Source organism: Magnolia sinica, chromosome 1 (genome assembly GCF_029962835.1).
Source record: "Magnolia sinica isolate HGM2019 chromosome 1, MsV1, whole genome shotgun sequence".
NCBI classification, from domain to species: domain Eukaryota; kingdom Viridiplantae; phylum Streptophyta; class Magnoliopsida; order Magnoliales; family Magnoliaceae; genus Magnolia; species Magnolia sinica.
This window is the reverse complement of record NC_080573.1, coordinates 107,391,533-107,463,621: the sequence shown is the minus strand read 5'-3', so window position 1 is coordinate 107,463,621 and position 72,089 is coordinate 107,391,533. Positions and strand designations below refer to the sequence as shown.

The following is a 72,089-nucleotide window of genomic DNA, read 5'->3' as shown; positions in this document are numbered from 1 at the left end:
GACCCTCAACAACTGGTTCCCATAGTTCAAGGCAAGCAAACAAGCCCAATATCTGATATTTGTCGGTGTATAGAAACGACAGGGTGGTTTTCAACAAGGTGGTTTTCAAGGCAAGCAAACAAGCCCAAAAGATCAGATGGACTTCATTTTTTGGCTCAATGCCTAAAACGGATCAAGGAAATGAATGGACAGTGTAAGACCCGTATCCTGACCCGTACCGTTCCGTAGGCTTTCGCGGTCCTCCCGGTCGAATTCCGGCGACCCGCGATCTGTTATCGGCGTTTGCGCGTGATCTTGAGTCATGTCTCATACATCTGAGTCGACTCAACCCGAGACTTATACCCTTGCGACCGCGCCGTCGCCGCGGTTTCGATGCCGCGTCCGCGCACCGAGGTGATACCCGGGCCAGGAGATGTGAGCCTGCGTTCAGTTCGAAGAAAATGCTACACTTTGCAAAACCCAAGGCAATCTTTCAAATCAATCACATCATATCCCATCAATCACCTCACATATCAAGTATAACACCCCATCCCCAAGCAACCCTAAAGTCAAAGCAACCTATCCCTTACATGTCAAAGTACACATCACCCATCACCCTCTTACATCACCTCTCTCTTTCTCTCTCATCTCTCTCTCTCTCATTTTTCAAACTTTATCTCCCAAGCAACTCACGTCCAAGCAAGCTCCATGAGAGAGCTTTGTGTGGCCCACTTCCTATCTCCCATCCCCACCCTCTAAAACCAATCTCAACCGTTAAAGTTCATCCTTTGAAGCTCTAAGATGCTTTTGCAGAAGGAGGAGAAGATTAAAAGTGAGTGTTTTTCTTTATTTGTTGTGTGGATTTGATCATTTGAGGGCCCACATGTGGTGGGACCCATCTCGATGTATGCCTTGTATCAATGAGGGACCCATAGTGGCGGGGTCCCTCCCATCTCTACCGTTTTTTCCCTCTCTCTCTCTTTTGATGTGCGTGGCCCACCCTCATGCACCCCATCATGATATATGTATTGTATCCATGCCATTCATACGTGGGGCCACCTCGATGTGTGTGGCTAGTGGGCCACGTGTACATGGCCCCCCACATTGACAGGTGCTGTATTCACACCGTCCAACGGCTGAGGTTGCTGGACTGCCCAAAGGAAAATACAAATATCAGTTTGGTCCTAAGCTGGTGGGCCACCTATGTGGGTCCCACCTTTTTGCATCTACCATACATGTGGACCCCACGTGATGTATGTGTTTTATTTCCACACCGTCCAGTGATCTGGACGATGGAAACCACTTTATGTTTGTATTTTATTTGCACCGTCCATGGATTGGGACGGTGTCCTGGGGCCAGCACTATGTATGTGTTATATATTCATTCCTTTCGTCCATGGCTGGACGCGTGGGCCCATTCCACACGTGTGACACATGTGGGTGGGACCCACCTTGATGTATTTATGTTAAATCCTCTCCGTCCATCTGATTGTACGAGCAGCCACAGCCGCTGATTGACGTCAGCAAGTTCTGTGGCCCCCACATCTGATGTATGTGTTGTGTATCTAAACCGTCCATCTGTTTAGATGATCGTAGGGCCACCTGGATGAGTGTCCATCTGGACCGTCCAGATCGTGTGGACCCACCTTGATCACCACGTGCAACTAGACGGTGGGTCCCACATGGAGCTCATATCTCAGCCGTCCATTGAATGGGCGTCCAGGGCTGCACATTTGATCACATATTAATATCATATTAAATGATATTTTATATATTTTATCTCTCACCGTCCAGAGTCTCTGGACGGTGGAAATCCACCCCATGATGCATGTGCTTTACCTGAACCATCCAGCTGGGACAGTGCTGCACGTGCTGGGCACGCTAGATATGTCGCACGTGGCACGTGGGACCACTTATGTGTTGTATACACAGCCGTCCACATGTGGGGCCCACATGATGTGAGTACCTTACCCGCACCCCCCCCCCTCATCTGTTGCATCCATGCCACCCATCCGTCGGGTCCACCCTATCCGCACGTGTGTTGTATCCAGCACATGGACCCACCCTCATGGCCCACCTTGAATGATGTATTGTATCCCACCGTCCAGTAATGGACGATGGGGACCCTGTCGCAGGTATCATCCACACTGTCCTTATGTGGGACCCACTCATGTATGTGTTTTATACCCATTGATGTATGGGTTTTTTTCACACTGCCCATTACATGGACGTGGGCCGCCTTGATGCATGTGCCATATATCCATGCCGTCCATCTATCCACGGTGTGGACCACACCATGATGTATTGTTTCATATCTGGACAGTGCTGGACAATGTTTGGGACGGTGTTAGACAATGTTTGGATGGTGTTGGACAATGTTTGGATGGTGCTGATTTACTTAGACAATGTTTAGACAATGCTGCTCATCATTGGTGGGTCGTGTACCCCATGAAATGATAGTGTGCAATGATACACATATTGCCCCTGCAACTATTGAAATGATTTTAGATGTAAACCAAGCTCCCATTTGTGAGGCCACCTTGATGTATTTTGTGACCCGTCCGTCAAGCCCACTTTGATGTATTTTGTGGCCCATTCAAGAGGCCCTCCTTGATGTATTTGTAGCCCATTTATGAGGCCCATTACTGCCGCCCATTAATGCGTCCCACTTAGCGTATATGAGGCCCATATGATGAGGCCCAACTTGATGTACACGAGGCCCATTATGATGTGTATTAGGCCCTTATCATGCGACCTATTGTGACGTGTATTAGGCCCATGATGTGTGGCCCATTTGATGTATTCAAGACCTAGATATGTGGCCCATTGGATGCATACGAGACCCATGTGTAGGGCCCACCTATTGTGCATTCGAGGCCCATGGGTTGTGGCCCATTGTGATGTATTTGAGGCCCACGGGCGAGGCCCGATGTGATGTATGTGTGGCCGTTACATTGCGTATGAATCCCTTATGTGGGTCACTCATTGGGAGCAATGTTGGTTAGATGTCCTCATTGTGACCTTCCCTTAGGCCTTGTTAAGCCCATTCTTACTGATTCTGATTATCGATCGATTTCGATTGTCATGACCGATTGTCGTGACCGATTTACCGATTTTGATTATCGATCGATTCCGGTTGTCATGACCAATTACCGATTTCGATTGACGTGACCAATTTGTCGATTCTGATTATCGATTGATTCCGATTGCCGTGACAGATTGTCAATTCTAATTAACATGACAGATTTGCGAATTCTGATTATCGATCGATTCCGATTGTCATGGCTAATTGTTGATTCTGATTGCCGTGGCCGATTTTTCGATTCTGATTATCGATCGATTCTGATTGTCATGACCGATTATCGATTTTGATTATTACGATCGATTTACCGATTCTGATTATTGATCAATTCCAATTGTCGTGACCGATTGACGTGACCGATTTGCCGATTTTGATTATCGATTGATTCCGATTGTCATGACCAATTGCCAATTCCGACTGACGTGACCGATTTGCCGATTCTGATTATTGATTGGTTCCAATTGCCGATTGACGTGACCGAATTATCGATTCCGATTATCGATCGATTCCGATAATCGAGGCCGATTCTGATTATCGAGGCGGATTCTGATTGTCGAGGCTGATTTTGATTATCGATACGGATTTCGTTTGTCGAGGCCGATTTTAATTGCTGAGGCCGATTGTCGAGGCTTATGTGATGAGGCCCATTGTGATGCATTTAAGGGCCAGGCGATAGAGCTCATTGTAATGTACGTTAGGCCCATGTGAAAGGCCCATTGTGATGTGTATTAAGCTCTCACGTGAGGCCCATGGTATTGTATATCAGGCCTTTTGTAAGGCTATGGGTCCACTATATGTTAGGCTTTATGTGGGCCACTTCATGGGGGTAATGTTGGTTAAATGTCCACATTGTTGAGGCCAATTATCGGTGCCAATTGTCGGTGCCAATTATTGATACTGATTATGAGTATGTGACAGCATAGCATCACGATACATGCCCATACACATCATCTCTATGTTTGTTATGAGATGTGGTTGACCATTGCATATGACTTTGCGCATGTTGTTATGAGACTCCCTGATAGGCGGAGATTGTCTCACGTGAGTACACTGTATGCGCAGGATTGATGCATGACTAGATTGTATGACTCATGCATCTTGCATTATGTGTTGTGATTACTGTACGCACTAGTGACATCAGGGTCGTAGCCTCCATAGGTATTTCGTGGATGGCCAGATGGGACATCGAAAATTTGTTCTATATGGAGTGCTATAGATATCCCTGGGTGAAAGTCCCTAAACCCTCTTGGTTCTAGAGGTTACTCCAACGTTTAGACTGAGTGGATGCATGAGCGCATGAGGGCTGTATACCGTTAGGCCGGCCGCGTCTCCGACTATGTCGTGGTCGGTTGGAAGGGGGTGCAGCCTTACCTGCCCAAGAGGAGGGGGCAATGCTAGGCTGAGTCTGACCAGCTTGAGGAATGGGTCCGCTATCGACGAGTCGGGTCCGATATTGGCAGGCGGATAGTGAGGTCTCTTCCACTCACCTTGTTGCGCGCGATGGGGCGGCAATTTAGTTTGGAGTGTAATAGACCCTGGTGATTTCTCCAGAGAGGAACCGTACTGATATGTGGGCTTATTGAGTAGTTGTATACTCATTCATTCATTCATTCACTATCCACTCGGGCTGGTGGTGCGTAATTAATTATTGTGTACCTTCGCATGGCCAAGATTTCGGTTGGGCACGCGACTAACCTGAGATCAGGAGTTTACCACGTTAAGTCTGACTATCCAAATTTAGGTATGGGACTAATTTGGATAGAAGTCCCTTGTGGTGGACCCCGTAGCCTACGATACTACGTGCTATCATCCCGACTTCACACTCCAGCCTGGTCATTTCATTTACATCGCATATTGCATTGCATCCTCAGCATATAGTATTTGGCTAATTATCTCCGCATTGCATAGCTAATCTACATTGCTTCCTTAGTATATGATATTGGTTTATTATATTTTTGCATCGCATAACCTGGATAAGGCTGATGGTATTTATGGGCCAATCAGCATGTTTTTTTCATTATTCTAATATTGTATGATTATGAGCTTGCCAATATTTTCATTTATTCTGATTACTCTGATATTACTTACTGGGCACTTGCCTTGTGCACACACTTTCACCACCCACTATGCTTTCTATAAGCTTATGCATGATAGATGCGGCAGATGGCATTAGGTTGCAGCAGCGTTGAGCAAGGAGCATATACCGGACCTCTGGAGCTTTAATTTTCGATATATGTATTTCCCTTTCAGCATTGTATTCAAATGATTATATTAATGGATATGTGGTAATGATGTTGTTCTTGTAATTTGGGTATACTTGTGGTTATGCTTCTTATGAGATAAATGTTTATTGGAAAATCTTCCTTGTAGGATTCCAGGATTGGAATTTGGCGCATGCACGCTGGGAACCGAGAGTGGGGTACTACGGAGGCTGTCAGCACCGGATTCAACGATTGGAATTCCTGTGAATCCGATTTTCGGATTTGGGGCATGACAGATGGCGTGGATTGAATACATACATCAAGGTGGGGCCCACACAAGTGGTCCACCCCCAAGGCTTGAACCAAGCTTATATTTGTGTTTTAACTCACGTCCAGCGTCCCTAGACGCTGGACGGTTTGGGCATAGCACTTGCATTGAGGTGGGCCCTGCTTAGGTGGGCCATCAAATGGTGGGTGGTGTAGATACAACACATATATAAGGTGGGGTTCATCCAAGTGGACCACATAACTATATCATCACAAAAGGGAGAGAGAGAGAGAGAGAGAGAGAGAGAGAGAGAGATAGAGATAAGCACGTGTGATGGAGGGACCCCGTCACTATGGGCCCTCCGTTTCAAGCATCCAATCATACATCAAGTGGGCCCATTGCATGTGGGCCCACCAAATCAAAGATCAACGGTGGAGATCCCTTCTCCACCAAGATCTAAGGTCTAAATGACCCCTTTTTTTACTAGAAAGTAAACATCATGATGGGGTCCATGGAGAATGGCCCCATCATGGAATGATAATAAAATCAAGGTGGGCCATCGGCCACATCTAGGGTCCTAAGTGAGATCCATACCATCAATCGGTAGGCCTCACTTGGCCCATCATCAAAACATGGAAAGATCTAGCCTAATAAGCACCCACCATTCGATCTTCTTAGTCCATTGGAACGTCGGTCCCCTTGTGCTTCACTTTGATGGAAGGTGATGAAAGGTGAATGGCTAAGATGAAAGATTTTGGGGTGGGAAGTGGGCCACACAAAACCACTTTTCTCTCTTGGGAAGGGCTTGGACGTGAGCTCATTTTGGTGCTTGGAAAATGTGAAGAGAGAGAGGGAGAGAGGGTAGTTGTAAGAGAGGTGATGGTTAATGGATGTGAGGTGATGGTGTACTTGACTAGCATGGGTGTGTAAGAGAGAGGGTGAGAAAGAGTTGACTTTGGGGTTGCTTGACTTGAGGAGAAAGAAAGCTTTGATTGATTGATTGATCGGACATGTTGTAGAGATTCTCTTGGGATTGCAAACACGTGGTGTTTTCTTCGAAATAAACGCCGGCCTACATCTCCCTGCCAGGGTATCAAATCAGTGCGCAAGACGCGACGTCGGAACCGTGGTGACGATGCGGTCGGAATGGCACAAGTTCAGATTAAGTCGACTCAAATCTACAGGATACGACTTAGGGTCGCGCGTAAACATCGATTATAGGTCGCGAATTGCCGGACTTCGACAGGAAGGATCGTGGAAGTCGACGGAACAGTACGGACTAGGATACGGGTCTTACAAAATGGAATTTTCACTGGTAAGTTGGTACCTTAGATTCAAGCAGTAGCGTCCATACATAGTGAACATTCATCAGGCAAATCGGGTTACTTGACAAGCTTGATTGGTATGAGAGTGCGTTGAATTAATCGATATGGAGCGCATACACACTCCTTGTGGCCTAACCACTGTCGTTAATCTCCGTACGACTCGGATTCATCGAACGTATCTGTCGTGGCTAAAATAATTCGGCCACAGATCGTAAACCGTTACTGATTGCCTGGACTACATCGTAGCCCCAATCACACTCTAAATCAATAGCATTCACATATGATAGTTAAAGATAGCATATGACAATCAATCCGAGTATGAATCTCATTTAAGCATTTCAACAAAACACTTAGTACATGTGTTATCACATATAGGCATTTTGTAAGCTCCGTATCTTAGACCGTACCGTTCCTTAGACTTCCGCAGTCTTCCTAGTCAAATTTCGGCAACCTTCGACCCTTAACCAGTATTTACGTACGACCTTGATTCTCATGCCGTCAACCCGAGTCGACTCAACCCAAGACTTGTACCATAGCGACCGCGTCGTCGCCGCGGTTCCGATGCCGCGACTCGGGCACCGAGGCGATACCCTGGTCGGGAGATGTGGGCCAGCGTTCGGTGCAAGGAAAACGCCGCTCATTGCAAAACCCGTGAGAATCTCTACGAGATGTCATCTCAATCAATCGATTAATCAATCCCATCATGTCAAGTACACATCACCTTTCACCCTTTCCCAAGCAAGCCCCAAAGTCAAAAAGTTCTTACACAAGCCATACTTCTCTTACACCATTAGCCACAAAAGTCAAAAAGCCCCTTACACCCATCACCCACCACATCCATCACCCATCACTCTCCCTCTCATTTTACAAGTTTCTCTCTCATTTTCAAACTTTCCTAAGCAAGAGAAAGTCCATACGTATGAGCCTCTCCAAGTTTTCCTAAGCAACAAAGGTGGCCCACTTTCCCACCCTCTCATCTCTCATCTCAACCATCCAAACCTCATCTCCTCCGTTGGAATCGAAGTTAAGGAGCTAAGAAAGCCAAGGAGCAAGAAGATCAAGCGGTGGGTGCTTTGATAGGGTAGTTTTAATGTTTTTAAGATGGGCCAAGTGAGGCCAACCGATCAATGGTTTGGATCTCACTTTAGACCCTAAGATGTGGCCGATGGCCCACTTGGATCATCATGATCATTCCATGATGGGGCCATTCTTCATGGACCCCATCATGGTGTTTATTTTCGTTGCATATTTAAGGTCATCTAGACCGTCTAATTTAGTGGAGAAGGGATCTCCACCGTTGGATTTTGATTTAATGGGCCTATGTGTAATGGGACCCACTTGATGTATGATTTAGTGCAAGGGAGGGCCCATAGTGCCACGGCCCCTCCATCACGCGTGTCCCACTCTCTATCTCTCTCTCTCCCTCTCTTTTTCATTTCCTTTTATAAGATTATGATAATGAGGTTGTGTGGCCCACTTGAATGGACCCCACCATGAGGCATGCATTCTATCCAAACCATCTACAAGTGGGGCCCACTTTGTGTGTGTTGTATCCACACCACCCTCCATGAGGTGGTCCACCTAAGCAGGGCCCGCCTCTATTGTAATTGCTACATGCAACATCCAACGTCCAGGGACGCTGGACGTTTGTTGGAAAACACAAATATTAGCTAGGTTCCAAGCCAATAGGGGTGGTCCACTTGTGTAGGCCCCATCTTGATATATGTTTTCAATCCATACCATCCATTCCTTTCCCAAGCCCCTTTTAGGCGTTGAGCCGAAAGATGGGACCCATCAGAACTTCGGGCGGGCCATACCATAGCAAATGGTAGTTTTCACCATTAAAACCTTCCCTGATATTGTTATACGCCGAAATATGCCCAATATTGGGCTTGTTTTGCTTGTCTTGAGCCATGAAGGGCCATTAGACGGAGTGGATTCTCTAGATGTGGACCCCACCTATGAAAACCACAAAATAATTGAAATAAAAAAAAAATGTGTAACACAGCAGCCGACGCTGCTGTGTCAGAAAGGCAGCAGGCGTTGCCTGCGCACGCTCGGGCGGACGGGCTGGCGGTCAGCAACCCACGGCTCTAGTCGTGGGCCCCACCTTGATGTTTATTTGTCATCCAACCCGTTCACGAGGTGGGCCACTCCCAGCAGTGGGCCCCCTCCAAATCTCAGATCCATCCATAACTCGGGTGGCCTTCACTGCAGGAAACGACGATCTTAAACTTCTGCCTTTGAAACTATTTTGTGGGCCACAGAAGTTTTGGATCAGGATGAAATTTGTTTTCACCCTTCATCTAGGTCTGCGTGACCTTATGGGCAGAATGGATGGCACATAAGCATTATGGTGGGCCCCACATGGGACCCACAGTGATGTATTTATTTTATTCACTCGTCCACCATGGACAGTGGAACCCACCATGGTGCATGTGTCTTCAGCACACCGTCTAGGGCTGGACGGTGGGACCCGATGATGCATGTGTTCTCTCCATGCTGCCATCCATGCGGACCCCACCATGATACTTGTGTTGCACCCCAATCGTCAATCCATTTTGCAAGCTCATTTTAAGGCATGAGCTAAAGAATGAGTCAGATCCGTGGTTCAAGTGGGTCCTGCCACTCCTATTTGAAGTGAGGATCGGTTGATCCTTTGACATGATTCATGTATATGTATATACTTATATATATATGTATGTATTTGTGGCCATTTTTTTTAGGGCCCACCTTGGCATTTATAAGGCCCATGTTATGAGGCCCATTTGATGAACATATGTGGCCTAATTGGTGCGGCGCATTTGATTTACATAAGGCCCATGTGATTAAGCCCATTGTGATGTATTTTAAGGCCCATGGGCTATGGCCCATTGCAATGTACATAAGGCCCGTTAATGAGGCCCATTAACGTGGCCCATTTGATGAATGTAAGGCCCATGTGATACGGCCCATTTGATATATTGAAGGCCCAATGGGATGTACCTAAGGTCCATTGCAATGTGTGATCTCAACATGGTTTATGCAATGATGTTTACGACGGTCGTGCCTTGGGAGCAATGTTGGTTTGACGTCCACAATGCAAGTATAATGTTGGTTAAATGTCCACATTACAACTCTCCCTAGGGCCCATTGTTTGACCCGTAGTTGTTGTATGTAGGCCGTCTAGGCCATCTGCATTGTAAGGATAGTGCATTACTTTATATCATGTGTAGTATAGCTCCATAACTCATGATCATATGCATCATATGTATGCTTGATATGAGGAGTGACTGATCATAGCATATGCCTTCGGGCAGATTATTTAGGGGCTCTCGGATAGGGGGTGTTGCCCTACATGAGCGCATGATACGTGTAAGATTACTGTATGACTGGATAGTATGATTCATGCATTCGCATTGTGTGATATGGTTACTGTACGCCTTAGCGACATCAGGGTCGTAGCCTCCACTGACGTATCGTGGTTGGCAGGATTAGATACTGGAAATATTATTCTATATGGGGTGTTATAGATATCCTTATGTAAAAGTCCTTAAACCCTTATAGTACCAAGAGGTTGCTCCAACGTCTAGACCGAGTGGGTGCATGAGCGCCGAGTGTCGATTACCAGATGGTTGCGCTTTCCACTGTGTCATGGTCGGTTGAAAGGGGGTGCGGCCTTACCCGCCCGAGAGTAGGGGGCAATGCTAGGCTGAGTCTGACCAGCTCGAGGAATTGTTCCACTATTGACGAGCCGAGCCCGGTATTGGCAGGCAGATAATGAGGTCTTTTTCACTCACCTTATTGTGCGCGATGGGGCGGCAATCTGGCTTGGAGTGTACTGGACCTCGGTGATATTTCAGATTTTGAGCTGTATTGATATGTGGACTTAGATGAGGATTTGTATGCTTGAGTTGCATTTGCCTTGGTATGGCCGACATCAGTCATGCTTTGCACCGTATGACCTTGGTACGGCTATGGTATTCTTGGCTTTCATCAGCATGTTCCGCATTACTCTGATACTGTATAACTGCATTACCACCTTGAGCATACACTTTCACCACCCTCTAAGCTTTCTATAAGCTTATGCACGATCGTTGCGTGCAGGTGACGTTGGTTTGCAGCAGCGCTGAGGCTTGAGCACGTGGCAGATTATTTTGGAGTTTTGTTTATTATCATTGTATTTCCCTTTATACTCATTGTACTTATAAAGTTTTTAATTATAGTGGAAATGTGATGGAGTTTTTGGTTGTTGTTTGTAGGTTATGCCTTTGTTTATGCTTATTACGAAACAAACTGATGTTGAAAATCCTCCTCGTAGCATCCCAGGATCGGAACCTGGCGAATGGGCGCTGGGAGCCGAGAATGGGGTTCTATGGAGGTTGTCGGCGCTGGATTTGGCGATCGAAAATTTTGTGAGCCCGATTTCCGAGTTTGGGGCGTGACACATTTCATCCATAAATCACATAGTAGTAAGATAGGTTATATAAAGGAAACGGTAATTATGGATAAGGGGATTGAGAATCCTATCTCAACACCTTCATTAAATACATTACAACAAGCATTTTCTCATTCAAGCATTTCACCAAACACTTAGACTACACATATCAATATACATGTAATACATTAGTTATAACATATATTATGACGAGTCCTTTTACAAAGGAGTTGTCACACATACAACCATTATATATTTACAATCAATAATCATGGCAAGCACAAATCCAAATTCCATATTCATTCAAGCATTTCGACTAACACATGGAAAGCATTTGAAATCAACATAACTTACATGTATGTGTAATATACGGAAAACATTATATCAAAGCATATGTGATAGCAATCAAGTCAGACATATATCATTGCTGACATTGAAAGCTTTAAAAACCATAACCTAAATGTTTATAGTCCGCACCTTTCGCCGGTAGACTCGTAACGGGCTCAGTTTGAACTCAATATATTTGTCTACGGCATAACGACAACCTATAAGATGAAATAGGTTAGTTATTTCATTATCTACTCTATTTCAATCCCTAAAACAGATTAGGGTTAGGATTTCTTACCCAAGAACGGAATCGGATTCTCTAGAATAGCAATACAAACAGGCCGATTTAGCACGTGGAGCGATGGGATCGAATCCCAAGAACTCTCTCCCGCTTTCTATCTCACTTTCTCTCTATTTCCTCTCTCTTTGCTCTCTTCTCTTTCCTAGGGTTTGTAAATTCGTATGTGAAGGGAGAGAGAGGGTTTAAGTCCCTTATATAGGCCCAGAACTGATGAGAATGGCCCCAGGGTCATGGTATACTTAGGTTATAGCTAAAAGTTGGCTGTTTCGGTCCAACGGAACACATCTTGAGGCCCCTTTTCTACTTACGATCCGTAGTAAGTCCCCTGATATTGGATCTAGGTTAAGTTAAGTTTTCGGTCCGATCGGATTTACAGATCGACCGCGGAGGATCAATTTCAATTCAACGGTCAACGTTACTCGATCAGGGCCACAAGTACACTGACCTGTGTTGAAAATTTTTCCTGATCCGAGGGTGTAGTTGGGTCAGAATCTGATGGTCTGAAACCTTAGATTTAACCTGCAAGCGAACAACTCAATTCACTTAAGTTTCAGTTCACTTTCTAAGGGTATTCGCGTTTCTCACACACTTCGCTTTAAGCTCAAGTTGTGCGTTTCTGGATATCATTTGGACTTGATTTCTGAGATGGTTGTCAAGTCCAGCAAGGCGGTCATAACTGTATAGTTTCGCAGAAATCAGACTTTTGACGCGCGGTGCAGGTCCGATACGGAGTTTAGCGATGCTCCTGAGAGCAACTGGGTTTTGAGATGGATCCTAAATTTCTAGGCAATGTAGCGTTAGCTATTCTATTGGTTTTGGTCTTGCAGTTCGTATTTAAAGCTGTCCAAGCTAATTCGACAGGTGATTTGGTTTAGCACTTAATTAATCCTCGTCTAATTTCTAAAGGATTCGGTTCTTAGTGATTTCTGCCTGAGGTGGTACTCGGGTCTTTGTACGAATTTTTTCGAAACGTTATAGGAACTCAGGAGTTGGGCATCTGCTCGACCCTCGATTTTCAGGGCGTTACACCTTTCGACCCCCATCTTGTCGAAAGTGTTGACAAATAGGATATTGGCCAAGCTGCCAGTGTCCACTAGGATCCAGAATACCTTAGGGTTAACTATACTCATGGTCACCACTGACACATCTTCATGGGGTTGGTGGACACCTCGAGCATCCTCTTCGGTGAAGGTCAGTTCACATGATGTTATTTTTTATTTCTTCAAAGGCATGCTGGTGACATGGACTTGATGCTCCAAGCTGTTGTGACTGATGCTTCGGGCGTGAGCTCTTCGTGCTCTGTTCGAGTCTCCTCCTCCAGCGGGTCCGCCAAAGATGGTGTGTATTTCCTTGGCAGCTTAGTTGTTGACGGGTTGTTCGTTCTTCTAATCTACCCATTCTTCTCTCTTGTTAACGTATTCTCACAAATGTCTGTTACATATGAGGACTTCGATCTCCTCTTTCATATCAAAGCAATCGCTAATGGAGTGGCCATGGTGTTGGTGGAAGTGTCAGTACTTCCATTTGTCCCGTTTATGTACATCGATCTTCATCATGTTCGACCATTTAAGGAGTTGTTTGTCCCTGACTTCCATAAGGGCCTGCTCAAGCATAGCGTCGAGGGGAGGGTAGGAGTTAAACATGCTCTCAGGCCGTCAACTCGGACACTGACCTGTAGATGAATCGTCATCCTTTCTCCGTTTGTTGCTGTTAGTCGGGGCTTGTTCTTCCTTAGGTCGCTTTTCCTTAGTTAAACTTCCCTTGTTTCGAGCAGCTTTTTGTGAGCTAAAAAGCTCCTTGGCATTAGAGTATTTCTGAGCTCGGTTGAGGAGATCGGCCAATGTTGTTGGTGGGTTCTTGTCGAGTAAGAAAAGAAACCTCCCCTCCCTTAGGCCTCTCATCATGGCAACCAAAGCGATCTTGTTTGAATAGCCATCAATTTCTATTGCTTTCAGGTTGAAGAGTTTGATGTAGTCCTTCAGCAGCTCGTCTTCTTTTTTTATGATGGCGATGAGGTGAGTAGCCGGTTTGAGCTTTTCCTTTCATCCAATGAACTTAGTGAATAACGCTTTTGCTGAGCTGCATGAACGAGCTGATGGACTGTGGCTTCAATTGTCAGAACCACTTCCGAGCTACTCCTGTTAGAGTTAAGGAAAACGCCCAACACATAACCGCGATTAATGCACCACGAAGTTCCCTCCAAGCCCTAAAAGATTCTAGATGTTCAGATGGATTGATGGTTGTAGACTAAGGGGTGATTTGCGGCATCTAGAACCTAGGTGGGAGCTAGGCATGCATGCTGTCCACAGTAAATGGTGGTTTAGTTTCCTCCGGCATTGCCCCTACTAAGGTCAGAGCGTGTGTGCGGTAAGCTTGCCGCATGTCGCCGATTTGGCCCCGCAATTCATTGAGCTCGGCCTCCCAGGGATCTTCGTTTTTGGCTATCGCCTTAACCTTGGGAGCTTTGTTACGCTTTTTATTCTTCAATTCATGACTTAAGTTAGAGGCAACTAGCGTGGCAGTACCCAAGCCGTGGGAAGGTGCTGTGTCGATCTGTTTGCTTCTCTGAGAGCCTGTGGGTGCTCGAGACGGGGCAGAAACTTCAGTTGCTGCCCGAGCGACCACTTCCTCAGCCCTTTGATCGGGAGGAGGGTTCTGTCGCTCCAGCATTCACTTTATTTGGTTGATGTTATTAGTTAGTGTTACAACTTGTTGTTCTAGGGAGACAAGTTGACCTCCCCTGTTTCGGGAGTGTTGTACTAGGCCCACAGGCACAGAGTCAGCTTGCAGTTGGGAAGACGAGTTCCGACGATCTTCGGACTGCTCTGACAGCACAGGGCTGAGCATAATAATGGTGGTCTGGGCTTTCTTTCTTCGTTTCTCCATTGTCGAAGCATTGTAGATGAGAAAGATGACTTTCACTGTCATTCATATAAATGATGCCAAACTGTTGATGTATAAATCTGGGTAGCCTTCCCTGGACCTTCAAGTACCTATACAAGAAGAAGATAAAGGAGGCCCTGACTGCGGCATGGGACTCTCCGATGCCTAAGTTGGGTAAGGAATCTGGGTCTGGTCGTAAACAGGGTGGATGGGTTGGATTTCTCACGAACATCCCACTGGGCCCCACTCATAATCCTTGCGCAGTCGCAGGAAGTTCCTGCGCAAGGATTTTGGGTGGGGCCCACTGCAATGTTTGTGAGAAGTCAAACTTGTCCATCCGTTTTTCAATATCATTTTAGGACATTTGACTAAAAATGATGTGGATCCAAGATTCAAGTGAACCACATGAGAGGAAAAAGTGGGGATTCAGTGACAACCGTTGAAATATTTATATGACTATAAAAGTTTTGCATCGGTCTAATTTTTTGGTATTTCACTTAATCCCATTGAAAATGACCTTATAAAGGGTTTGGATGGTATATAAATATCAAGGTAAAGCCTAGGAAGATTTCAATCGTAGGAATTTCTTTCCCCAATTGTTTCATCTTGCATGGCCAGTTGATTTTTGAATACTTCTCTATTTTTAGCTAAGTGTCCTAAGCTGGCTCCGCTCATGATCCTTGCGCGGGAACTTTTGCGAAAGGCTTCCGTAAGACCCTGCGCAAGGAAGCGGGGCCTAGAACTCCACGTAATTCCTTCGTGTTTCCCAAAAAACCACGCTGCCAATCTCGCGTGAGATCAAAGCACAGTTTACCGGTACCGGATTAGGTGCCGCTGGCCAACCCTCGATGGTGCAGCCCTTACCATGGAATTCACCTTGATGCATTTAATATACATCCATGCCATCCATCCGTTTTCTCGTATTATTTTAGACAAAAATTTAAGTAGATCAAAATATCAGGTGAACTATACTATAAGAAACAATAGTAATTGAGTGCTCTACGTTAAAAATTTCCCAAGGGACCACCCTAACATTTAACTAATATTTATTTTATATATAACTTGTTAATCAGATCACAAAAATCTAGGTGAGGGAGAAACAAAAATATCAGATTGCTCCAAAACTATTGTAGCCCACAAAAAGTTTTTAATAGTCGATCACCACTTTTCCCTATGGTACGGTCCAAATGAGATTTTTATCTATTTCATTTTTAAGATCATGATCTAAAAGCATCTAGTAAAATCGAATGGATGGAGTGGATTTAGAACAGATAGATTAAGGTGGCCCCATGGTAAGTGACGCACTGTCTTGGGTTTGTACAGGGCCTCACCGAATCCCTTTCCCACTTTACCTTTCCGGAGAGTCGGTGGTGCGTAGTGTAAAGCAAACCATCAAGGTATTGACGTGGCAAAATTATGTGGGCTACACCATCATGTATGTGTTATATCCACACCGTACATCTATTTTACCAACTAATTTCAGACCATTATCCCAAAAACGAGTCAGATCCAAACCTTCCCAGGGCCACCATGTTTGTTTATCTATTTTCCATCCAACCAGTTCACGAGGTGACAAGGACTTCCGTGATCCACGAGAAGTTTTCAACGGTAAGTGTTCTGTTCCAGCTATTTCGTGTGGTGTGTTACACTTGAGACTTTTATCTACCTCATTTTTCGGTATATTACATTAAATGATCTGATAAAATGGATGGACGGTGTGGATATAACACATACATCACGACGGAGCCCACAAAACTTTGCCACGTCAACAAAGTACCCACCTCGGTGCTTTCTTCCACACTACGCAATCCGAGCAAATAGTCCCGACTCCAAGTTCAGAGTCGGTAACACTATATATGTAAGATCAGATCTCTCCCTCTCTCCTTCAATCGTCTCTCTCCGAACTCAGCTCTCTGAAAACCCTAGTCCCCTTCCTTGCTATCTCTCTCACTCCCAAAACCCTTATCTCCATCCTCATCTCTCTCTCAATGGCGGAGGCGAACAACGGCACCGGAGCTGCGATTGAAAAGCCAGAGGTGAAGCGGGCTTGGGGCGACGACGAAGAACTTGATGCCACTGAAACGCCTTCCGCTTCGTCCGCACACGCCACCTCCTCCGATGCCAATGAAGAATCCGAACCGAACACCGGAGCTGCGATTGAAAAGCCAGAGGTGAAGCGGGCTTGGGGCGACGACGAAGAACTTGATGCCACTGAAACGCCTTCCGCTTCGTCCGCACCCGCCACCTCCTCCGATGCCAATGAAGAATCCGAACCGAACATCGCCTCGCTCTCGATCAAGGAAGGCACTGAAAGGAAAGACACAAACTTGGATGATCCCGAAGATTCCCAGATCGAAACAGTAAGAGGCCAATCCGCCTTATTGCTTTTACCTTCTGTTTTTCCCCCATCCCTTCTTCGTTCCTTGTTATAGGGTTACTGTTGCCGCACTCGTTGATTGACTGAAACTTGTCGATTTTTATTAAGATTTCTTATCACAGTCAAATGGATAGATTTAGGTGGGTGGACAACGGACGCTCATTTTAATTGAAGAAATGGTACACATGATGTTTCATAGTTGAATTGGAGCCCATAAAATATGATTTTTTCAATGCGATTGGACTTCGGTTACTTTAGTAAGTTTGCACGCGAAGCATGCTTCAGTGGGTGTTGGGAACACTTAAGGACAAGCAAGCTAAGATCTTTGTTGAGCCCATATGTGTGTATAAGGCATGCCATCTACATGTTACACTGTGCTAGTGGTGCGGAACATGGGCTTGAAATTCAAGCCATCCGTCAGGCTGGTTGCATCATCTTGATGCTATGGAATTAAATCATGCTGGTCAGATGACTAGGATCAATAGGTGGGATGCAGTGTACAGAAGAAATGGATGGGTAGAGTACAAAAATTAATTTATACTCTACCCAAATAAAAATAAAAATCCAGAAAAGCTAACAAATAAGTAACACGACCACATGCATTGCCCTAGTTATAATGGTGAACCCTGAACACCACATTTATTGCCTAAGAAAACCTATTGATGTTATTATGACCTGAACCATTTGCGCAAACACAAACACGAAGGTGGGACTTCCACTTAGTGAATTTTAGTTCAAGGTTGTTTGAAGTTAGACAAATTCTCTATTTCTGTACTCTGGAAAAATGCTAAACTAGATTCAATAATTTAGTTGTCAGTATGCGATGAAAGAATTGTATCATGTTGCTTGTAGAAATTTTGGAATTTCGTTAGTTGTTACATTTTGTTTTTCCAAAATCTGCAGGGAAGAATTTGACCAAATTGATTACATTACATCTTCTTCTTCTTTTTTTCCTTGTGGCACAAGTCATAACATAGTGGTTGAGGAAGGCGGCTGACTCCTAGCATAAACCTTGGTAGTTGCTAATTGGGCGTACCATCTAGTGCTAACAAGATTGTCAATGTTGCACCCTACATGGTCTGAAACAAACAACAAATATTTAGCGATAACCAAAATAATGGCCTACATTCAACATGAATATTTCTTAATCCCAATCATTCATTGGTGTCCAGGGCAATGATCTCAATTCACCTTGTAGTCACTATCTTAGAAGGTTAAGAACATCAAAGAACACACATTTTAGTGAAAGTGATCCACCTTAGGGCCCATTGTATGAACATTCTGGTTCATGTTGAGGTCAGTTGAAGGATGCCCAATCACTGACTTCTGGTTTCTACCACATTGATGAAACCAGAAACTAAACAATTGTGGCTTGTAAAAATCACCAGATGTGCTTAATGCCTTGTTGCTTGGTGAATCCATGATAAGGCCCATGTGGTTTCATGAAAGGTGAGGACCATCCATTAGTCGACAACTCCATAAACATCAAATTAGGTAAAAAATCTAAAAACATGGTGAATCTTTAAACGATGGGGAGAATGGACAGAGCTCCATGTTCAACTGGTGAAAGTATATTTAGAGGATGGTTCCGTTGGTGCCTTTTTTGTCCATTGCGCACAGTAGGGCCCATGTACTGATTTTGGCTGTTTGCACAAAATTTGAGGCCTAGATGTTGGATAAAACATTTGCAATTTATTGGAAGATAGGGGGGCTAATGTGGAAAATATGATTGAAGATTTTGAGATATTTAGTAGATATGTTTTTGCTATTTTAGGCCAAATCTTTGCTGGTGGGATTTTTATTATCTTAAATAAATTATTGGTTGTTGAAATTAATTAAGCTTGGTTTGAAATCAGTTAATAGGTTCGGGGATTTTCATTAAAGATCCATAGGATTGTCTTCAGGGTCTATAAAAGGGGTGGTGTAGGAAGTAGACATTCCACATTTCTTTGAGTTGTTAGTTTTCTTAAGTATTGTAAGAGAAGAAATTAGAAGATCATAAAGTTATCTTCCTTTCTACTCTAATATTTCTTGTAACGTGTGTGTGTTCATTTTTTTTTGCAATTCGGATGTCAAGATCTCATCGACTTGATGACTGGGTTGCACCATTTTTGCATTAGACTAGGTCATCTTTAAGGATCTTCAACTCTACATCTCCTAATGGCTTCGAAGGGGGTGACGTAGGAAGAGCTTGTACAAGTTACTCAATTGATCCTTGCTCATAGAGCGAGTAGATGATCAACTTACGCATATGGTAGGCAATCTCACTAATCAAGTGGCATCACTTTGGTGTGGAGAGAATCTAGAGACTGAAGTTGGAGGACGTGGATACGTGGGAGAAGGTCCCTCCATGGCCTTAGCCAACAATGGGTGGACCCGTCTTGTGAAGACGCCAATGATCAAATCCTTCGATTATTGGAACAAGATAGAGAGCCCGAAATTAAGGTGCAAAGTCAAAAATTTCATAGTCATTTGCATGTTGGCGACTTCATCAATTTGCTACGAAAGGTAGAACAAGTGTTCGGGTACAAGGAATCACGAACATTTGGAAGCTTAAGTTAGTTGTTATGGAGCTTTTCGGTCATGCATTAACATGGTGGGACGATCTCTGAGTTGAATGAATTTATTAAGGTAAGCAGAAAGTAAATTCTTAGGAGAAGATGAAAAATAAGTTTAAAATGAAGTTTTTACCTGTGACTTTGTACCTGTGCTCTCTATTAAAGATGTCATAGTCTACATTAGTGGAACAAATCGGTGACTGAATGTACCGAGGATTTCCATATAGTGACATCACGGGCAGGGTTTTATGAGTATGAAAACTTGAAGATTTCAAGATATCTTTATGGTCTTAACCAAGACATAAATTGACTTTACATATGTATTTAAGATGTTCGATGCATACGCACTTGAATAAAAAGTTGAGGAGATAATTAGGGAACTTGGGATACAGTTTGGTCCCGTATGAGGATTGTCATCGACGATGGGGCAACATGTTAACTTCAATGTAAGATAACCATAAGAGCTACTATAGGTTAGTGGAGGAGGGATGATGGGCCAATGTCCAGCAACGAAGCCAAACCCTAACTTCGGGGAGATGGCTATGGATGAGGGGCTAGTGCATTCAAGACGAGGCAAAATAATGCTTCTTTCACATGCTTTAAGCGTGCACAACTGGGACATCGTTCCTTTCACAGTCTTGGACATCGGTCCAAAATTAGAGTGAATTTGACAAGGAAGGAGAATATGGTGAAGCCACTCCCAATTGCCATCGAAATAAAAGTTGAAGATGAAACAAAATATGAAGAACATGCATATCATGATGGGGTATATGTTGAAGAAGTTGTTGATGTGTATGGTGATATGGGCGAGTTGTTGGTTACCCAACGGACTATGCCATTGATGCCTTGGGTGATTGATGAGGGGCAATGGTTGTGACATAATATCTTCCACCTCACTTGCACTTTTGGTGGGAAGATGTGCATGATGCTAGCAGATGAGGGGATCAACAAGAGCATTGTCTTATAAGAAATTGTGGATATATTAAAACTCAAAGAACATGAGCATTCATGTCCATACTAGAAGTTTTTGTTGACTCGGGTGCTTAGTTTCCTTCTCTACTGGATCTAAGTATGAGGATAAGGTATGATGTGAAGTGGTCCCCATTGATGCATGCCACATTTTGTTAGGGAGATCGTGGTTGTGGGACTAAGATATCGTTCATTTAACTCAGGCTAACACTTATTCCATCATCAAGGATGTGTTAATATCACATATTCCTTCATCAAGGATGTGTTAATATCACATTGTACCCAATGAAACATCTTCTAATATCCAATCTGATAAAGATAGGGGTTGGAAATCATTTAGCGTAGATAAGTTTGAAAAGGAAAGCAAAGAGATTGGCGTCATTTATGTCTTTTTTTGCTAAAGAAGATAAAACGATTAGATGTTTCGCATCCTATACAAGAGTTTGTTCATGAATATGAAGACTTAGTGCTCAAATACCTCACAACTGGACTTCATCCTATGAGGAACATTCATCACCACATTGAATTAGTGTCGGGTTTGAGCCTTCCGAATCTTATTCACAGTCGAATAAGCTTAGCCGAACATGTCGAGCTCCACCGACAGGCTATTGAGTTGCTATAGAAGGGTTTAATTTCAAAAATCATGTCATCATGTGTTGATCCTGCATTATTATAACCCTCGAGAAAGATGGATGTTGGACGATGTGTGTTGACAGTTGTGCATCCAAACTGGATTACTATCAAGTATTGGTTTCACGATTAGACGATATGTTGGATATGTTGCACAGAGTGAAGATCTTTTGAAGATTGACTGTAGGGGTGAATATAACCAAATTTGTATCCAACATGAGGACATGTGCTAGACTGCGTTTAAGACTTGAGATGGGTTGTACCAGTGGCTTGTGATGCCATCTGGGCTTTTAAATGCGCCAAGTATTTACATGAAGCTAATCACAGAGGTATCCGCCCCTTTGTGGAAGATTCTTAGTTGTTTATTTTGATGGATTTTTGTTTCTAGTACTGATTCATTTGTTCACCTTGGCTGCATACAACAAATATTTGATGTACTACAAAAGGAGTCACTATATGTTAACTTGAAAAGTGCTTATTCCTCATCGACATTGTTGTGTTTTAGGAAAATTGTGCCCGTAGAAGGGGTCAAAGTTTGATCAGGAGAAAATTAAAGCCATTGCGGAGTGGACCACCTACGAACCCTTTTGGAGGTCCGTTCTTTCCATGGCTTGGTGACATTAACTGGAGATTAGTCCTGAATTTCAATATCGCAAATTTGAATGGAGTAAAGCGATAGATTGAAACTTTGGCACGGTATAAAAAAGAAGACGAGAGAGGCTCCACTTCTTGCACTTCTGGACTTTAGTGAAGTATTTAAAGTAGAAAGTGACGCATTAAATAATGACATTGGCACAGTGCTAAGTCAAGAAGGAAAGCTGATTGCTTTCTTTGTCAAGAAGCTTGACAACAGAGGAAGTGCTACTTCATGTATGATCTCAAATTCTATGCGTGGTATAGGTGCTATAACATTAGAGATGTTGCCTGATTCATCAAGAATTAATTCTATACTTGGACCATGTGGCATTGAGATATCTTAACTCCTAGGAGAAGTTGAGTGCTCGTCATGCAAAGTGGATTGCTTTTCTACAAAAAAAATATATTCTCCTTTTGCATCACAACTAGAAGTCAGAACAAAGCAACCAATGTTTTGAGTAGGAGGGTGGTTCTGGTAGGAACACTCACTCTAGGGGTTGTGGGATCTGAGGCATTAAAAAGAACAATACAAGGAGGAACCTTTTTTTAGCGAGGTGCTTGAAGATGTGTGGATGACTAAGATCCAAAGTGTGAATTCATTTTTTGGAGTGCGACTTGCCAGGGGACCTAAGGGCATGTTTGGATGGGCCTTTACTACCGAAATGTGTTGGATATTTGCAATGTTTGCAATTACCAACACATTATGTGGTAATGATGGTGGTAGATTCAACTACTATACACCACGGGGGAAGGGAAGCTTGTTTTCCCTGTGTATGGTGACTGACATAAGAATGGTGTTTGGATACTTCTGGAGCAGCTTGTTACATGCACATATTTCAAATTCTCCATGCACACATACTCTAGCATGGAAGGTGCACGATCATTCCATCCACCCACTTGATACAACCATGATTGTGGGACCCACCCTTGCTCTCACAACCCGTGTATAGGATGCCATGAAGCGCAACAGTGCGTCCACCGTGGAACAGTTGATGTGGGCGGAACCCTAACAATAGGGACTACCTTTGAAGAATGCATTATATATCCACACAATCCATCTCTGTTTCAAGCTTATTATAGGGTAGTGATCTGAAAAATGAACTAGATTCATTTTGCAGGTGGACCAAACAAGACTACCTTTGAAGAATGCATTCTATATCCACGAAATCCATCTCTGTTTCAAGCTTATTATAGGGTAGTGATCTGAAAAATGAACTAGATTCATTTTACAGGTGGACCAAACAACACGAAACATTGGTCAATGAAGGCCATCCATTACATATTTCAACTGACTAGAGAGTCTTGGAAGAAGACCATCCAATCCTGATGATAGGGATTAGGGTCACACAGACCTGTATGAAAAGGGAAAAAAAGTATTATCTTCATCCAAATCTTTTGAATCCCACAGCAGGTTTTCATTGGTCAACAATCACTGCTTCTAGTACTAGAAGTACCTGCAAGAAAATACTGCATGATCATTAGAGTAACATATCTTGAGCAAGATGGTAGGATGTGTTCAATATCGTTTGATGCGAAAGAAATCTCCTTCTTTCATGAATTAATTGAGTTGGAAGAAGTTACATATTGGAGGGCTACCAACAAGCAGTTGAGTCAAGGGGAGCTATGGATTTTCCTATGTCTTATAGTGACAGATCTTCAAGAAATCGCTACATGCACTCTGAGATGCGAGATAGACTAGAGCAAGTGAAGTCACAAAATTTGTGTATGAAGTGTTTGAAGGACATGCATGGAGAGTGCAGATGTTGATCATGGAAGTTTGTAGGAGTCGGTACGAATGCCTTGATTTATGAAGGGGAAATCGTAGGACTATCTACAGGCGACCATTTGAGGGAAATGGCCGTGGGAGATATAGTTTTCAAGGCATGCAATGTTTTTACAACATACATGGAGTAGGCAAGAGGTAATTCCTGGTAGAATCACGGAGAAGCCATGTTGGCCTTCCTTGATGAACAGGGACTGGAAGATCCTACAAATGATTATCCATGCTGAGCTAGAAGCTTGGAAGAAGGTATGCATGTGTAAATGAATTGACAGGAAGGGAATCTACATTACCTTCAATAACAGGAAGCCTCCCAACGTCACCGTTCCTGTTGTACGCTGGTTGAGTGAGAGGGTTTCCGAAGGACCCTTTGGCCGAGCAGATGGGTTCTTCCTCTCAAAGAATGATCAGCGAAGGAGTCGGAAGAGAGAATGGGTTTTTATGTCTTGTTGCTGATGCATGTGTACACATTGTGGTGTACCAGGGAGCACCGAGAGGCCATCGACTTTCTTTGGAGATCTCTGAATTCTGACGAAATCTCTGCAGAATTGGATCGAATGGTGGTGGATTACAGTGTTAAGATGACTCTGTACTCTAGAGCCTGAAAAATCGGCTACCATCGAAATATCCAATCGTCGGTTTTGGGTAATAATGGTGAGTTTTACACCACTTTACAATAGTAGTTGCCCATCCAAACAGGCCCTAAATCAGTACAACTTGTGCTGTATTGGTTTGTTCCGGTGTGCTTAATCATTTTGTTTTAGACCGAAGCCAATACAGTTCGGATGATGCAGAGTTGTATTGGAATATATTATTATTATTATTATTATTATTAATTTTTTAACCAAGGTTTGCATTTATCACTTTGTTAGAAATCACCAAAACACCTCAAATTGGTTACATTCCACCACAGCCGCTTTGATTTTGGTGTGACTAGACAAGCCATCTCTTTCCTAGTGAAAATGCGAAATTCAGCCAAAGTTGTGTAAACAGTATTACAAGGTTAATGAAGCAAGCTTTTGAGAAATCTAAGGTTTGCTTAGGGTTAGGGATGAGTGCAGCTGTCGGAGCATCAAATGTGTCAGCCATCCTCTTAAACCCGCCCCCCCCCCACAAAAAAAAAAAAAAAAAAAAAGAAGGAAAAAAAAGAAAAGAAAAGGAGGCTCAAAATAACTTCATTTATGATGTTTTCTTCATTAACTCCTAGATTTTGGGGAGGAGGGAAAAGTCAGCCATTGTCCAGTGGCCAAGCCATTTTAACCTTCAACATACTTGACATTCACTTGGTTTGGCAATGCGAATATTTATGGTTTTGATACACATTCGGTATAGATGAGACAAGCCCTAGAGGCAGTGGCCGGGTTTTAGTTTCTTTTGAATACTCACCTAAGGTTCTGAAATAGTTTCAACTATGGCATGGCCTTTAAATATGATGGTTCTATCCCTTTCACATGTTTGGTGTTTGAGTCATTTGATTCATGGAATGACCTCCTAAAAATATGGATTTCTTGCACATCTACATTTGCGAATTTGGTAGGCTGTTAAGTCCTTGCTTTCAAATAATTTAGTCTATATCATATAGACACAATACCTTTTTTTCATGTGTGGTTCTACATTTCTGGTAAGGAATGAGTTTTTCATGTTTATGCCTCCTAGTGCTTGATGTACGTTGGCATAGGTCTGAAATAAATTCATTCTACTCCTTGCATGTCGAGTGAAGCAGTTGAATGCCATGCTGTATTGATTTCTTTTAATATGGATACCATGGTAGGTCCAAGACATCACATCGAACATGGTGACATTGTCCAGAGTCTTTTTTGACTGAGAAGGAACTTTATATATTTGAAGTTTGTTGTCCTTGTAAGTTTTATCTATAACTGGTGTTCAATTTCTTATAGGTTACTTCTGGGGACACTTTATATTCCTCTGCTATGACTTTTGAAGAACTGAATCTGTCTCGGGAGTTGCTGAGGGGATTATATGTAGAGATGCGTTTTAAGACGCCAAGCAAGATTCAGGCTGTAAGCCTCCCAATGATTCTCACTCCACCTTATAAGAATTTGATAGCTCAAGCTCACAACGGTTCTGGCAAGACAACATGCTTTGTGCTTGGCATGTTGAGTCGGGTTGATCCTAAACTAAGAGCACCTCAAGCACTTTGCATATGTCCAACAAGAGAACTCGCTATACAGGTCTCTCTCTCTCTCTCTCTCTCTCTCTCTCTCTTCCCCATTCCCCCCCCCCACCCCCCCAAACTTCCTACTTAAGATTATAACAGAAAATATGTACTTCAGAACCAGGAAGTCCTTTCGAAGATGGGGAAGCATACTGGTATAACTTCAATATGTGCTATACCGTTGGACAGTTCAAGCTACATTCCTATTGCGAAGCGTCCCCCAGTCACTGAACAAGTAATAATAGGAACTCCTGGTACCATTAAGAAATGGATGGCAGCAAAAAAATTGAGCACGCGGGATATGAAGATACTTGTTTTCGATGAGGCTGATCATATGTTGGCTGAGGTGCACTTTCACATCTGTATTATTTGTTAATTTATTTTCTTGTAATGAATAATTATGGTATCAATTGTACATTCAGTGTTTCGGAGCTTCTATCTGTGATTTGGTTTGTATCATAATCATGCTAGGTTTACTAATTTCAACAAAGTACGTTCAATTTTTCTTACAACTTCTCTGATATATTTTTACTGGAATTTGCATTGGAAACAGGATTCTGGACATTTTAAGGAGTTAATTTGTATATCGTATGCAGTTGTAGAAGTGATTGTTCTCTCTCTCTCTCTCTCTAACCCCCCCCCCCAAAGAAATAAAATACGACAGGAGTGCTGGTCCAGCCAAACACAACACACAGGTCTAGAAGTGATTATTCTTAAGTATTACTTCCAGTTAATCAATTTTTTAATCTTAGAAAAAGTGGGATTTTTGTGACTTAAATGCTTATGGAAAGACTATAAGCAAAACTGCAACTCGAGGACCAAAATTTGTAGTTTAGGGATATATTTCATATACTGAGTGTGTTTCAACCCGCAGGTGACATTTTATTATCCAGAGCTTGTAAAACAGTTTGCTTACTGTGAAAGTGGGAAACTTTGAGAATTTGAAACTGGGCAAGTGTTTGAAGAACTCAGCATAGGAGGTAGTTGATGCAATCTCCACACTCACTATAGATGCCAAGAACAATATTATAGAAAAGAAACCAATCAAGAGATGGAGACCAATAAACAGCCATGAAATTGCTAGGTTTCTTTGAAATGAAGACCCCTACACAATTCTATAAAGAGTTTTGTAGCAGCTAAAATGTCAACTCCAAAACTCTGGAAATAAGCCAATTCTGAACACGTAAAAAAATCTCAGCGATCCATTCCTTCAATCTCCTCACTCAATTTCCTATGTGAATCCAAGCACTTGCAAGAAGGCTCTTAAGCATATCTGGGGGATATAAAGGATGTAAAATAATGGGTTTCAATCTCTAGTGCTGGTGGTGAAGGGAATCTCTTTTTTAATTAGTGGGCTGTTTGTTAATTCTTTTGGCCATTTTCGGTCTCTTTCAATAGAACCGTAACCTTTCAAAAAAAAAAAAAAAAAAAAAAAACCGAAAAGAAAAGAAAAAAGAGAGAAAGATGGATCTTAAGCATAATCCCAGCCTCTGCAAGTGGTAAGGGAGAAAGAGAAAACAGTCTCTCTATGTTATGGTGTCATGGGCGACCAAGTGATATTGGGGCCCTTGTTTGAAAGGGTGGCTTAAGCAAATGACGATTTGGAGGAATTTCGGAATCTCATGGAGTGGATGGAGGATCGAAAGCAATAATAAGGGAAAAGGATGATTAGAGATTGACTCTAAGTAGTTCTCAGTTAAACCTGTATAGTTTTTATGCATGGCTTATAGGAGCAGAAAGTATTAGGATGACTTGAACTATTGTGGTATGGTCTTATCAGGGACCTCCTAGGGTGGTTGCATTCAAGTAGCTCACGTCAAGGATAAAGAGCTCACCATTGGCCATCTCAAAAACAAGAAGATGATTACAAGTGTATGCATTCTTTGTTTTAGAAGTGTGGAATCAGTTGGCTACTTGTTCTTGCATTGTGATGTCACAAAGCATGTGGGGTCGGTTCTTTGTTTTTGTGGTGGCCTAGGTAATGCTCAAGTTGATTGATCTCTTCTTTGGAGCTTGGAATGGGGAGATTGGGACCAAAGGCTATGTGGACTTGTATTGTTGATTGGATATGGACTGTATGGAAGGAGCACAATAATAGGATCTCTTGCCAAAGGGTGCTTTTGCTTCTGCTATCAAAAACACTTCTTGTTAATTGTTTGGTTGTAACATTCTTTTCTCAAATCGAAGTTTTGATACATTTTTACTTCCCTAGAAAGTAGGTCACACGTTGGAAAGCAATTCTCTCTGCACCCTTTAGATCAGAATTATTCTATAGAGGCACTTGAATCAAAGATGAAATATGGATGTCTGTATCCAGTATTTATCATTTTGTCAGATCAAGAGAGAACATACGTGATGTCAACTAGATAAGGGACAATCAGGTATGTGTATTTCTTTTTGAGATACCTGTGGAAGGCACATTTTGCTTCTTGATTTTCCTTATGTAGAGTGTGTTTTCTTCTTCATTCTTACTTTCTTGAACAATTATTGATTGGAGAATTTGGGACCATATCATCTAGGATCATTGCATCAAAGTGGTTCTTGAGAGGAATGTGAAATTAAAGGTGGGCCCATGAGATCATCATCCAAATCCAGTCTTCTTTTTTTTCTCTCATAAATGACTAGATTGGCCATTTTGTCGGCCATTGATCAGATGGCTAGGATCATTAAATCAAAATGATTAAGGAAGCACTGAGAATTAGAGGTGCTGCCTATAATATGGGTGGTCTAGATCCATGATTAGGCCCTTTTTTTTCTTCTCATAACATAAGTGAACTAGACTGTCCATCGTACTCGCATTTATTAAATGGCTAGGATGGTTGTAAAGAAGTGATTTCTTGAGAGCAGTGTCCCAAGATATCACTGGTACTATCGATAACATCAGGTGATATTTTAGTGTCGCTCAGTTAGATACAAATACCTAATTTTTGTTTAGGTTTTAGGGTTTAGGATGATTATTGCTTTCAATCTTTTGAATACTATTGACTATGACGACACACACATATATGGAGACATGTGCAATATGAGGATGCTAACCAGCCCGAGATGGGACTCAGTCCAACAAACTGTTTCATGCCTAGGATGATTGCTATACATCTTTGTCAAGCTACATAATCACCATCTTCGATTTATATTCATGAATATTCAAAATGGATTAATATCTATTCCTAGTTGCACGAATGTGCATGCATCCATTTCCCATTCTCATAATGGAATAACAACGTATCATCGGAACTATTGACACTATGGGCCAATATTTTGTAATATTTTAAATATCGTGGGATATTGGCTAAGTTCTTTGGCATAAAGGTGTCATGTCAACAATAACATCAATGTTGTTGTTGATATTGACACATGCTACATAAATAGAGAGAAATTCAAGAGAAAATTAAAGTCCCTTTTAGGAAAATTTTAGGGGGATCTCTTCTTAAGGGTGATTTCGATGACCCTTCTTGACTATTTTGAAAATTAAATCTCGGATTTGCATAGAAATTGCAACTTGAGAGCTGAAATAGGTTAGAACACCAAGGGAGAAAGAGATGAGAAAAATACATTTCTTTTTTGACGTGTTAGAATGGATTACAATAAAAATCAATGTCTATGCTTGATTCTCATATATTGACATGGATTTGATGTGAAAACAATTTTTTCTTTTTGAGAGATGATCGAAATTTTAATGAGAAACCGCCAAGGTGAGAAAGAAATAGAAACTAAGAAAAAAAAAATCTTTTTCTGGGGATACATGTTTGCTTTACTCATTTGCTATGAAAGGCCTGTCGAGAAAGCATCCATCAGGAATGAATGCACTTTGATGCGAAGACACAATTCCTGCCACAACCTTCTTCAGCAGCGCCCCCCCCCCCCCCCCCCCACACACACACACAGAGAGAGAGAGAGAATCTGTGCAATGAAAAAAGAGTTACAATGTGTGCCAACTGATGGAATTCAGAAAACACCATCAGATCATCTATTATGATGTTCCAACACCTTTGGAAGAACACCAAAGGAAAACCATGGGGATTCGTAGTTCATCCGCTGATGCTTTGAAGACCACTTCTCTAACTTTTGCAGAATCAAAACTGGCTCTGCTTGAGCCATAGAGATGCAGCAAAATCCAACCTATTGGGCAGGAGGGAAAACCTTCAGAGAATCCTGCTGAAGAGTGGGAAACAAACTTGGTGCAGATTAACTATTTGGAGCAAATCTCCACTTCACTTTAAAACTCTCGATATGGTTCCTGTGGCTGTGAGCACTAACCTTCCTACGAAAGAAGGTAGTATTTTTGTCTCCTTCCTTCAACCATCTCTCTCTCTCTCTCTCTCTCTCTCTCTCTCTCTCTCTCAGCAGCCATGACAAAGCCATCGCAGCAAAATCTATTTTCTGCATCAGCACACCCCAGCAAAATCTATTTTCTGCATCAACATCCGACAGGCTTCCACTCTGCCAAAATCGGCAATCTCTCCAGACAACATCTCTTTGGAAGGAAAATTGTCCAAAACCATAGAGTTCCAACTCACCTTTTACTTTGTCTTTTTAGCTTGCCTCCAAATTTCTCACAAGCACTGTTGCTGTTAACCTCCTCCATCCAAGACTCTTGAACCACTATGACGAAGTCTGGGTGCTCCAACCACATAATTTCAAGCCAAAAAGACTTCATACCCCAAGAATCAAAGACTAAAGAAAGTAAATTGGCCTGTGATCTGTAAGCCCTGCCAGTAGAACACAAGAATTCCAGAACACAAGAATTCACATCTGGAACACACACACACACATTGTAGAGAAATCTATTGAGCCTGCTCATGACAAGATCCTCTGTTTATTAGGCCAAGTGAATTTAGCACACCTACCAATGGGACATTGAGCAGCTCCAAGAGGCACCAAAGCTCTGCGTACTGGCGGAGAGTTTGGAACCTCCAAGCTTTTCATGATTGAACCAAATAGCATTGAAGTTTCCTCCTAGGCACCAGGGGACCTCCTAGGAAATTGAGCTCTTCCCTGAATATCAGCCTAATCTTGGGATCATTCAGACCTTAGGTTGCTGGAAACGCCCATTGTTGACCTGACCCTCCCCCTGGATGTAAACCGGATGGCTAACAACCATTGCTTCTTGATGACCACATCCTTTTGTAGTTAATTGGTATACCACATGACAAGCATCCCTCCTGATCTTCCGCAAGCTTCAACCATTTCCCACTCACTGTCCCCTCTATGCTACAACTCTATAACAGACTGAGGTCTGGCAACTCCCTCTTAGTTTCCTGCAACCTAGGAATCCTGGCGTTTTTGAAGATCCAACCATGTCATTAACAGTTAGCCTCTTCCCGTCGGCCCCCAAACCTCTAATAATCCAAGAAACAATATCCATTGCTACCATTTAGTAAGGTCCCCTCCCATCCCCCAAGTACTTCATCTGCCTACCCCTCATGGTTGATGGATGATCTCAGCCCACGGAGCTCTCTGGAGACCTCCAGGGGCTTTAGGCCCCGAAGACAGAAACGTAGGTTAACTCTTCTTTTCTGCCTCCAATTCCCGCGGGATGATCTTAAACTTCCATTCATCCTCAGCATCAGTGCCCAGCTGTTTCCCCAGCTCAACAGATTCCTCCTCACCCAGATGGAGTCCCCTGCCTCCTGCTCTATAGGAACTTGACTGACACAAGAGCTTCCCTAGCCTCCCCCCGAGCAAGACACCTTACCAGCCAAAACCCCACTGCGAACAAACTTCATAGCCACCCTGAATGGTAAGTAAGAACTCTCCAGAAGTCTCCCTCATGGAATCCCCATTCCTCGACAACGTCGCACGATGTTCTTCTTTCTATGCTTGTAACAATACTCAGCTACCTGATTTGAGCATCTTATTTTCAATATCATAAATTGGAAATTATCCCAATTCTAGAATAAAGTACTTAATACATCACTATGGATATTCAAGCAGCCTGGACTTATTTGCTTCCATCAGTGACTTGCTTTCTGCATTGTTTTTTCCAAAAAAGAATAAAAAAGATCCATATTTTTTCTGGACACTGTTATGATCCAAGTTTTACCCTGTACTTTAAAGATGCTCCATGACATTGCAAATGTATATATGCTAATAGCTGACATACCATATAGTAAGATTTGGACAAATAATGTTAAAAATAGGGCTGCCTTGCCCAAAAAAAAAAAAAAACATATTCAACACTGCCTTTGTCATTTGATACTTTCATTCCGTGGTTATTCATTTCAACGACTACTCTTTTGGCATAGGATGGCTTTAAGGATGACTCATTAAGGATCATGAAGGATATTGAAAGAAACAGTTCCCATTGCCAGGTTGGTCAATTGTAATTTGAGATTATTCATGCATACTTGAAATAAAGGGGTATAGATAAGCTAGTTTGTAGAGTGCTTCTAAATTGTTGTTTCAATAGTTCACTTTATCTTATGGTTTTATTGAAGTACATGCTAAACTTAATGAAAGTTATGATCCTCAAAACATGGTTTAATTCTATTTATTTATTTTAAAATGTGGATGGGAAATGTTTGGCTAGAAGATTATGTCATTACAAACATTCAAAGCCTCCTTTTGCTTCTCTGTCTGGTTCAATGAATTTGAATGTATCCAATTATGAGGGTCTTGGGTTGGACTTGTGCGCATTAACTTTGAAAGCTCATGATGTCAAACAATTGTAAATCTTGGAGCATTTCTCTCCCGTGCAGAGTTCTTCAGATTGGACCTATGTACCGTCATTGAAGATAATCCACCAGCATAGACTTTAAACTTGATTGCAATCATTTTCACATTCTTATGATCAGTTTTCCTTAATTAACTATTAATCTTCTCTTTGTTACTAATCTGGTTCATGAATTCCACAGATTCTTGGAGTGTCGATCATGATTTCTTAACATCATGCTCTTTCAATGAATCATAAGGCTGACTCCATTCGTCACGAAAAATGGTCATGTTCATCCTTCTAGAACATCGCCATATGATCATGTTTCATAAGTTCTTCGTGTGCCTATTGTCATTTGGACTACTTGAAAGTTGAAACCCCTTCTTAAACTACAGATCTCTTCATCTGGGTAGCTATGATGGTCATATAACTGACACAGACACAGATATGTGAACAAGAATGTGGTTCTCCATTCCTCTTGATATCTGTTGAAGTCCCTTGATATACATTGATACGCCATCTTCTAACGGCCAAGGTGTCCTGTATCCGTTACGATACGGCCGTATCGGCCATTACGTAACGGTAACGGCCCAGGCCGTTACGCGATACGGGGTCGAAACGGGCACCCCCCCCGATTTTGTGACCATAATGGCCGTTACGGGGCCGTTATGGGCCTAAAGGAAATAGGGAAAAAAAAAAAAAACACATACCTTTTTTTTTTCCTTTCCTCCTCCTCCTCCTCCTCCTCCTCCTCGGGCTGCGATTGCGGGCCCCCTTCTCGTTTTCTCATTCTTCTTCTTCTTCTTCTCGGGCTGCAGCTGCAGCTCTTATTTTTCCGTTCTCTCTTGTTTTCTCTTTCTTTCCCTCTCGTTTTCTTCTTCTCTCTCCATTTCCCTTTCTTTCCCTCTCATTTTTTCTTTTTCCCTCTCATTTCTCTCTCCCTCTCTCTCGGTCTCGGTCGGGAAAAGAATGGAAGCGGATTGGCTGGTGTACCGCACACCAGCTATATCGCTGCTGTAGGTACGTGTCGTGTGAAGACGAGCACTAATGCTCCTCGAGCTCCGAGTTGTACGAACGGTTTAAAGGAAATCAAAGTTACATGGGCCCCACAGTGATGTATTTATTATATCTACACCGTTCATCTATTTTTAGAGTTCATTTTAGAACATTACCCAAAAAATGAATCATATCCAAAGATCATCTAGACCACACCATAAATAGTTGCGGAGATAATGATTTTCACCGTTAAACAATTTGTAGGGCTCACCATAATGTTTATTTTACATCCAATCTGTTCAGAAGGTCAAAAATACCTAAATGAAGAGGGAAATTTTTTTTCATATTGATCCAAAACTTCTGTGACCCCAAAAAGGGCTTCAATGGTAGACGTTCAATCCCCCACTGCTTTTCGCAGTGTGGTCCACTTGATAATTAGACCTGTATTATTTTGTGTCAAGCCTTAAGATGAGCTCGTCAAATGAATGGATGGTTTAGATATAACACATACCTCATGATCAGACCCACAGGACTTGGTGACGTCAAATGAATGGACTGCGTATGCAACATGCTTTGATGTCTCGAGTTAATAAAAGGTACACGTGCCACATGGGCCCCACCATGATGTATGTATTTTATCCATGCCGTTCATCCATTTTGCCACATCATTTTAGGTCATGATCCAAAAAATTAGTTAGATCCAAATCTCAGGTGGACCACAGCATAGGAAACAGTGGTTATAGAATGCTCACCATTAAAAATTTCTTAGGGTCTACTGTAATGTTTATTTTCCATCTAACCTGTTAATTGGGTCACACTGACGTGGATGAAGGGAAAACACACATGTCAGCTTGATCTAAAACTTTTGTAGCTCCCAAATTTTTTTTTAATGGTGGATGTTTAATTATTGTTGTTTCTTATGGTGCGGTCCACTTGAGCTTTGGATCTGCCTCATTTTTGGGCTCATGAACTAAAATTATTTGGCAAAATGGATGGACGGTGTGGATATAACACATTCATCACGAGTGGGGCCCAAAAAACTTTGACACTCGTGTGCTACACTTCACAATCCAAGTCCCGCCTAATTCGGGCCCTTAAAAAATTGTACACGAGACATGTATTAACTTAAAATTTACCAATTAAATTATGGACTATAATTGCTAACTCACAATGCCAAAAGCAAATTGTTTGAATAGTTTTAATTGTTAATTTGTGGACGCTTATTTTTTAAAATAGGGCCTTATTTTTTTCATGATTCACTATCCAATAAATGTCCACCAATTCATAAGTGGGATAATGCCAATAAATTGCATGAATTCGAGGTTGATTTGGGGCATGGATTGGTCCTCCAAGTCAGCTCCTAATTGGCAACGCTATCTACCTAAATTTAATTTCATTTTTTTAAAGAACTATTGGGAGAAATGATATCAAATTGTTGAGTATATAAATTAGATATTTAGAAAATTAAATATATAAATTTTGTAGTCAAATTCAGGTTATTTGGTTCATAAATTCATCAGACAGTCCGATACAACTTCTCACCAAAGAGGGATCGTTACACCACCATAAACATGTTCCAGTTTATAAATGAATGCATATTTGGAATGCTTAGAATATTTCGTATTTAATCCATATTTTTTCATATATTTTTGGCAACAAAAAATAATAATTTTGCACCGTTACGGGCTGTTATGCCCTCGTATTGCCGTTACACTCCCGTATCCGTATCGGTATCGGAGGGCACCGTTACGCCAACCGATACCGATACGGGATACCTTGCTAACAGCTCGAGGTTTCAGAGCAACTAGTTGTTTGACATGGTAATAGAGCGAGAGGTCTTGTGTTCGAATCCCAGGAGTAGCAAATATGGCTCAGTTAATATATTCCCCAATGGGGGGTGTTTATGGTGTGAATTGTGATTGTCCCTCCACCCTTGCCCAGTATGTTCCCGTGCGGATTTCCACCCCGCACGTGTGGGGGAGTGTTGAAGTCCTTTGATATACGTTGATACACCATCCTCTAACAGCTTGAGCTTTTAGAGCAACTGGTTGTTTGACAATACCCCTAAGGTGCATCTATTGCCATTTGGACTACTTGAAACCCCTTCTTAAACTATAGATCTCTTCACCTTGGTGGCTATGACAGTCAGATAAAAATACTGACATGGGTACAAATATGGGAACAAGAATGCAGTTCTCCATTTCCCAATAGTTTAGGATACACACATGGATATGTACATGCTCTCCCAATTTTGCATGCCATTTAGTTTTCATTAAACAAGATTTTGTTCTTAATTTTTTTCGGAAGTTACAAGTCTAATGATATTGATAGTATTTGTAATTTTTACAGTATAATCACACATTGTTATGGCTAGAATGATTAGTCATATACATACAAACATACGTACATAATACACTCGAATCTATCATAAGCTATGGTAGAGTTGACCATTGTAGGTTCCACTGTGCTGTGTTTTAGAGATCCAAGCTGCTAATCAGGTGCGTCGCGCCATGTTAGACCTAGGCCCAATCCATAACTAAGGTGAGCCCCACCATGGAAAACAATGCGGAGGGGACGCCCACTATTGGTTACCTTTGAGGCCCAATATGATGTTTATATACCATCCTACCCCTTCATTTTGTCTCCTACATGGATGGGGGAAACCAAAAATCATGCCATTCTCAGAATTCAGTGGGCCCCACTAGGTGATTGGTGTTTTTACACTTTTGTGTGGCCCACTTGAGACCAGAATATGGCTGATTTTTGAGGTGTTTCATTTTCTAGAGGGGGTGCCTCTGATGCATGACTTATGTCTGACACGCATCATGGTGGTCCCACATGCAGTACACTGCAATGTATAATTCACCTTGTCTTGATTCTCCTGCTCGTGCACGCACACATAGGGTAGATACCATGTAGTCAACACTATGAGAGGTTTCCACTGTGTGTAGGGTAATGACCCCATGTTGACAATAGAGAGGTTCTTACAATGTCGAGTAGTGTAGCCAGTGAGATGTGTTTCGGACTTAACCTGCCCATCCATTGTGCCTATTGATGTTTTATGCTCAGGGTCCCCAAATCAGCCCAATCCATAATTTAGATGGGCCACACCATAGAGGACAGTGGGGAGGGGAAATGTAGGTGTCCATTTAGGGTCCAACATGATGTTTCTATGCTTATCTTACTGGTTCATTCTATGTGCCCCACCCGGCTGAAGGGACACCAAAAATCAAGTTGTTCCAAAACCCAAGTGGTCCCCACCACACCAACCACTTGATTTTAGAGGTTTTAGGTATGAATTGGCAATGTTCCTGTGGTGTGGCCCACCTTTGGATTCGACTAAGGTATACCGTAACGGCCGTTACGACCTAGTGACGATCAAAAACTTTTTTTTTTTTATTTGCCAAAAAATTGACCAAGGTATACCGTAGCAGTTCTTACGACCTAGTAAGGATTTAAAAAAATTTGCCAAAAAAATTGATAAAATAGAAGAAAAATTCGAAATATTTAGAGGATTTCAAATATGCACTTAAAACATGTTTATGATGGCATAACAGTCCATTCCTTAGTAAGAATGTTGTCTCGGCTTCTTTGATGATGTTATGAACCTGACAAGTTTAGATTGACTGGAAAAATCCTATGTTTAATTTCCTAAATATATGATATCAATGATAAGAATATATTTAACATAAATGTAATACTAATAATGAGATAATTATTTATATTTATATAACCATGTACTGTCTCAAAAGTAAAAAAGCTCAAAACATAAGTGACGAGTCATAAAATAATGTCACTCAACGCCCAATGGACAAATATTTGCATCACCAGCCAATCACCACTTGAGTGAAAATTTTGTTGTTTATGATTGGTTGACCTCCATGTCCTCATCATCAACAAAAGTTGGAGGGAAAACCCATGTTAATGAAACTTGAGGACGATTGATCACCTTGTTGGGGATTTGTTGTGTCAGCCCCGAATAAGAATATCTACCACTGTCAGACGAAGACCCATAACCATAGTCATAACCACTAGACCCGCCACCACAGTTGTGCCTGTACCTGCATTGCGGCTACCCTTAGCATTGCTGCTTGTAGTGCTGGGAATGAGAGTGGGGTGACAAATAACTCGAATTTGGACCCCGCATATGGGTATCCTCAATATCGACTAGCTTCATATGGATCATATTGACGACCAGGACTAGCTTGACATGAATGTGGCTCAACATGCTCCATATACTATCTATGGTCATATCCATATCCATAAGTGATTTGATGTCCGGGAATTCCATCTCTTCCAGTATCACTAGTGCCAGCCTCCTGATGATGCTCCCTCTCGTCTAGATGTATTGTGGCTCAGTACATTTATAAGTTCGGTCTCCTATATCCCGTCGATCCTCATTGGCCTCGCAATCTATAGCAGGTTGTACCCCTTGTTCTAAGTAACACTAGAAGTAGGTGCATCATCATCATCACCATTTTTTTCAACTACATCGTTATTGTTACCGCCATGATCATCAGTCTCGATTTCGCTGTCACTAGTATTCTTTTGTTGGGTTAAATCAACCCTTTAGGTCTACATGACTTTGTTCCTACCTTGTGCATATCAGTGGGTCGTGCACCTTGACTTATTGACTATCATCTTCTACATATTTCTGTCTTTGTTCCAACCAAGGTAGAAGTGGGCTATCCTCATCATAAATGTGGTCTGTCCTAGTTTATTGGACAAAAGTTGCCCTCGTTGATCAGAAAAAACTGCTTATTTTGGGGATTTTTCTTGACAGCCACTATTCATCCAAAAATTGTCTGAAAATGAGAATATTGAGAATTAGGGATTAGAGTGAGCAATCCAGACATGCATTTATAGGTCTATTCATCCGACATGTACTCCAACCATCCATACTCAATATTAAAAAAAAAAAAAAACCTACATTTTCTGGGGATTTTTCTTGATAGCCACTACTCATTCGAAAATCAGCCAAAAATGAAAAATAATAATTAAAAAAAAAAGGGAGAAAAAATGAGTGATCTAAGGCATGAATTTGTAGATCTATTCATCCTACATGTTTTTCAACCATCCACACTCAAATATATATATTGAGATTTTTCTTGACTGTCACTATTCATCCAAAAATCAGCAGAAAATGAAAAAAATGAAAAAGGATTAAATCGAGTGATCTAAGGGATGCATTTGTAGATTTAGTTATCGTACTGTATTACATCCATCCACATTCAATATATAATTAAAAAAAAAAAAAATCGCTGATTTTTATGTAAAAAACAACAATATTATAAGAAAATTGGAAAATTATAAAAACAACAGCAAATTGGCCATAAATTTAGCAATATATGGTTGATTTGGTTTTGTAATCTTGAAAGAAATCGTTTCTAGCAAGGAAAAAAAAAAAAAACCAAAGTTGAAGACTTCTCTCTTAAATTATTTTTTTTTCCCAAAGTGGCCCCATGGAGCTTCGATTCATTGTAATCGCTTTGCGCGAGTATTTAATCCAAAAAGAGTGCACAAGGTGTAGGATCACTCTAAGAAACATGAAAATTGAAGAGAATGAGTGGAAAATGATGCCATTTGCCCCAGTTTTTTTTTTTTTTTTTAAAGCCTTTTCTCGACCCCTACAAGGGGTAACCGTTATGGGGATAATGGCCGTTATGGTACGCCCCTGTATTGCATAATGGGCAGCGCTGATAACGTTATGTATCACTGGCACTCCTTGGATCTAACTAATTTTTGGGGCATCACCTTGTCATGGTGACCTGCATCTGATGCACAGTTTGTATGCCTCACACACATCGCTACAGGTCCCAATCCAGTATGATACACTCAACAGTATGTGATCTTTACACACACAGGGTCCCGATCCATTATAGTTAATTCCACCATAAGTTACACTGTAAATGACCTTTATGTGCCCCACCATATTGTTTGCATGACATCTGTTCCTTCCATCATGTTTGCTGATTCAAGTTCACTGTGGAGCCCAAAATTAGCCTGAACAAGACACTCAAGTGTGACACATCAAAGGGAACAATGAAAAATCATGCCTAATAGGCTAATACCTCTAGATTCACTTCATGTGGCTGACCTGAGTTTCAGAATGACCTTTTTTGGTGTTCCTTTATCTTGGGGGTGCATCTACAAATGGATTGGATGGCATACCACGAAATAGTTTGGGAGATTTTAGTGTGGCCCACCTCAGTTTCTGATCAGACTGATTTTTGGTCTCATGGCTTGACATCAAAGGGCACATCTCATGTATAGTATGGATCCAGTGTTTTAAATAGCGGTAGCGTGATGTGTAGCGATCAACCCTCTATAGCGTGTAGCGTAAATACGTAGCGTGTAGCGTAAGCTACACGATACTTTTATTTTTTTAATTTAAAAATAGGACAAATATAATAAATAGTGAAAAAAAATATAAAAATGCCTAAAAGATGATTCATTTTATCAATTATAAGCATGTTCAAAAAAGCTATTAGTTATCATTTATCAAAAGTCAATCCACATATATAAGCCAAATCAAATAATTATCACATCAACAACTTTCTAAGCAAACCACTTTAATTAATTATGTCTAATTGAAACCACAAGTCACAATTATGAAAAGAAATAAAAATCCCATAGGTTAAAAGTATCAAGTATAATACAAGTGTCACATTCCTCAACATTAGAAACAAAGAAAACGTGAAAATAATAATAATAATAATAATAGTAAAAAAAATGCATTGTAGCTTACACTATGGACGCTACGCGCTACATAACTGTAGCGTACGCTATAGGGGATTTACGCTATTTGGGACGCTACATAGCACTACGGCCACGCTACGTAGCACTACGGCCACGCTACGTAGCGTATGCTACGCTACGGGCGCTATTTGAAACACTGTATGGATCTTACGAACGCACCAGTGGGCCCTATAGAGGTTGACACTACCATAACTTAATGTGGGTTTGACGCGATCTTTTTCTTGTCCGTGTGTGCACGCATATGTGTCTGTGTGTGCATGTATGGGTGTGCTGTTGTGTGTGCGTGCACACGGTGGGCTGTAAAGGCTGTTATGGGGCCGTAAAGGCCGTTACCTAAAGGTAACAGTGGCAACCACTACACATTATGAGGTCGTAACAACCGTTATGGAAAAAAAATGACCCGTAACCGCTTTTAGTGGCCTGTTACGCTCCCTGTAAAGGCCATAATAGCCCCGACATGGTTTGTTATGGGGCAGATACAAGTTTTTCGAACTTCTTTTTTCAACGTTACGGGGTAGATACAGGTTTTTTGACTTTTTTTTTTTCAAAAGAAAAGGAGATTGTAACGGCCGTTACAGGGGCTGTAACAGCCATTACAACCCGGATCGTAAAGGTAACGGTGGTGGCCGCTACTGCCACCGTTACCGTCAACGCACATGTACAAGCATCTGTAACCCAACTGAAAGAAAATTGTTAGAGTTTAAAAATAACGAACCTAATGTGATAGGAATTAGTGAAAATGTTTCCTACAAGTATCCTAGGGTATCCAACCCTAGACAGCTTGCACATTTCCTGCAAGCATGTGACAATTTTCGTTCTCGACCATTTCTCACGATATTTTCATATCTTAAGGTTTTTCCTCTAGATAAATATCAGGAAAGTATCTGTGAAGGTATAAAATTGAAAATTATTTATTTATGCTAATAAATTACGTGTATATATATATATATATATATATATATATATATATATATATATATATATATATATATATATATATATATATATATATATATATACAATGAATGTTTAAATTTTTAAATAAGTTATGCGTTAGTATCACGATAAAATTGCAGAAAAACAAGCTGCTAAGATTTTGAGATATCATGATATTAACATGATAGCATTGGGCATTTAAGATTTCAAAGAATATTGCTAAATATCAGCTAGATTTTCCATGGTGCCTGCAAGTGTCGGAAAATAGGACAACCTTGTCACTCATCTGGTCTATAGGATTTTGCAGAAGAAGGCAAAGCACTGTCCCGCCAATAAGGAACTTATTTTGGTAGAATGAATCTTTGTCATATAAGTCAGTTCCTGAAGTTATGGCCCTTGATATAGTTGAATGGTAAAAAAAGGACTCATTTACCCAACCCTAATTAATTGGGGAGATGATGATGATGAATCTCTGTTTTATAACGTCCTTTCAGAATGCATATTTCCAGAATGCACATTTAGGGACTGTTTGTTTTCTAATTCACCTCTGTAAATACCTGTAAATAGGTAATAATTAATTACCAATGTAATTCTTACACCATTTTCATTGCAAATACAAATGTTGACGGCTTGCTTTTTTAACGCTAAAACCGAGGAGGGGTGCAAATTTCATGTGGGGCCCACTGTGATGTATGTGGCTTATCCATGCCGTCCATCTGTTCTGCCAGCTGATTTGAAGGCATGAGCCCAGAATTGAGGCAGATCCAAGGTCAAGTGGACCAAACCACAGGAAACAGTGGGAGTTGAACACCTACCGTTAAAAACTTTTGGGGGGCTCCAGAAGTTTTGAATCAAGCTGATATTTGTGTTTTTCCCTTATCCATGTCTGTGTGACTTTATGAACAGGTTAGATGACAAATAAACAATTTTGTAGGCCCTAGGAAGAAAAAACTTTTCAACAGTGGACATTTTACGACAACTGTTTCCTGTGTGTGGGCCACTTGAGCTTTGTATCTGCCTCATTTTTGGGCTCATGCCCTAAAATGCTCTGATAAAATGGATGGACGGTATGGGTTTGTCACATACATCACGGTAGGGCCCACAAATTTAAGTCAGTTCTTTTCAAACCGCTTTTCGAGGCGGGAATACTGATCGACTTTGAAACAGGGGTAAGAAGTAATAATATGTTATTTACAGGGTATCTACGGAGGAAATGAAAAATCAAACACCACCTTATGAAAAATGGCTGACATCATCAAGCGCTTTCTCATTTGGATTTTCCTTTACAAATTTTGACCAGCCATCACTGGTCTACAGATGAGCACAAATTTAAGTGATCCAAAATGTGTTTGGTTTCATTTTCCTAGCTCTATCGAGCTAGAAATCAAAGCAACTGTTGTCCTTTAGCTTTTCAATAGAATTACAATTGTTATAAAAGATGTACTTGTTCCTTTCTATCTTTAGGTTTTTATCAAAGACTGATTTCCACAATTTTGACAGTAATTATTTACTTCTTTTTTCTTTTCTTTTTTTGAAAATTAAGATTATTTACATTCTTCCTGCTATATTACTTTGATGACAAGAATATAAAAACTTGCAAGTTGTTGGAGATAATAAACCTAATACATCTTACAAGTATCCGTCATCAGTATCCTAATTTGTTGATACCAGTATGCCTAGCACCAGTTCCTTCTAAATTCTTACCTTGAAATGAATTGTCTAAAGTGCCTTTACATGTACAGAAGTTGTGCCGTGATTTGAAGTGAGAACTAGTTTCCTTAATGAATTTGAGAAGCTTGAATTATTTATATATTTATTTAATTTTGAGCTCATTGTTCTTTCTTTTGTGCATGGGGGCATCAGGTGCTTCTATTTTCTGCTACCTTTAATGAAACTGTAAAGGAATTTGTATCAAAAGTGGTTAAAGATGGGAATCAGCTCTTTGTAAAGAAAGAAGAGTTGTCACTTGACACTGTGAAGCAGTACAAGGTGTCCTGTCCAGATGAACTAGCGAAGATTGACGTGATTAAGAACAAGATTTTTGAATTAGGAGAGAAGTGGGGGCAGACTATTATATTTGTCCGTACACGGAGAAGCGCTGACACGTTGTATAAGGAATTGGAGGACTTTGGTTATGACTGTACTTGTATTCATGGTGCCCATCAGCAAGACATGAGGGATAAGATGATCAAGGAGTTTAAAGAGGGACTAACTAAAGTCCTCATTTCAACTGATCTCCTTTCTCGAGGTTTCGATCAAGCGCAGGTGCTTACTTTCTGTATCACTCAGAAACAGCTTTGCCGTGCCTGCATATTCAATAAATGCTAACATTGTTGCTTATTGTGAAGGTTAATTTGGTTGTCAATTACGACCTTCCTGTCAAACATGAATCTCCAACAGAACCTGATTACGAGGTGTACTTGCATAGGGTTGGTAGAGCAGGACGTTTCGGTCGTAATGGTGAGTTATATATATATATATATATATATATATATAAAGTCTGTTTAAGATGTCTATTTCTGTTTTCAGTGATATACGCTATTATTGCTCAATACTTGCCAAATGTCACCAGTATCGGATGACATATTGTAACTTTATAAAGGGTCTGTTGATTGGCATATCGTGATATTCAACAATGTTGCGAAATATGGTTATTGTCGATGCATTATTGTCAGTACATGGAAATTTTTTTTGGTTATACCTAAAAATAGCAGTCAATATTTTCAATACATTGAACACTTTCAATAGATGGCATGAACTGCACCAAGAAGATCAATCCCTCTAGCAGTTGTTTTGGTCAGCTAATGAATTTACTGCTGCAAACTGTTATAGCGGCCATTGTAACTGTTCTCCTCCGTGAGAAACGTTTGCAAGTCTTCCTGAGAAATACAGATAGCATGGAATCTCGTGTATTTGATTGAGCTAACATTTCACAAATGGTTGGGTTGCCACCCCTATTACAGGAGCTGTGTTCAACTTGCTGTGTACTGAAAGGGACTTCACAATCATGGAGAAGATTGAGAGGCACTTCAACCACAAGGTGGAGCAGGTAATCTCCCAAATTTAACTTCCAGGGATCTTTGGTTTGTGCCTACAATCAACCCCCCCACAACACACACAGAGGAACCGGTTCTCATGAGAACCCTTCGACAATTCATTTCACATGGGGTATATGCAATCTAGGGCACACAGGCCCTTCATCTTGCGTGCATTGGCCCCATCTTCATGAGGATGTTAAGCAATGTCCCCGAAGCTTTTAAATGGTGCATGGGGTAACCCATAGTCAATCTTAACCGTTCATTCATTCATACAAGTAGGAGCAATCCATTGTACAAAAATCACACTAACTGGATGATCCTAAGTGTCTAATAAATATCATGGAAAACGGACAGTCAACATTAAGCAGAAAAACAAAATAGCCCTAATCATCATTGTGAAACATCTACTAGATAGATCCCACTTTGTATTGCTTATGATTCCAAAGTAGCACTTTGGTTTGATGATTCTAACCATGTGATCTATGGCTCGTAAAACAATGGATTATTGAATGAACTGTCCCAATCAATGATTGGATGTCCCACATGTCATTCAAAAGGCATGGGAACATGGGGCATTAGCAAAACTCACACGCACATGCACGTACAGAAAGGCTCACACAATTAGTTGAATGTCCAAGACTCCAAATAGTAGGTGTGGGGGACCTAATCGTGGTGTTTGTATGCAATCTCACCCTTCCACTATGGTACCCCGGCAATGAAAATAGGATGCCCCAAAAATCAGGCTGATCCTACTGTTAGATGGGCCCCATATGAAAGTGGAGGTTTTTGGGTGGTTCATTGTTTTGTCTGATGTGGCCCACCTGATAGTTTGATCAACCTGATTTTTGGGACATCCCATTTTCATGGTGGGACTACCTTCCTAGATGGGTGCACAACTAGTTGGACTTCAACTAGCTGTATCAGACACACACACAGCCATGCATGTATGGAGAGTTACAGTATGTGTTCTTGTACATGTTCTGCAGTGTTCTGCGGTATGGCTTAGTGAGTTGGTGTTTATTGTTTGGGTTAATGATGCAGGTGAATGATTGGAAGAGCGAAGCAGATTTTGAGCGTGCCCTCAAGGATGCTGGCTTGCTGTAGACAAAGTGCATACATGCGTTTCCTTTTTAATGCCTGTTGTGCACTATTAATGTGGTTTTTATAAGCCTGAAAGAGATCATTTCCTCCACCTATGTATACGAGATTGGCTACAACCTTCCGGAGGATGCTCAAATGTTTTCTAGTAGCAAAGTATCGTTAAGTCTTGTGCGGATGTGTACAGATATATTTATGGGTTTTGTTTCTCTTCTATTTCTTCTATAGAGGCATTTTTTTTTTTGTTTCTGTCACTGAATGTAGTTTGTATTTATACAATCCAGGGAGCTGTTTGGTAAAACTTGGAAAACCCTGCAAATGAAATTGGTTTAATGTGGAAAACCTGCCTTTTCTTTGTTTTTTAGGGGAAAAGCAAGGGTAGTCTTGGTAGCTGATTTCCGTTTCCTAGCTTTCCTAAAAAACTGTTCACATTCATTTACCCTGTTATAAATTGATTCCAAAGCAGATAAGATACAAGGTGGGTTAAGAGTTATGGGAAAATGTGAGCAGACCCGATAAAGACCGACTCAAGCAAACCGAATCGATCAGTAGGGCCTCAGAAGGAGAACATCGCGACAAGTCTAGCCTTGCTTCCGAACTATGATTCCAAAACTAGGGTTGCTAGGGAGAGACAGACGGGGAAATCCGAACCGAGTTATCATTTGGGGCTCTCATCCGAAAGACTACGGCCCTGGATTAGCCGAGCTGAGATCTCATCTGGGACTCTCATTTGAAGAACCACGGCCCTGGATCGGCCGAGCTGAGCTCTTGTCTGGAGCCCTCATTCGAAGAACTTCGGTCCTGGATCAGCCGAGCTGAGCTCTCATCTAGGGCTTTCATCCGAAGAACTACGGCCCTGTATTGGTCGAGCCGAGCTCTTGTATGGAGCCTTCATCCGAAGAACTACGCCCCTGGATCGGCCGAGCCGAGCTCTCATATGGGGCTCTCATTCGAAAAACTACGGCCCTAGATCAGCTGAGCCTAGCTTTTGTCTGGAGCCCTCATCCGAAGAACTACAACCCTGGATTGGCCGAGCCGAGCTCTTGTCTGGAGTCCTCATCCGAAGAACTATGGCCCTGGATCGGCTGAGTTGAGCCTTACTCACATCTCGGAGGCTGGAGACGTACTCCGACTATGGACTTCAACCATAAGGTTCGACCAACGGCTCGGGAGACCGAGTTTCGGAACCAACCCTAGTATGGACGTGGCCGAAGATTATGCCGGTAGATATGCTCTATTAAGGCATACGGGAGAGTGAATCGGTGCACGATCCAAAGATAATGGCTGATATTTTCACACGCGCGACATCCGCTTGATTGAGCAAATCGTGTCGAGATTGATGGCCATAATCCCATCGCCTCATGGGTAAAAACACTAGAGGAGCCCATTACAACAGGTATGCAATATCTTGCACCTCCCATCTACTTTACACTACTTAGACCTAGTTTCCTCTAGCCTGACTTTTGCATCGGAGGGTCCCCTGGTTGAGCCAGGGTCTCCTATGCTAACCACTTCGTGCAGGACTAGGGTGCGGTGAAAGGTGATCCAGATTCTTGCAACAACATTTTGGCGCCGTCTGTGGGAAGAGATAAAAAGCTAGAAAACTTTACTAGAAATGGCGAGAGGAAAGAAGAAAGTGACAGCAGTGGAGCCCGAGCCGAGCGGACAACATCAATCATTTTCATTGTTGCATACTGAATCGGCTCTAATAGGGCTGTCCCAGCGAACTCGGAGCCGACGAGGGAAATACAAAGCAATGCAAAATGAAGTTCAGATGCTGAAGGATGAAATCAATCGGATGAAGATGCAGTAAAGTCGGCAGTCGCCTCTCAACTTGGTGGAAGCGGTCTCAACACCCGAGGAACCATCGTAGCAAGTTCTCGGGTCAAGGCACCCAAGATCAGTCCACCCGAGCTCCCAGTCCTACGCAAAACGCCGCGTCACAGAACCAATCTGCCCGAGCTCCTAATCTTATACAGAATGCAGCATCCCAGAATCGGTCTGCCCGAGTCCCGAAGCCTACTCGAAACGCAAAACCGTCCTACGTGTCCGTAACCTCGGCTCTGGCCCCAACTGACCTCTATCATTGGTTAGAGAGGAGAAGACATGACAGAATGCCTAAGGTGGAGGCTCCCCAGGAAGCGGTGGCAGAGAACTAAAACCCGTGGGTAACTTAGCTTAAGGATCTCCGCGACCAGATCAAAACATTACAATAGAACCAACAGCCGACTGCTATCCTAACCGTTATATATACGATGATGGAAGAGACCGCCGACATTATGGCCGAGGCGTTGCCTCCAAGGTTCAAGATGCCTCCTGTCATCCAGTATTCGGGGTCTAGGGACCCAACCGAACATGTCGAATCCTACAGATCTTGGATGCAGATCTAGTCAGCGTCTGAGCCAATGATGTGCAGAGCTTTCTTGATAACTCTAAGTGGGTCGGCAAGGAACTGGTATCGACAACTCAAGCCAAACTCCATCAACAGCTTTGCCGAGCTCAGTAGGTTATTCCTGACTCAATTTATCGTCAGCAAAAAGAGTTGCAAACCGTCAACTCATCTAGAAGAACAGGGAGTCGCTGAAGGATTACATCTCTCCCTTTAATGAGGAAGCCCTGCAGGTGGACAGCTACGACGACAAGATGACATTGTATGCCATGATTAATGGGCTCAAGGAAGGAAAATTCCTATTCTCCATAAGGAAAAATCCCCCGAGTACCCTGGGTGAACTCATGAGTTGAGCCCAGAAATATACGAATGCTGAAGAGTTCTTCAGTTCGCGTAAGAACAATAAAGCTGCTGAACAATCATCCAAGGGGAAGAGGCAGAGGGACGAAGCGCCACATTCGGACAAGAGGAGGTCAGACGACAACGCTTCCGGAGATCGAAGGCCGAGTAGGAAGCCAGAGAGGAAGTTCCACTCATATACTCCTCTCAATATGTCCCCCGAGCAGATCTTGCTCGACATCCGAGACCAAAAATTGTTGTATTGGCCGAGTTGCATGAAGACAGACGCCGACCAGCGGGATAAACACAAATACTGTCGCTTTCATTGTGACCACGACCATAATACTAGCGACTGCGTCGACTTGATAGATGAGATCGAGACGCTGATCCGCAAGAGTCATTTGCGTCGGTACATGAAAGAAGAGAAGCAGACTCAGAAGGATGACCAACCACAAAAAGCCAAGGACGAGGCTCCAGAGATCTGAACAATCTTCGGAGGCCCGTCTGGCGGTGGAGACTCAAATAGGGCTCGTAAGGCCCACTCCAGGAGCATCAATACAAAACAATACGTTGGTTTGACCGAAAGGCCTAGTAAAGAGCTCCGAGTAAGCCCCTGCAACCTTACATTGACCGAGGACGACGAGCGGGGTATCCAGTACCCGCATGATGATGCCCTAGTGGTTGCAATGCAGATAGCTAATCGCAAGGTCTACCGCATCATGGTGGACACTGAAGCTCGACCAATGTCCTCAATTCGGAAGCATTCGACAAGATGGGCATAGACCGATTGCGTCTCCGACCCGTGGAGACTCCGCTACATGGGTTTGCCGGAGATAGGGTGATCTCTGAAGGTGCTATTTCCCTCCCAGTTACGGCGGGAGAAGGGCAGAGTCAGGTTACCCTGCTAGTGGACTTTCTGGTGGTTAATGTGCCATCAGTACACAACATCATCCTTGGACGACCATCCCTTAATGCGATGAGGGCAGTCGTGTCTAACTATCACTTGATGATGAAGTTCCCGGTCGAAGGAGGGGTTGGATATGTCCAAGGAGACCAGCGTGAGGCGCGTAGATGCTACTCAGTGGCGGTAAGGAAGGGCTCGGTAAAACAAGCACTCACGATAAATGCGCTTGACCCTAGAGATCTCGCGGAAGATACCTCCATTGAAGACCTAATAACTGTCCCGCTCGAGGAAGCCGATCCGAGCAAAACGGTTCGGCTCTGGTCATCGCTGAATTCCGGGCAACAAGCACAAATGTTGGCCTTCTTGAGGGACCACAAGGATGTTTTCGCGTGGTCGCATGAGGACATGGTAGGCATCCCTCCAGAGATCATGGTTCACAAGCTGAACGTGGACCCGGATCACAAACCAGTGAAGCAGAAGAGGAGGGCATTCGAGCCCAAAAGGTACGCAGCTATCGCCGAGGAAGTGTCGAAGCTCCTTAACGTGGGCTTCATTGAAGAAGTTCACTATCCAGACTGGATCGCAAATATGGTCCTCGTGAAGAAGGGTACTGGGAAGTGGCGGGTCTGCGTAGACTACTCGGACCTGAACAAAGCATGTCCCAAAGATAACTTTCCTCTGCCTCGGATCGACTAGCTGGTCGATAGCACGATCAGGCATGAGCTTCTCGCATTCCTCGACGCTATAACCAAATAGCCATGCATCCCCCAAATAAGCAGAAGACAACCTTTGTCCTGGACAAAGGACTCTACTGTTATCGGATTATGCCCTTTGGCCTGAAGAATGCTGGGGCAACGTACCAGAGACTGGTAAATCAAATGTTTGCCCGATTGATTGGTTGGACGATGGAGGTCTACATTGATGATATGCTCGTCAAAAGCGTCAAAGCGTCCGACCACATTGCAGACCTCGAAGAGACCTTCTCAATCTTCTGAGAATATCGGATGAAGCTGAATCCTGCCAAGTGTTCCTTTAGGGTGGGTTCAGGCAAGTTCTTGGGGTTCCAAGTCAGCCAGAGGGGCATCGAGGTGAACCCCAACAAAATCAAGGCTCTGCTTCACATGAGCCCGCCCCGTACGATGAAGGAGATTAGGTGCCATACTGGACGAGTTGCGACACTTGGACGATTCATATCCAGAGCTATCGACAAGTTTCTTCCCTTCTTCCAACAGCTGAAGGGTCACAAGAAAGCAAAATGGACTCCAGACTATGAGCTGGCTTTTCGGCAGCTGAAGCAATACCTAGGGTCACCTCCCTTGTTATCCAAACCCGAGGAGGGCGAGCCTCTATTCCTATACTTGGCGGTTTCCACCTCAGCTGTAAGCTCGACACTCATCCGAGAAGTGGAGGGCAAACAACGTCCGGTCTACTACACCAGCAAGGCTTTAGTCCCAGCCGAGACCAGATATCTGAGCATGGAGAAGCTAGCCCTTAGCCTAGTGGTCTCTGCTCGGAGGTTGCATTCGTACTTTTAGGCCATTCCATCATCCTCCTCACAGATTCTCCCCTCCGACAAATCCTCCATAAGGCCGGGTGGCTCACCAAGTGGGCAATAAAGCTCGGAAAGTTCGACATCCAGTACCGGCTAAGGACTGCAATCAAAGGCCAAGCCGTGGCCGATTTCATAGCCGAGTTCACCGTTCCGAGTTGTGAAATCAAATACACAAATTTAGAGACATCGGATAATCCAGAAGCGTCAGCGGCTGTCCCCCTGACATTACTTCCTCCTGAGGAGGTTAAAGCAGAAGCAGAGCATGATAGATGGACCCTATTTGTGGATGGGTCATTTAATTCGAAGAGAGCTGGGGCAGGGGTCGTCTTAGTTGCACCGGATTCGACCACCGTTCAGTACGCCATCAAGCTCGGTTTCAAGGCCTCCAATAATGAAGCGAAGTATGAAGCTTTACTGGCTGGACTCAGACTAGCCTTTAATCTCGAAGTCCAGCTCCTTGATATCCGATGCGACTCCTAGCTTGTCGTCAACCACATGTCAGCAGAATATGAGGCCAAGGAGGCAAGGATGATTGCTTACTTGGCCGAAGCTCGGAGGCTGACAGGGAAATTCAAAGACTACGTCATCAATTAGATCCCGAGAGCCGAGAACTCATGGGCTAACGCACTTGCAAAGCTGGCCTCAGCTACTAAAGGAAAGATCCCGAGGGTCGTCCCTGTAGAATTCTTGGATAACCCGAGCATCGACCGAGCTGACCGAGCCGACCAAGAAATGATCAATCCAGTACAAGTGACCCCGAGTTGGACAGATTTGATTATGAAATACCTCACTACTGGTGAAGCCCCTCTGGACAAGTTGGAGGCTCGGCGTCTGAAAGTCAAGGCAGCATGATACGTTATGATGGGTGACACTTTGTATAAGAAAGGGTACTCACAGCCGTACCTTAGGTGCCTCCGACCTGATGAAGTCGACTACATGATCCGAGAGGTCCATGAAGGGATCTGCGGAAACCATTCCAAGAGTCGGGCCTTGACTCAAAAGGTACTACGTCAGGGGTACTTCTGGCCAACGATCAGAGAAGACTCCAGGAGCTTTGTCCAAAGGTGTGACAAATGTCAGAGGTTTGCTGCCGTAACGAGGCAGCCTGCTGAAGAGCTGACCCCTATGAGCGTGCCTTGGTCATTCGCTCAGTGGGGGATTGACATCATCAGCCCACTACCCCGTGAGAAAGGGCAGACCAAGTTCGCAATTGTGGCAGTTGACTATTTCCCCAAATGGGCCGAGGCCGAGCAAGTATCGAAAATTACAGAGCAGAAGTTAACCGACTTCGTTTCAAAAAACATCATCTGTCGGTTCGAAATTCCACGCACCATCGTGTCTGACAACGGGAAACAGTTTGACAATGACAAATTCTGAGGCATGTGTCAGGGGCTCGCCATCACAAATGCATACTCTTCACCTCGTCATCCTCAGTCCAATGGGCAGGTGGAAGCAGTAAACAAAGTCATAAAGCATCATCTAAAGACTAAGTTGGAGAAAGCAAAGGGCAACTGGGCTGACGAGCTCCCATTCGTCCTCTAAACCTACAGGACCATAACTCAGTCATCCACGGGAGAAACTCCCTTCTCTCTGACTTATGGCTCAGAGGCTGTCGTCCCTATTGAGATAGGCCTCCCCACTGCGCGAGTAAGGAATTATCAGGAAGACCAGAATATCAAGCAAATTGCGGCAAGCCTTGAATTGATTGAGGAAGCACGGGACGTCGCCAAACTCAGAGTCGTAGCTCGGCATCAGCAAGTCGCCCGTTTCTACAATTCCCGAGTCCGAATGAGGCGATTCCAAAAAGGAAACCTAGTCCTTCGTTGCGTCTTCCAGAACACCATGGAACTCAGAGTAGGGACCCTTGGCCTAAATTAGGAGGGACCCTACCGAGTAGTCGGTTCGGTAAAACTAGGGTCTTACAGCTTGGAGGATTTGGAGGGCTCATTGCCCCACCCCTGGAACACCGAACACCTGAAGATCTACTACCCCTGAGAGGGAAAGAAATGTATGACTCGGATCGACTTGCTGTGTCGACTTCGGATTGTCTACTTTCTACCTTAATAAAAGAATCTGTTCTGTTTTACTACTTGTCCTACCATGTGATTACTTTGCTACGCTACAAAGGGTCATCCCCCACGTGCAGAGATGAATTCCTTCGGCAAACCCATCCCTTAAAGAAGGAGTCGACTCGTCTTTCAACAAGATTCTACTACGGCAGAGTACGCTACGAAGGACCATTTCTCAAGTGCAGAAATGATATCCTTCGATGAGCCGACCTCTTAAAGAAGAGGTCAGCCCATCATTCTACAAACTTTGCAAAAATAACCAATCACAAACGCGTAAGTATTTAGCAAAAATCATCATTCACACATTAAGAGTAAAAAATCATCATTCAAGTATCCATTGTTTACAAAAAAAATATAAGCAAAGGTGTTTCATTCCCTCCGAGAAGAGGGGCCAGTTGCTGAATCGAGGAATTGAGTGTCGGGAGTCTTCCCGGCAGTAGCAGGGGCATCTCTGACCTCCTGAGCATCGGTCGAAGCTGCGTTAGTCCCCTCGGTTCCATCCGCAACCAGCGGATCGAGTGATGCTAGGGTTGAGCTCTCGGACGTCGGCGAGGCAGTTATCATAAGTGGTGTTGTAAGCGTGGAGATACAATTTATCTAATTCTTCAGACCTCTCCGAAGATTCTTTGTACTCCACCACTGTCGCAATAGCTCGCGAGACTACCAAAGCCTTGATCTCCGTCTGCTGCTTGTCCAGCTCCGCAGTAGCCCAGGCCTCAAGGACAGCCCTTTACGACATCAACCCCTCAGCAGCTTCACACCTCGCCCTCCCAAGGTCATCCGTGAGTTGCGCATTTTCCGCCTCCATACGCTCCACGAAAGCCTTTGACTGCTCGACGACGCCTTGTAGACGCACGAACTCAGGCTCAGTTACGTCCAAGCAGGCTTGGAGCTGGTTGATCTCGCTCTAGAGCGTTAGCTCCCTAGCGCGACCCTCCTCCGCAAGCCTCTTCAGCTCCTCTCGCTCGCTAGCTGAGGCTTCTAAGAGCTTCTCGAGGTCGGCCTTGTCCGCAACTGAAGCTTTTAAGAGCTTCTCAACTCGGCCTTATCCGCTTCAATCTAATTTATCTCCCTCAGCCTATTTTTAACAGCCACGAACAACGACAATGACTGATAGCAGACTGTTGCATTGTCGTTCATGAACGAGCCATAAGCTCGGGAGAGGGTGTTGGCGATGGTTGAATCGGGCACCTGTTCGGCCGCCCACTCATTTAGTAGTGACATGTGGTAGCCAGTAGGGAAAGTTGCTGGAGGGGTAGGCTCAGCCGTCCAACCCACCCCGCTGGCCTCGGAGGCTTGATCCTCAACCTTGGGCGTGGCAGCATACCCGACCAAGGCATCAGTCTTACCGACCAGGAAATCAACCTCGACGGCAGTAAGATGGTCGCCAGAGCAAGCCGGGACCTCGGAGGCTCCCCTGTGACGGGAGAAATTAACATCAGGGGTCTCTGCAACAACTTCTCTCACAATCCCCGGAGGGCAGGAAGGAATTACGGGGGGAACCTTGGGAGCTTGCCCTCGGAGTTTGGGGACAGAATGGTGATGGGCTTGGCTCTAGCAGGAGCTTCGGAAGGTTGTGTCTTAGGGATTGCAGTCGGAGCCGGAGCAGGCTCGACTTTGACCAGTGTAGAATCTGAGGCGGGAGTCTTCCTCTTCTTCTCCGTGGCCTTTGTCCTCGGCTCAGCAACTAGGACCTCGCTCATGGGAGGGTGCACAATGGTCATCTTCCTCCTCTTAGAGCCAGAAGCTTCGACAATTCCTGCCCAAAAGAAGAGAGTTAGTCCGAGTGAAGTCTACGAAGGAATCCTCGGACAATCATAACACCTACTCCGCTTACCCAAAGCAAAAAGCTGAGGCAAAAATGGTAGAAGCCTAAAGACACGAGGTTATCCCCACTGATGAGGTCGTGTCAAACGCGTTGATCCTCGCCAAGCACCAGAGCCCTAGCAACCTGGGCTTGGTGTAAAGAAGAGAGATTAGGTTGTCCTTTCAGTTGGACTGCAGGCATAAGCAGAAGACAAATCAGAATGCAAAAAGATGGGTCAGCTATAAGAAACACAATGAAGAATAGAAAGTGTTCCACCTTGATTAGAGAATCTGGTGGGAACTCGGACCCGCAAGTTGCTGATCTCAGCGGCGGAAGCTTCCCACTCTCCCAAGGCCCAAAACCACTTTCCTTTCCAGTCTTTGTTGAAGGTGGGGAGTCGGGTTACCAGACCCAGGGAACATTGGGGCCTGGCCGAGAAATAGTACCAGGCAGGGTCGGACCTATCAAACTTGGCCATGTACAGATACAGGAACTCGTCCAGTGTCAAGTGTTGGTTCTTCACCAGATGTCAGATGATGAAAGTGGAGACCAGAATCTGCCATGTGTTCGGAGCTAACTGACCTGGAGCCAGATGCAGACACGTCAGTACCAGACGTACAAACGAATGGATGGGGAATTGGAGCCCACACTGGAGGGCACAGTGGAATATCGTGACGTCCCCATTAACGAGATTACCCACTTGATCCTGAGGTGAGGGAGCTCGGACATGTATCGAGTCGGGAATCTGGTAATCAACCCGAAACTGGGCCATATGAGATTTGAGCAGAATAGAGCCTCTAGGAACTACCACTCGGGACTTGCCCCCTGAAGGACCGATCTTGGACCTTCCCGCCGGGTCCCGAGGCGCCCTCTTTGATTTTGCACTTTGGCTCTTGGCCTTCAGACCTACAGTCTTCTTGGCTGGTGGATGTAATGGTATGGCCTCTTAAGGGGCCTTCGGAGTCCACTCTCGCTCCTCGGATCTCTTGGGCTTCATCCGAGTTACTTAACATATTGAAAGAAGAAGTAAATGGTGGAGGACTCACTGCATTGTAGGCGATTTAGTCCAGCAGAAGTTTTCTCTATTCCGGCGACTTCCTCCAAGCAAAACTCCTTCTCTGACTGATGGAATCTCATTATTCGGCAGGAAAAACCCTTTCCCAACAGGCAAAACCCCTTCTCCGACTGACGGAATCCCTTTATCCGGCAGAAAAAACCATTCCTCGGCAGAAGGCCTTTGAGAAGAACAGAGAAAATGGAGAGCAGGAGAGCAAAGGTTCAAATGCAGGGAGGTCAAGTGAAGGCATGGAAGGGTTTATATAGCCTCTGCCAGCCGAAGGCTATTCTTGCAGACAACTGTCTCCGAAGATGGAATGGCTCAGACCCTAGCCTAATGGGACACGTGGAAGGAAGCTATACATCTAGACCCGTGTGCCCTAGTCCGAGTACCCTCAGCATTGAATGTCATTGCGGCGCAGACGACCTCTCACCCCCCTCCCCCTATGAGCACGTGGCATCGTTTTGCTTGCTCCATTAATTGCAATATGTAACTGCCTGCCACGCGTCCCTCATCCAGAGGTCATAAGTCGAAAGACTGCAGCCGCCGTACTTCGCACGTATCTTGAAGCGTAATCATCGTGACGATTGCACTTCGATTACCCCGACCCGTTATCATGAGCGGAAACGACGCTCCATTTCTCCAGGAATTTACTCTCTAAGTCCGGGCTCGGACCCAGAGAGTAAGGGGCTTCTGTTATGGAAAAATGTGAGCAAACCCGATAAGGACCAACTCAAGCAAACCGAATCGATCAGTAGGGCCTTGGAAGGAGAACATCGCGATAAGTCCGGCCTTACTTTTAAACTATGAATCCAAAACTAGGGTTACTGGGGAGAGACAGACGGGGCAATCCGAGCCGAGCTCTCACCTGGGGCTCTCATCCGAAGAACTATAGCCCTAGATCGATCGAGCTAAGCTCTCATCTGGGGCTCTCATCCGAAGAACTACGGCCCTAGATCGGCCGAGCTAAGCTCGTCTAGAGCCCTCATCCAAAGAACTATGGCCCTGGATCGGTCGAGTCGAGCTCTCATCTAGGGCTCTCATCCGAAGAACTATGGCCCTGGATCGGCCGAGCCGAGCTCTTGTCTAAAGCCCTCATCCGAAGAACTACGACCCTATATCGGCCGAGCCGAACACTCATCTAGAGCTCTCATCCAAAGAACTATGACCCTAGATCAGAGCCGAGCTCTTGTCTAGAGCCCTCATCCGAAGAACTACGGCCCTGGATAGGCCGAGCTGAGCTCGTCTGGAGTCCTCATCCGAAGAACTACGGCCCTGGATTAGCCGAGCCGAGCCTTACTCACATCTCGGAGGCTGGAGACGAACTCCGACCACAGACTCCAACCATAAGGTCAGACCAATGGCTTGGGAGACCGAGTTCTGGAACCAACCCCAATATAGACATGGCCGAAGATCACGCCCGTAGATATGCCCCATTAAGGCATACGGGAGAGTGAACCGGCGAACGATCCAAAGATAGCGGCCGATATCTTCATACGCGCGACATCCGCTTGATTGAGCAAATCATGCCCAGATTGACGGCTATAATCCCATCGCCTCATGGGTATAAATACTAGAGGAACTCATTACAACATGTACGCAATATCTTGCACCTCCCATCTACTTTACACTACTTAGACCCAGTTTCCCCTAACCTAACTTTGGCGTCGAAGGGTCCCCCAGTTGAGCCAGGGTCTCCTTTATTAACCACTTCATGTAGGACTAGGGTGCAGTGGAAGGTGATCCAGATTCTTGCAACAACAAGAGTCATGTTGAGGGTTAAGGTCAACCCAAGCCTAAGCTAGCCTCAGGAAGACTCAATCTCAACCCAATCCAAATTCATTTGTACCCAACCAAAGCACATTTGATTATTCCCAACCCAATGTCAATTCGGGTTGGTGTTTTCCAACATGAACCCGGTGTGAGGACCTTGACACCCAACCTGAACTGGGATTGGGTTTTGCAGGCCTAGTTTGGTGAACATAGATTCCCTCATAGGGGGTGTTTGTTTTCTTATTTAGCTTTAAATAAAAGTAAATAAACAATCATTACTTTCCATAAGAAATATACCGTAGCCCCCCATACACAGTAACCATTTACCATGATATATGTGTTTGATCCAAGCCATCCATTCATTGTAACAGCTCGTTTTAGGGCATAAATTGAAAATCTAGGTAAATCCAAAGTGCAAGTATACCACAACACAAGAAACACGAGGATTAAACACACACCATTGAAACTTCTCGTGGGCCATAAGAGTTTTGTATCTTGCTGATATTTGTGTTTTTCCTTCATTTGTGTCGGTGTGATCATATGAATAGGTTGGATCACATATACAAATCAGTGTGGGACCCATGGATGGCTTCACATTTCAACGATGGATGTAAATATCCCCTTGTTTGTTGCGGTGTGGTCCAATTGAACTTATAATCTACCTATTTTTTTGACAAAAGCGCTAAAATGATTTGATAAAATTGATAGACGGCGTGGATCGATCACATACATCATAGTGAGATCCAAAAATTTAACTCAATCATTCCCACCCTTTTTTTCAAAAAGTAAATTCCAAAAATCGAGGCGTAATTACTTTTTATATTTCCTCTCTTCCAAACAATAGTTATTTACTACCATTCAATGGTAAATAGGAAAATAAACAGGCCCCTAGAGTTTATTGATTTGGCTTGCCATTGATGATTTTCTGGTTCTGATTTGAAGTGGTAGAGAGAATTATAAGGATGCTTAACATATAGCATACTTGTGCTTTCAGTTCATTACCTTGGAATCTAAGGTTCACTGATCCAAAACATTGGGATGATGTGTTGGTTTAAATATATAGAGATATAACAGAAAATTTAAAATATAAGAGAAGAATTTGGAGAGTTGATACGTTATAGTCATTGTCTTAAAGACAAATTTACCCTCACAAAAATTTTAGGTGCATTGAATTCCAACAAGTCTTGCCTCGAGGATATAACAACTCTCTTCCAAGATAAATGGCGTTGATTAAATGCACCATTGATCTCAACCACATGAAGTCAAGAATGCTCATACTGATTTACTCAAACAGAAGTTGCAGAAAGAACACAGAAGAAAACCTTCAAGTAGCGTAATAAAAACATGACGCCAACAACCATAGCCGCAACCAGTGTGCCTACATGTGAGGTTACTCACATGGCATAACCTTGTTTTCCAATACAAATAATTAGTAAGGAGTTTTAATATAAATGCTTAATTTTCCTAACTATTTTTCAATATGAGATAAAACTAACCACAATTAAGGCAAGATAGTTAACAAAAGGTAAAACCATTAAATAGTTAACAAAAGGTAAAACCATTTTTTTTCTTATTTTGCAAATCTCTTTTTCCATTTTTTATTCTAACATGATGCGACCCTCCTTGATGGATGATGCCCTAAAAATCTTCAAGAGAGATCCTACACAACTATGTTCAGTGTTTTTCTTCTTAGCCATCTATTTGCAAGTCAGAAATTGAGGGCGGTGGTCCTACTTTCTGGGCCATATGTTACATCCATGCTTGCCCTTTTCACGGTTTAAAATGCTGCAACAATGTGGGCCCAACTGGCCAATGGTCTGATCATTGACCCAGCCATGACAAACACAATCTGAAAACTTCAGTGTGTTTTGTACCTCCTAAGCGTTCATGTTCCTTCCCTGATGATAAGTGTGCTGTATAATCCATTGAAGAGGGTCCCTGTGTTGGGTGATCCAGATTGTTGATATGATGGGCCTGTGATGTACTATTGACCCAAGGCTCTCCCCAATGGAACCTTTAATTAGTGGGCCTCCAAAAGGATAGGATAGGTAACTAATGACATTCAAAAGGGGAAAAGGAAAAGGCTAATGATATAGGATTGCTAAGATCTTCCAATCTTGAAATGTCCATCCAAAGTGGGGTTGAAGATGGTCTTGATTATGGAGCTTTAGTCCCCACTTGTATAGACTCAACATCTTAATGAGGTAATCGTTGACCCTGGTAACTTTTCATTTTGCACAATAGTAACTATGGTTCATTGATTGAGTCTGACTAGGCCATTGGTGTCTTTGCCCATCCCTGGATGGGCCATGATCGAACACTGTCGGTGGACAAATCTAATCTTTTAGCTTGGTGGCCTGCAAAGTTAGGAAGGAGAATTTTAAATAGCCGAATATCGGTGGTTAGGATCATCCATTTGAGGGATTTTGGTGTAGCAGCAGATCAACAACGGGCTAGATCATTCAACTATGGACCTGCTTGTACAAACTGCAAAATAGGAAAAATAAAGTGAGTCCTAGGGTGAAGGATCTCTCTATTGCCAAAAGGTAAAAGAGTCATTTCTATGAGTGGGGCCCTCATTCCATGTGAGCATAAAAGGCCGTTTGGATGCAAGCAAAGCTGTGTAGGAGGAGAGCTTGTCATGATTCGTCAAACCCATTTGTGTATATAATTATGGTTAAATGACTTGGCAACCCAATGCAATTTGCTCAGCCTTGGGGCGTGTTTGGACGGGCGCTAGATGTCGACTTACGGCGACATACAGGGGTTATCCCATAACCCCCCATCCCACTAGCTATTTGGGCAGACCTTGTACGGGCGATTTCGCCGCCCTCGTAATCGCTGCCTAGGATTTCAACAGGATTTGGCGAATCCCTCCCCCTCTTCTCTCCATCCCACCAAATCCCATGGGATTCGCAATGGGATTGAAGGTGATTTTCAGACGGCGGGCTCAAGCGTTTCGATCGGCTGATGGAAGAGACGAGGCACTGCGGCCTAGATGGTGGTGCATGTATAAATAAGGTAGATGGCAGGTGATGTTTGGGCAGAAGATCGCATGGGTTTGGTTGTCCGACTCCCTCATCGACATTGAGGTGGGTGATCTCCGGTCTTCTTCAACAGCCTCGTCTCACAGCCACAGTTGGACAAGTTCGACCAACGGCGTATCCAGCCACTCACGGAGTTTGCGGTCACTGTTGCAGATCCCTGAGGTGAATCTTCATCCCACCCTTCATAAGGCCAGTGATCACCGGTCATCAAACAGGTAGGTACCCGAACCCTTATCTGAGAAAAAATCCCTAATTTTGCCACTGTTGTCAGTTTAGGGTGTGTTTGGCCGAGTGGTTTAAGAGGGATTAGGAGGGATGGGATGATTTTGAAGGTTGTAGGGGATTTGTCAGTGGATATCCAGTGTTGTTGATGAAGATGTTTGTAAATACAGGCTTTTGGAGGGGATCAGACGGTTGATCCAATCCATCCACCATTATCGCTATCCCACCATATCCCTCTGCCATTAGCGTCACCCCACTATTTGACATGAAAACATAAATAGCTACATCCATTCTTTTTAAATAACCATAGAAAAGGTTATGCTTGTGATTATTTTGCACATGGATTCGTTTTGCCTAAACCAATTGGGAGATTTGAGATATCACAAAAGGAGATTGATGGTGCATGGACTGTGCATATCTCCTACACTTTGATATTCGACTGAGGAAGTATGTACAACAATCTCTGTTTTGGGCATGATATGCATATAACAACATCCTGCATCTCAGGAATGGATAGCGTGCATCCTCTTCTTTCTTAGCCAACTATTTATGCAATCCCAAATCTAAGTACATTCAACTTGCATTGTGGTTGTTTGGATCTCTTTTTCAGATTAGTCTTGTAAGGTATTGCAATAAACTGCTTTAATGTCTGTTTGAGTGTTTCTTCATTTCAAATAATGTGTATCAGATCTGATTGTGCTTTCTTATGAGTGAAAGAGAAATGCACATGATTGGTCATCGTTTGTTGTTGTTGTTGTTGTCATAGATCATGATGGAGTTGGAAGTTAGAGTTTTTTCCCCCTCTATTTTAAGATCATTGTAATACAAATTTTGGCCAGCATGGAAGTACTAGCTATAGAGAAATCATTGTCTGCATTTTGTGTGTGTGTATGTGACAATGTGTTTGTGTGTGCTTGCATTCTTTTTTTAAGATAATGGCTTGCTTAGGGAGTGTTTTTTTTTTTTTTTTTGGGTCTTGAAATGGGTCAAATCTGTTTTTGGTTGATGGGTTTTGCATTTTTTTTATTTCTTGGATCTTGAATGGATTTGGGTACTTGATTTGGGAGGAGAAATATATCATTAACATGATTAAGAACAGTCGAAGAAAAACTAGTTTGCTGCATTTTGTGTGTTTTTTTCTTTAATTTTTTGGGATAGTTTAAAAATAATAATAATGTGTTTTTTGCGAGTTGTTTTTACTTTAATTGAAATGGGACAGATCTATTTTTGGCTAATGGGTTTTTGTTATTTGTTGGATCCTGCATGGATTTTTTCAGTTTTTTTTCCTTTTCTAGTGAAAGACCATTCTAATGAGATTAAGATCATTAGCATGATTAAGAACTGCAGCTGAAGAAAATCCACTCTGTGCATTGTGTGTGCCTGTGTGTGTGTGTTTTTCTTATTCCCTTTTTTAAAATATAAACATAATAGGGAGTTTTCTTGGATGGAAATAGGTACGATATGTTGAGATAAGCTTTATGCCCAAAACATGAGAAGAAAGGAATTGGCGATTGTTGGTGGCGAGGAATGAACCAATCCCAAATATAGTTCAAAAAAAGGCTCCAAAAAATGATCAGGAAGGAATTACCCCTTAGCTTTTGATGGTTGTTGTTGAGGGTTTGATGAAACATTTGTAGAGTGAAATCTATGTTAAACGTATAAAGATGATTGGAAAAATCATATATGCCCAACTCTAACAAAGTTGGTGATGGTGGTTTTGAACCTGAAATGGCTCAAGTAGTTCATGTGCATTAATACTCAAAAAAACTGGAAAGGAAAGCCTTCTATTTGGATTATTCCTATTGGATTTATACTCCAAAGGTACTCCATGATGTCTGATTCTACCACACAAAGACCTGACTCCATAATGTTCCAATTAAATCACAAATATTTTAACTTCGTAATACGACTTTTCATTTTGCTTTTGAAATTGCTGTAGGTTTGATTGTTTCATTGTATGTTAGTTTTGTTCTTTCTAGGTGATGTGAGTGATGGATTGTTTCTTTTATGTCTGTTTGGTTTAGTGTCTTCGTTGCACAAGAAATGAACTCACACTCAAATGTGTAGCTATGTAATCTTATAGTAGAGTTGGAGTCATAGTCACACGTTAATTTTTTAAATATATTCTGCATTTCTTATTTAACAACTCGTGTAGCGTCATTGCTTGTCCTCGAGGGACACGCACTTGATACGCAGTGGTGTGTGGTATACTAGCCAATTCACTTCCTTTGATGTGTGTTGTATATTCAACCAGTTTCTTGGATTTGAAGAACTTATTGTAAGAGTACATTAGAAGGAAAAAAAAAACAGAATTGACAACTCATTCAAGTTGCCAACTCATTCCTGGGCATGTTTAAAGAAAAAGAGACAATCCAAATTTAAGGAGATCATAATGCAGGTGTTGGTTAAACGCTCACTTGGCAAACTTCACAAGGGACACATCTGATACTGAATTTTCATCCAACCTGTGATAGAACTTTTGTGGCCCCTAAAAACAGTTTTTAATGAGTGGATTTCAACCCAACTCTGTGATCCTCCTTAGATTTTTAAGTACCTCATTTGATATGACAAGTTCTGATATACAACACATGCATCAATGTGGAGCCCAGATCCACAAGCTGTTACCCTATCTCACTTAATCCGCGTCCGCCCAAGAAATGAACTGACACTCAATTGTTAAGAATGAAGAAATATTGTCCAACTGATCCTGCATCAGAAACAACCCCTTCCCAGATTTCATATGGATGATCTTGTTCCAATTCTTTTTTAACCTAGCCCTAGATATCGTGGAACAATGGATGTGTTGGCCTTGTGTAGATCAGATTAAAGGCGCCAATCACCTCTAACTCCATTGACAGGACGGTGCAAAGAAGGGAGACTCCTATGATGTTATGGAATTGCAATTAAAAAAATTGTTTTAATTGCAAGTAATGGTATCAAATAACAATGCACAAACTAGCAAAGTAGGAATAGTGTGGATATTTATTAAACCATCCTCCGGACATGTAGGTGTAGGTGACCCGGACAAATGGATAGCGAAGAGGACGAGGACAACCAGAGGGCTATTGTCGATGACGCAGTGACAGCTTGCGTGGCACTGGTTGGAGAATACTGTCGAGCTTACATGTTTAAACAACCGGCACGTTATGGAGATGATGAGCGGGCAAGGTTCATCAACTCGATTATTCGGGCCACTGACCGGAACTGTGTTACCCAACTCAGGATGAGTCAAGAAGCATTTTTTATGCTATGTTCTAAACTCTATGGGAAGACACTTCTTCGTGATAGTCGGAATGTCAGTTTTGAAGAACAAGTCATTATTTTTCTTCACACGGTGGGCCATAACGTTCACAATCATGTAATAGGGCATCGTTTCATTAGATCGGGTGAAACCGTTAGCCGGCATTTTCATCGCATTCTTAATGCGTTGGTATCGCTGTACCCTGTTTATGTTAAACAGGCCGGACAAGAGACACCCACCGACATCCAAACAAATCTAAATTGGTCTTCATATTTTCAGGTATAAGTATTTTTGAAGGTCTCTTTGTGTCTATTGTTCATTTTCATCCATCAATTCACAACTATCCGCCGGCTAAAATTACATGTAACACATCTAGGAGTGTGTTGGTGCAATTGACGGGACACACATTCCAACGCATATTCTAGCACCCAATCATGCTAGCTTCCGCAACAGGAAAGGAGTTTTGTCCCAAAACATTCTTGCGGCCTGTTCATTTGATATGAAGATATTGTATCTGCTAGCCGGCTGGGAAGGTTCTGCATCAGACGCGAGGGTGCTACACAATGCGTTGATTCGAACCGATTCTCCTTTGACAATCCCAAATGGTAGATCACCATATTCGTTGCCCTGGAGTTCAATTTGCTAATGAATGTTTCAAATGATACTCTTAATTTAACATTAGTTCTAATGTGTAGGAAAATATTATGTTGTCGACGCTGAATATGCTTATTCGCTAGGATTTATGGCTCCATACCGCGGTGTTCGATACCATTTGTAAGAGTATTAAACTGGGAGAGTACCGTCGAACATGAGGGAGCTGTTTAATTATCGTCATGCCCAGTTGCGGAATGCAATTGAACGTTGCTTTGACTTAGTGAAGGGTAGATTTTCAATACTGAAGACGGCGATGCATTATCCATTTGAAACATAAGTGAAAGTTGTCATTGCTTGCTTTGTCTTACATAATTTCATTCGATCTGATATTGAGTGCTATGAAGATCTACAGGCTACTGATATATCAGTAGGCGAGGTGGAGGGTAACCCTACACCCACCGAGGTCTCCACAAATGACAAGCGACAATGGTTATTTTGATCGAATCAACTGGAGAAAGAAGCGTGGATTAGGGTGCGCAATGCCATCGTAAAACGAATGTGGGCAGATGCGCAACGTAATAGTAGGACTAGATAGCGCAATAGATAGTCATTACATTCTAATTTACTTTTCGCAAGTTCTGCCTTTACGTATGAAGTATATTTGGGTATACATTTTGTATCTATATGCATTGTGCAAGGATTATTGCGCTATCTAGTTAATCAACTGTAGAATTTGCCTAAAACATCCGACGTTCTTTACACATTGAACTTGGGTGGTTTAATTATTTGAATAACAGGGCACATAATAGTATGTTTTGTGTGTAGGTGTAATGTCAAACAATTGTGTATCTGATACATCCACACTGATATAGTCGCTCGTTAGGTCCCCTGCTTTACCTACGCGATGTTCACCACGAGAAAAGACAGTCAAATCTCTTGCAGAACCCCTCTTCCGGGCAGCTAAGATCAAGTGGAGCTCTCCAATGGATCAGGTTCTATTTAACACATTGTTGGAACAGATCGCACTAGGAAGGAAAGCCGACAACGACTTCAAAAGAAAAGCTTATCAAGTTGCTGCTGAGCAAGTGATAAGACAAACAGGGGTGCCTGTCAACTGGTAGAACGTACAAAATAGACTCCGATATCACAAAAGGGAGTATAATGACGTCAGGGACATGCTTGTTGCCAGTGGATTTAGCTGGAAAAATGAGCGTATGGTGGTCACTGCACCAGACGAAGTATGGGAAGAGTATCACAAGGTATTAGTAAATCTAGTTCTGGTATATCTGTCTATCCCATGTATTAGCTTTCAACCCTAAACCTCTGATTATATAAATATGAATACATGGAAATAATGCGGGCTGTTCTATTTCTGTAGTCACACCTACGCGTTGAGAGACTACGGGGCAAGACGATCGAGCGAATGGATGACCTAAGGGTTATCATCGGCTCTGATCAAGCAACTGGACGTTATGTACAAGGATCAAGGACAATGGTTGCATCCTCACCTAGGGTTAATCGAGATCTAAATGAGACTTGGATGGAGTTAGATGACGATCTTGACGATCATATTGACCTCTCAGAGGATACGTTAGGAGATTCTACAGGGACCATGCACGGTTAATTTTCCTCGGATACACCAAGCATGCAAAATAGAATCTATCGCGGCACTCACTCACACATCTGATACTGATCATGGCCACAGTGGGAGTGGGAGTAGCACCATGAAATGACAGCACCCACCTCGTCCCTGTGATGTACTTGGCGTATCTCTGAGATATGTTGCGGAGGCTATGCGTGACTTTGGCCTAGGAAAGGAGGTCAACCGAACTAGCAAAGTTCTGGATGTCCTCGAAGAGGTGCAGGGCCTAACCAACTCTGAGTTCATTGAAGTTGGTCGGCTCTTAAGCAAGGACGGGAAGCTCGCATCATTCTTTGTCAACCTACGCTCTGAGCGCCGCGTGGATTGGTTAAAACAAAACCCTCCGAGATAAGTTTGGTGATGGTGGTTGTGGTTCTGTTTGATGGGGTTTGTCCCATGGTGATACACTTTATGCTTCTGGACTTGTAATAACTTCTTCTTTTTTTTTTGATTGGTTATGTGGATTGGTTTTTTTTTTTTTTTTGACCTACGAATTTTGTCATAAATGTTGTTTTTTGGGTTGGTTTGAACTTGGTAGGTTTATATATTTTGATGACATTAGACTGGTTACAATCAATAACTATAATGTTTCATACGATCATATCAGGTAGACATTCATGATATTAGCCATATATGGAATTCATAGATTCCAAATATGTAAGCTCTAACACAGGTCTTCGACATTGGAGAAGGTAGGTGTTAATATTTCTTTCAATACAATGCAATAGCCCCACCAACGCAGGTGTAAACTATATATTCATCTCAGTTCCCTTTCTTGAATATTAGATACAGACATTTGTATCTAATACTATATTATTCCCCTGCTATCTTCTTTTCATATGCGCTCTCTTAATATACACAATTATCCTTTGTTTATGCAGATGAAGAAGTAAAAATATTACGTTGTACTAGTTGTCGTCGTGTAGGGATTTATCTATCCTAGGAAGAGGCCGGATTGGAAGTAGAAGGGTACAATGGCAGTAGGTTCCGGGCCTTCAAAAATTGGAGAGAAGCTGTAGCTTATTGGGAGAGTTATCATTGTGGCACCATTACTCAACCAAGTATAGGACCCATGAAAATCGAGGCACCTGCATCCCATTCTTGCGATGAGCTTGCCTCCCAGAGGACGTCATGGTCGTCGACCCAACAGACGACCCGAACAATGGTTTCTCGAGCAACTTCAACGAATGATGTCGACGTCTCAAGGGACGAAACATTGGTTGCATTGCTAACGGGTATTGTAGTTTTGTTTTTTATTCTGTATATCGTTATCAAACTTTAGTCACATGATTTCCCTACTAAACAATTTCAGTACTAATTAAGCATACCATGATACTATGTTACATGGTATGCAATTCCTGCTTTACCTTCATATTTGATATAGTTATCTTAATTGATGCATTTACCATTAAAGTGAATTTAATGGCAGTAATATGTCGTCATGAAATAGATGGCGAGAGACAGTGATTGGTCCAGACCACACCGTGGAGCAAGCCTGATTTTTCCAGGTTACAGGGAGACAGATGGACGGTCCAGATCTCAACATTTTCATGAGAAAATGTTTCCAAAGATATGTCGCTTAAAATCAATTTAATTCGTCATAAACAGTATAAATATAAAGTATGTAACAGGGCAGTGGGCCCCACCTGGGAACAGACGGTCGCAAATCCCCATGTGGATGCGGATTGCATGGAAATGGGCCCCACCCATCCTATAGTATAGCATGCTCGAACAAGCCTGAGTTTTGAAATAGAGTAGGATTTTTTATTCATCTTCCCCTTCATCCTGAAGAGTCAGACCCAGTGATTCAGATTTGATAAAAGAGACACCATGGTAGCCCCACACATACATCAATGGTTGGTGTTCCATCCTCATTGTTCCCTGTGGTGTGGCTCATATGGATTCTGCATCTGGATGATTTTTGGCCCCAGGGCCCGATTGAGGAGTATGTCTGATAGAAGGAGTGGATTTCACAAAATTAAAAAAGAAAAAGAAAAAGTGATGGATTTTAGTAGATGACGTTTGGGCAGAAGATCAAGATCTGGCCAGCTAATCAACTATTCACGTGAGAATTCTTGCCAAAAAACGTATTCAGAAGGCCACGTAGATGTGGACGTAGTGAAAACACAAATATCAACTTGTTCTGGTCACTGATGTTGCGAATACACGTTTTTAATGGTGGAGGTGTAATCCCCACTCTCTGGTCCACTTGAGACTTGCACCAGCCTCATTTTTAGAATCATATCATACTATTTAGTGGGGAAATCAATGAATGATATGGATGATACATCACGGTGGGCCCCATAGAGCAGTGCGCGGATGAAGAACTGTCTGTGTGGTGGGACAGTCGTCTGTGCGGTGGTAGCATTCAATCTGCGTTGGCGCATGTATATACCTATTCGGTTGGACGTCTACAGCCATCCCACCACCTCCCAAACACGTTTGCTGTGGGATCAGATGAGAACCGTCCAATCCCACCGACTGTCCAAACATCCATGGGACAGATCCCATGGGCTATCCCGTCCCATGGGATCAACCGACATCCACTGACACAGCCCTGCAACCTTAAAACTCATCCAATCCCTCCTAATCCCTCTTAATCCACCCGACCAAACACGCCCTTGAGTTGCAATGAGTTGCAACTCGTCCAAGTCGGTGCTGAAGTGGCCTGAATTGTTCGAATTGGAGGTGGGGCCCACATGATGAATATGATGGATGACCCCATATTAATGTGGCCCACATAATCCACATTAAAAGTAGGCCCCTAATGATAAATAGCTCACATCTAAAGTGGACCAATATAATGAACAACCCTCTTCAAAGGTGGGGCCTACACGATGAACGGTCTACATCAAAGGTGGGCTCCACATGATGGGCAGTGGACACTGAAGTGGGGCCTACATGATGGATGGCCCACAAGGAGGTTGGCCCCAAATGATGGATGGTCCACATTGAGGGTTGGCCCTTAACGATGAATGGCCTACATCCAAGGAGAGCCCCACATGATGGACCACCCACATTGATGGTAGGGCCCACATGATGGACAATCTACATTGAAGGTGGGACTCACATGATGGATGGTCCACATAAAAAAATGGGCTTAATAGGATGGATGGTCCATGTCAAGGTGGGACCCACATGATGGACGGTCCACATCAAAGGTTAACGATGAGTGGCCTACATCCAAGCCGGGCCCCACATGATAGACAACCCAGATCAAAGGTGGGGCCCACATGATAGACGGTCCACATCAAAGGTGGGCTCCATATGATGAGTTGTGGATGTTGAAGGTGGGCCCCACATGATGGATGGCCAATATCAAAGTTGAGCCCTACATGATGGGATGCCCACATCAAAGGTGGGGGCCCACACAATGAACAATCCATATCAAAGGTTGGTCCCACATGATGGACAATGAATATGGGGGTAGACCAAATAAGCCTAAGGGATCAATACTTGTATGATGTTGGAAACAAAACATTCTTTCTACTTTTTATTCGACAAGTACGTTCTTTACCAAGTGAGCTTATTTACTTATTAAGTATAAACCAATGTAAGCTACTTAAGGCATAAATACCTTATCTAAAGTAACTTACAATCCAAACACCCCTAAGAGAGATTAAGAATTCTCATAATTTTTAGATTAAACATAGATAAATTCTATTTAATTGGATCTTTCACTCACATTTTCTTCTGCTAAAGGAGCGTTGGAAGTTACTTAAGATACGCTACTAATGCTACAAGTAGCTTATTTTAGTTTCTACTTAATAAGCAAATAAATATATTTAGTAAATAACATACTTATCATCCAAAAAGTAGAAAAGCATGTTTAGTTCCAACATCAAAAGCAATTTTATCCCCCAAGTTTGTTTGGTCTCCCTCACATCCACCGTCCATCACATGGGGCAACCTTTGATGCGGGCAGTAGATCATGTTGGGCCCACCTTGGATGTGGGTCATTCATCACTAGGGACGGGCCCTTATTGTGCATCATTCATTAGATAGGGCTCACCTTTGATGTTGGCCATCCATCATGTGGTGCCTACCATCAATGTTATTGTCCAGGGGGCCGTCTTCAATAACTACTGCCATCATGTGGAGCCCACCTTTGATGTGGACTAGCCATCATGTGGGCCCACCTCTGATGTAGGCCACCCATCATGCGGAGCCCTCCTTAGATATGGGTCACTCATTATTAAGTTAACCTTTGATGTCGACCATCCATCATGTGGGGCCCACCTTGATGTGGATCATCCATCATGTGGGGCCCACCATTATTAATTTCCCATCATGTGGAGACCACTTTTGATGTGGATTGTCCATTATGTAGGCTCCACCTTCAATATGGGTTGCTCATCATGCAGGGGCTCACCTTAGATGTGGACCATTCATCATTAGGAGCCAACCTTTAATGTGGATCGTCCGTCATGTGGGGCCACCTCAATATGAGCCATTGTAATGTGGGGCCCAACTTCAATGTCCACTGCCCATCATGTGGAGCCCACCTTTAGTGTGGACTATCCATCGTGTAAGCCCCACCTTTGAAGTGGGTCGTCCAACATACTAACCCACTTTGGATGTGGGCTATGTATTATTATGGACTGAACTTTGATGTGGACCATCCATTATGTGAGTCCACATTAATATAGGGTCATCCATCATACAGGGCCCACCTTTGATGTGAACCGTCTAGTATGTGAGCCCCACCTTCGATATGGATAGTCCATCATGTAAGGCCTCAATTGAAATGAACCGTGAGAGAGTCTCCCTTGACATGGATCATAGAGAGCCTCCTTTGATATCGACTATCGGAAACTCTGAGAGAGAACCTCCTTTAATATGGATTGCGAGAAAGATGAGTATAAAAGTAATTAGTTAAAAAGCTTTTAAAAAATTATTACATAAATAGCTTTTGGAAGATAAGTTACTTTTATTATAATGTTTATCAAACTAACTTAAGCGAAAAATAAATAAATTTATAATTTAATGCAAGTTAAAAAGTAACTTATTTGGTGGTATGCAAATAGGCCCTAGGGGGCGATTTGGATCATAAGTTACTTAAGATAAGTTACTTATGCCATAAGTAATTTATCTTAATTTCTACTTATTAAGAAGACAAGCTTACCTGGAAAACAACATACTTGTCAGCTTATCCCTTCTTTCACCTCTTCCCCCTCTTCAATAGCTTATGAAAACTATAAAAGCTAAAATAATTAGTTTTTTAAAAAAAAAAAAAAAACTACTTATAACTAACCATAAACCAAACTTTCTAGACCCAGTTCCATAGCTCAATTGGTAGACTGAGTGGAGATACCTCGTTTCAACACTTGAGGTCTTGGTATCAAGCCCTAGTGGGCGTGGCTAACATGGAATGTGTGTACTGACATGGGTGTGTTCTAACAAGCTAACCCAAAAAAGAAAAAAAACAAACAAACAAACAAACGTACTTATATGAAAGAAGTCTCTTATTTACTACAAGTAAAAAAAGTAACTTATTTAGTGGTATCCAAACGGGTCCTAAATGTTTGGGCTAAGCTCATTAAAATATTTAACTTTTCTTAACCTAAACTTAATCCATTGATCGCCTTACTTACATATGCCACGTGTCAATGAACATATCACTAAAAGCACCATATGTGTCACCAATTATCTTAATCTCCCTGCATATGTTACTCTGTATCATGTGTTTAACGAATAATAATAATTAAAAAAGAAAAAAAGAAAAAAAAGAAGTAGAAGTTAGTCCAAAATAGTATGACTTAAATAGCTTTTCTAAAATATAGATTTAGGAAAATCTATCAAATATGGAACTTTAATGCATCCAAGCGGCCCCAAGTGACGCTTAAGAAGGGTCCAAAAGGAATTATATGAGCCTCATCCAAAATAGTTTCATGTATCTTGTACTATACAATCTAGGTCGCTTATCCAGTTCGATCAATCGAGTTTATTGGACTCTCTATCGATGGACCATGTCCCCAAAATCTCTTCAAGATTGGAAGATCTTAACCATTGAATGTAGAAGATTGCATGGCCCATCCATTTATATGCCACAAGTCCAACGGTTA

The 72,089-nt window shown here is 42.7% G+C and overlaps 2 protein-coding genes and 1 long non-coding RNA gene across 5 annotated transcripts; all 3 read left to right on the top strand.

The window, feature by feature from the left end:
* Nucleotides 1–16,648: 16,648 nt before the first annotated feature.
* LOC131253348 (DEAD-box ATP-dependent RNA helicase 38) lies at nt 16,649–45,613 on the top strand. 3 transcript variants are annotated; one of them, XM_058254330.1, is made up of 9 exons: nt 16,651–16,819; nt 16,955–17,143; nt 25,632–25,925; nt 26,028–26,255; nt 32,155–32,220; nt 43,116–43,517; nt 43,601–43,712; nt 44,216–44,301; nt 45,332–45,613. In XM_058254330.1, exons 1-9 carry the CDS (start codon nt 16,772–16,774, stop codon nt 45,392–45,394), a joined length of 1,488 nt encoding a protein of 495 aa, XP_058110313.1. In that variant the 5' UTR covers nt 16,651–16,771; the 3' UTR covers nt 45,395–45,613. The 3 variants fall into 3 exon arrangements, with proteins under 3 accessions (XP_058110310.1, XP_058110313.1, XP_058110302.1); XM_058254319.1 differs by having other exon boundaries at nt 16,651–16,896; nt 16,930–17,143; XM_058254327.1 differs by lacking the exon at nt 32,155–32,220 and having other exon boundaries at nt 16,649–16,896; nt 16,930–17,143.
* LOC131253366 (uncharacterized) lies at nt 32,231–38,375 on the top strand. The gene is made up of 2 exons (XR_009175118.1): nt 32,231–33,096; nt 35,350–38,375. It is a non-coding gene; the product is annotated as an uncharacterized LOC131253366 (long non-coding RNA).
* Nucleotides 45,614–48,888: 3,275 nt separating the features above from the next.
* On the top strand, nt 48,889–49,716 carry LOC131248270 (uncharacterized). The gene has a single exon (XM_058248477.1). It carries the CDS (start codon nt 48,889–48,891, stop codon nt 49,714–49,716), a length of 828 nt encoding a protein of 275 aa, XP_058104460.1.
* Nucleotides 49,717–72,089: the final 22,373 nt, after the last annotated feature.

Bases quoted from the DNA above. Each gene is read 5' to 3' on its own strand.
- LOC131253348 (XM_058254319.1), top strand. From the start codon at position 16,772: ATGGCGGAGGCGAACAACGGCACCGGAGCTGCGATTGAAAAGCCAGAG. The intron at 26,256-32,154 runs GTGCACTTTCAC...CTTTTGGCATAG, and splicing joins CTGATCATATGTTGGCTGAG to GATGGCTTTAAGGATGACTC. The intron at 44,302-45,331 runs GTAATCTCCCAA...TTAATGATGCAG, and splicing joins TCAACCACAAGGTGGAGCAG to GTGAATGATTGGAAGAGCGA.
- LOC131248270 (XM_058248477.1), top strand. From the start codon at position 48,889: ATGGGCATAGACCGATTGCGTCTCCGACCCGTGGAGACTCCGCTACAT.